Below are 72,089 nucleotides of genomic sequence, written 5' to 3' on the forward strand. Positions count from 1 at the left end.
GGACCTGGAGATTGAAGCAGAATTGTAGCTTTCACTTATGGACAAAGTTTCTTTCTAGCCCTTTTCCTTGGAAATGCCACTTTGGTTTGCGTAGGTTCAAGTTTTCAATCACTAGGACTGAAAACTCATCACTGCCTTTTCCTAAAGATCTCAGGTTATGCACAGTCCCCAAACAGCCACCTAGTGCAGGGCTTTGAGGTGCCCATCACTTTGGCCATGGGGCCTGGTTTTGGAGGAAGTCCCTGGGCCAGTTCACAGCTGTTCGGTGGTGCCGCTCAGGCTACCACTGATGACATGAGGGCTCAGCCCAAGATCCCAGCCCCTCGATGAAGCAGACAGCAGGGCCTCTGGCCACAAATGCCGCAGGACAACAGCATGAGACACTCTGCGGTCCAGTAGGCTGAGGAAGGGACGAGGTTCTGACACTAATGTCTTCTGGGGCCTTGGTCAAGTCACAAACCTACAGTCTGTAAGTTTAGTGATGAAATCAGGCACCCATTGAGTTAGAGCGGTGGGACTTGTGAGGGGCAATGAAGTTAACCTGGGCCTTGTACAGGGGACGGCAGTTTCTAAACAGACACAGGCTCCTCTCTGCACCCTGGTTCACATTCAGTCAATCACCTCATCCAACACTGTTTTAGACAGAACAGACAACGTGGAAACGCAGGGCCCTGGGCTTGGTGTCAGTCACAGACTGGGATTTGCTGATTTGCCTGATTCTCTTGCCATGCCGGAAAATATGAAATCATGAACCCTGGTTTCCAGCTGCAAGGCTGATGTTTGTGCAGCACGCAGCACTGAACCGAAGGCCTGTGGTGTTCCTGTTAGTGCACACGAGAAGCAGGCTTTTCCAAGGTAGGCTTCTGGAGCCTAATGCACCCCCCACCGCAGCTCCCCAGCTCAGCTTGAGTCGCTCTGTTTTGCAGGAGCTCTGAGGGGATGGCACTCCTTGGAGGAGAGCATTTGGCCCTTGTCTCACTGAGGGTCCAGTTCAGCAGCAGAAAAAGATCCCTGGCTCCAGCAAGCGTGCTGCCGACTCTGGCTAAGCCATTCAGCTCAGGCTCTCTGGCCTTGCAGATTTATTTCCTGGCTTTAAGCCGGGTTGGGAATGAAAATACTCTGGAGGGTGAAAAGCTCATTGTCAAGAGCTCTTCATCCCTTTCCTGAAGGACCCCTCTAGTCCTGATTCATTCAGGGTTTTATTGGCACTCCTCTGTCGGAAAATAACTGCTTCTAAAGATGGAACTTGGGAAAATAAAAGGCCCAGGTGCCAAATTGCTCAAGCCGTTAGCTTTGGGGCTTAATGTTTATATATTAGCTAGTACTGGCTTCTTCCCTTTGTGTCCTTGCCTTGGGTTTTTGCACTGATTTATGGCCATTTTGATCCTGAGGGCCAGGCGGAGCCCAAGACCTAGGTGCCAGGTAGTAACAGAAGACATCCTAGTTTAGTGACATCCCCTGAAGTCCCTGGTCAAGTGACAGGAGGTCTGACATGCCACTCAGTGGCATTTCTTTGTCTGCCTGTCTGTCTGTAAGGCAATAACTTTTGAAGAATGTAGCTGATCAATTCTAAAACTTCCAGGAATGTTCTAGGCACCAGTGGGCAGAACCTTGTTCATTTTGATGAAAATCAGAAGAGGGAAATGCGGATCACAGAATTCCATCATCTGAGCCACTGCAGCCACCTCAGTAAGTGCTCGTGGCTCAAAAAACCAGCTGATGGCAGCCACCAACTGACCCCCTCCAGCTCAGCTCTGCCCACTGTTCCAGTGGGGATAAAAAATGTGGACACTTTGACTGACTTCTTTCCAAGAAAGACAGACAGACAATTAATAATGGTGGGGCACACAGAGCCCCTGGCATGAGGGAGTGGGGTGAGGTTGCAGAGTCTCTGAGATAGAGGGAGATGGGAAGGTGGTACAGGGGGAGCTCATGGGAGTGGAGAACTACAAGAAGCCCCTGCCTGTGAATGCCCTCAGGCCTGCAAACCTCTAGGTTCCTGGTGCCTTCAGGTTTGGTTGTTTCAGGAAATGATTTGGTTTTCCAAGCTAGTATTCTCTGATACTCTCCGTTTGTTATAATGATTCTCAGCCGCTCCCATGGTCCGATCTGTCCCGGGTACCCCGGCACACATACTGAGAGCAGACGCAATACAGTATCCAGCAGCCTGCTGGACTACCGGGCTGGAGATGGATTTGGAAGCAGGGGCAGCTCCAGACCCCAGCACGCCAAGCGAGTGCTTGGGGTGGCAAGCCGTGGGGGGGTGCTTTGCCGGCGCCACGAGGGTGGCAGGCAGGTTGCCTTTGGCAGCTTGCCTGCGGAGGGTCAGCTGGTCCCGTGGCTTCAGAGGACCTTCCACAGGCAAGCTGCCGAGGGCAGCCTGCCTGCCGCCTTCGCGGCTCTGGCAGAGCGCTCCCACGGCTTGCCGCCCCAAGGGACCAGTGGACCCTCCGCAGGCAAGCCGCTGAGGGCAGTCTGCCTGCTGTGCTTCGGGCGGCAAAATGCCTAGAGCTGCCCCTGTTTGGAAGGGCCCTCGTGTGAGGGATTAATGCTGAATGAAACCTCCGTGGGCATGGAGTCAGATCTGCCCGGGACTTAGCGAGCTGGTCGCATGGGAGGGCTTCTCTCCTTTCAGACACAGTCAGAGAGGCTTTCAGTGAGACTGGGCCTGACAATGCCCCAGCCTCTTGTTAAAGGAGATGCAAAAGTCTCCCCTTGAGAACACTTGGGTCACTAACGATGACTGAGGTCCCCCGTCACTAATAAAGGAAGGAGAACTGCAATGGAGACAGGAGGAGTGGGGGCACAGCCGTCTCTTCTCCCCTGTTCCTAGCACAAGAAGCAGCCATCTCACAGCTGCAAGCATCCTGGAGCACATGGTGGGGAGGAGTGCGTGGATCTGCGTGCATAGCCAGAGAGGGACAGCGGAAGGCATAGTTTAGCTTTCAAACACGTGTCATTTTTTAACATCACTGACTGAGTTTCTCTTGGCTTGTGCTCCTCCCTTTTAGGCAAAGCTGCTAGTCTGGCCCTACTGCTGCAGCCCTATTCTCGGTGCGCCCGGTCTCCTCCACCACAGCTGGCTCCAAAGCTTTACATCAGCACCACTGGTTTGAAAACCCTGCCTGTTGCTGGCTGTAACTGCTCTTGAAAGGCTCATGAGTTGCTGGCAGTCAGCTGGGGATTAGGTGAGGCTGGGTCTTAGAGGCTCATTTCATCCCTCCCCACTTTTTACAAAGCACCTTAAAGATTCCCTTCCCCAAAGCTGTCTCTGCAATGATCACTGCTGGCCCTACATTTACTCCCCTTCCAAAGCCCCACCTCTCTGTGTTTAAATTGGACCCTAACATGGGTTCTACCGGGCTGCATTAAGAGTACTGTGAGTCAGTATTGTTCTGTATTTGATTGTTCTCTGCTCTGCTGTGTCTGAGGACCCTAGAGGAGGCAGAAGCGTAGTATAAAAAATGGGCTCTGTCGTTAACAGGAGGGAATATTTGTCTGCTGTTCTGAGATGGGGCTTGATTTTCAGGTAGGATTATTTTTAAAACCCCCACAAATGAAGAGGCTGGTGTGGAGGCGAGAGAGAAACGGCAGCAGATCATTGCAGGCAACTCGGGCAATTCTCTCGTGGTGTGGAGAGGAGACAATCTGGTGTTCCATCAGGGCACAAGTCCTCCAGCCCTACCTCGGCAGTGTTTTGTGGGGAAAGAAGCAGAGAGGAATTTTCAACACGAGCAGGATTTCTGTCTGGAGAGGAGTCTGAAGGTTCAGTCACCAGGACATCCCAGCAGCTGTTTGATTTTAAACTTTGAAATACTGAATTCGGAAGAGATGGGGAGTGGGTGGGGGGGTCACATCAAAATTAGAAATGGAAAAGTGGCAGATAAACACCACCACCAGCAGCAGCCTGGTGCAGAAAGCCCAGTGTAGCAGAAAATGTAGAATTATGTATTAATTTAACAAATCTCCCCCATTAACGCTGTAAGCTGTGTCTGCCACCCAGGAAGAGCTCCCATACTGACAAACAGCTTTGCCATCCCGGTGCAGCCAGCCTGCACTGCACTGAAACAGGCAGCCAGAAAGTAAACAGTGTCTGAAACCTATTCTCATTAGGCTAATTTACGAATAAATTACCATATTCAATGGCCTTATTTTTACTGCTCGTTAACAGGCCCATGATAGGATGATAATTATGGGATTTTAAGTGGCTAATGGCAGCTGGGGCGTCAAAAGCAGTTTTTACGAATCTGTTTATGGCAGTGAAGGTGACAGGAGGGTGGGCCATTGAGATGTTGGAATCGCATGTCGGGGGAAAAATAGCTTTAATTGTTGAGTATTTATTAGAGAGGAGGGAAGACTGTAATTTAAAAATGAAACTCTGAAAAACAAAGGAAATTAATTAGTCTGCTGGTGTTCGGGTGGCGAGCATTTAAGGGGGACCTGGCCTATTTATGCGCCGCCTGGAAAACATCATCAGGGTGCTTCTCACCCTGCCACTCCTGCTGTTTGACTTCCTCTTTCCAGCCGCTGCCTCTGCGGTTGTAATAACTCACCAGGATAGTTACGAGAGGCATTAGCCCAAAGTCAGCCAGTCTCTGGAAGGCCAGCACCTCACGGCACAAACATGCCTGGCAACTAGGGGTAAACTGATTTGAGGGCAAAGCTTTCATTGCGAAACGGGTTTCCCATTTCACCACAGTGACACTGACAGGGTCAGCAGTGGCCAGCGAGGCTCAACAAGCCAGACATATGAGTAACTAAACCTCCCCCCATCTCCAGCATGCCTCAGCAGCAGGTCACTCCCCGGTCTGCTGCTGGCTGCATTGTGCAGAGCTCTGTGCAGGGGAAGACCAATGCAGTACCAATTCTGTGCCCCGTCTGTGGTGAATATTGTGGTTGGAGCCCTTGCACCCCTCTGCCTGTCAGAAGCTCTGGCACATCTCTCTCCTCCTCCCTGCTCTCCCCTTTCCTGAATAGTCCATTTTTTCCTATATATTTAGCCCGGCTGCTCATCATCTCCCATCTCCACCGATTCATCGTGATCTTTCAGTTTAGTATGCAGTGCTCGGAAAACAAACACGTACCAGACTGACAGTGGGAATAAATATCGTGGAGATGTTGATTAGCATTTGATCCCAGCTGGGCCTCTGGAAGCTGCAGCACTGGAATGCCTCGGCAGTTTTTTAATGCTGAATAATTTGATTAGATCAGTGGCTGAGACTGCTGCTCATGGTGAGATAAACCTTCCCAACATTACTGAGAGAGAGGAGGGTGCCCCCCCAACCCCCACCCTGGCTTGCTTGCTTTCTTTTATGGGACCTTAAATACATCATTTAATCAACTTCACAATTTCAGTTTAGCACAGTTGTTGACTTGCATGGACGATAAGATTCTGAAGACCCCACAGATTGCTGGCTGGTTTAACAGTGCCATTTTCCACGGCCTTCTGGCTTTCTCTGCCAGTCCGCAGCCAAGCCCGTCCTTATCCCAGACTAAGTGATTTCAGCAGGATTCTGTTTACTTAGTTAAAACTGTCAGTCACGTAGATAGTTCCAGTCTCACCAGTGTGAAATTACCAAAGGGGGCACATCACCCACCCACAGCCATGTGTGAGGAACCAATCTTTTGTTTTCAGGCACGGGAATAAAAAAATGGCCTCTCTCCGGTATCTTCAAAACATACACTGGACACAGGGATCTAGCAAACACTCAAACACTCCCCCACAAACAAACAAACAGACAAACAAACAAAATCACCTTCAAATATCTAGGACTTACAGAGTTTTGATTAAAATGTTGTGTTTAAATGCTCTTCTCCTCCCTCAATATAAAATATAGGAAGTGTCTCTGCAGAGCTGTACAGCCCACAGTATCTGGTGCATTTTATCGTCAATCCAATTGAACTAATACTGGAGGCGTTACTTTTCTAAACACAGAAATAATCACATCAGCAAATGGCCAGGAAGATAAAGCAGCAGATGGGACAGATCTAGCTACATTACTTAAGGTTTGCAGAAAGATTAGTCTGAGGGCTATTTTCAGACCCAAATTTTAAATACTTTCTTACCCTCGTCAAATATCATTTTAAAACCAGCCGAGCTTTACCTGCCTCATCATGATGCAACAGTTATTTTTTTTCTTCTTAAAAAAAATGAAAGAAAGAAAAGGGGAGGGGAGAGAGTGACAAACAACAAGAAAAGCATTTTCCAACTGGAAAGAATTATTTTCCCCAAAAGCAGGGAGCTGTATATTTTCAGCCTATGACCTAATCTGAGATAAACAAAGGGACTGAGTCTTTGCATGTTTCATTACACTTATTAACACTGAGCAGAGTGTGCGGGGGTGTCACTATCTGACAACGACAATTCCAACTCTCGTTCTTTACTTCAGTTGCTTACAGTTTTAACAAACAGTAAATGAAAATAGTTTCCATTGGTTTTGCTAACCTGCCTCCCTCACAAACATACATGTGGCATTGCGATGCACATCTGCAAGATAGCTCCATCCAGTAACAGGAGGAGATATTCTGGGGATTTTTTTCATAAGCTGAAAAGAAAGATACAAAGTACAAGTGTGTAGACACCTTTGCAAAACTAAGTAGTTTTCCTCAGCATCCGAGAACATCAAATGATTGGAACACGATTTTTAGTACTGAAGGAAAGTCAGCAGGGGAAATGCAAAATAAAAAGCAAACCTCCTGTACAGCAGCTTTGAAAATAAATAAAATGCTCAAAGGCAGAAGGAGAGTTGATTCAATTTAAAAAGGACAAAATTCCACACCTTTTACATCCATATATTTTTATTCAGATCTATTTTTCCTCTGAGCATATAGCTACAACAGGGTTGTGCCGATGAACCTATCTATTATATTTATGCTCTTGGTACCTACTGTTCATAAAGTAGCCAGAATATATGAACAACTATACGTACTGCCTAATGGCTGCCAGCACTAGGTTTCTTGAAATACTGCAGTAGCAGACAAACAACATTCACCCAGTTTGAACACTGCAAACATCTGTACCATCAGACTGTTTCTCTAAAATGACTAAAATAGCAAAATAGGTCCTACTACCTGATGGTCCTGATCCTGGAAATGGATCTGCTGCACCCAAGCAGACCCCAATGAGATGGGTCCCAGGCGATCAATGTAAGTTACTTTAACTTAAAACACAGAGACATACGGTTTGCATGTGACACAGTCTGTAATTCTGAGCTGGGTCAAATCTTATGATCAAAGGATCAGAAGTTAGTAAAACCTCATCTTGAAATTATTTTTTTATCTCTTCATCAACATCCATTGAATCGATGTGAGACTTCTGAATGCACTACCTCTCCATTTTAGCAACTCATCATAGCAGAGAAATTCTATGGCATGGCAGATGTGTGACACTTACAGACAGGAGTGTTATCCAATCAGGAATGTTTTAGTAGCACATCTGTACAATCAGAGAAGACAGCTCTCTGTGCAAATGCTACATCAATCTCAATATAGCAGCATAACTATTGTACAATTAAATTCAACAATTTTCAGGTACTTGATCTACGAACATAAAATGCTACCAACCTTTGATTCCAACCAAAATACAATTCTTGACATTGCTTCAGTGCACTGACTGCCTTCCAGAGCACTAACCTTCAGTCAGAATGTTATCTTTCAGTGCAACCAAGTGTTCTCCTTTGTACCAGCTAGTTACTGGGACTGAAATAAACCAACTTTTTCAGAGTCAGCGCTTAAGATTATTACTCGTGAAGTTGACATTTAAACTCCTTACAAACCATCATCACAATGGCACCATCACTGCACCCGGCACTGACACTGCCTGGAATAGTCTCAGATTTAAAGAACCTGGGTAGAAATATGGAGCTCAGGCCTTTCACCCAGCTTTTTGTAGAACATCTTTTTTAAAGGCTACAATTATATAAGAATGGTCATATTAGGTCAGACCATAGTCCATCCTGTCTTCTGACTGTGGCCAATGCCTGAGGCTTCAGAGGAAATGAACAGAACAGGCAATCATCAAATGATCATCCCCTGTTGCCCATTCTCAGCTTCTGGCAAACAGAAGCTAGAAACACTTCAGAGCATGGTTTTGTGTCCCTTCCATCCTGGCTAATAGCTATTGATGGACCTATCCTCCATGAACTTATCTAGTTCTTTTTTGAATCCTGTTATAGTCTTGGCCTTCACAACATCCTCTGGCACAGTGTTCTACAGGTTGACTGTGCATTGTGTGAAGACGACTGTACACAATATCACTTAGGTGTGCTGCAGATGAAGATTTTCAAAGTTGCAGAGAATCCTGTGGCACCTTATAGAATAACAGACGTTTTGGATCATGAGCTTTCGTGGGTGAATACCCACTTCGTCAGACGAAGTATTCATCTGACGAAGTGGGTATTCACCCACGAAAGCTCATGATCCAAAACGTCTGTTAGTCTATAAGGTGCCACAGGATTCTCTGCTGCTTTTACAGATTGAGACTAACATGGCTACCCCTCTGATACTTGATTTTCAAAGTTGTTACCTGATCATCATGATGATACTAACACATGTACTTACAAGTTAGACAGAGATCACTAAAAATTAATGGACATAGAAATGCACAGTCTCCTGTATAAAATGACACCAGAAGCTTGTAATTCTCTTTAGTGGTGACTACATATAAGGGGTACAATTCAGCCCCATTGAGGTCAGTGGGAGTTTTGCCAATCTCATCCAATTTAAAACTTTGATTTGTGTTTAAATTAGATATTTATCCAGCCAAGTGAAAATCATTTGATTGTTCTGTTTGTCTGACTCAGAGATACTGAAACTGGTAACGTGCGGCAGAACGGTTCTTGGATGCCTTGTGCATTGTGTGTGCCATTGCTACAAGTTCCAAATTGTATCATATTTTCAACACATTTGGAAGATCTCTGTCAGTCATTTTTTTATTGCTAGCCCCATCCATTTACAGATTTTGGTTCTAGTTCTTACGGCACAGGAGCATAATACTGGCTTGTAAGGGAAAGACCACCAAATGGGAATTGACTGATCAAGTGTGCTCGCTTGTTATTTTCATTGCTGGGGGGTACATACAACACAGACAAAAAGGATGATGATACAGGAGTCAAAATCGGAATGTCCCAAAGGAGTTAACATCCAAGAAGGAAATCAACAGTGAGACAATCATGTGGTCCTGGCTAGGGACTTCAGAGTCACGACCTTTTGCATTGCAAGTGGAGGGGCTGATAAAAAGTTTCAATGGGTCAGGGATTGGGCCCGAAATGCATTCCCGCATGACTGTCACGCTAATGCAAAGAGAATCAGATTCTTTTTGTGTTCGCCACTCTGATTATCATGCACTTTTTGTAAAGGTGCTTTATGTAAAATTAAGAAACGACTGGTTTTTTCATAAACTTTTGCAATTTCAATATCTGCTTGTTTGGTAAATTTAACAGGGACATTCTTGTCTCTTTTTTATTTTATTTTTTATTTTTTTTACAGAAATTCCATGAAAAGTGTTTCAAAAGTGCGAACTGACAAGCCTACACATGCTGCCTCTACTGAGGAGCACTATGCACAGTTGTTAACTTGTTAGACAGGAGCTAGATTACAATCATAAATAAATGATTTGCTGTCTCCTTACATTCAGACATGTAGCTTTTAAAGTGTAGCTGTCATCCCTGAATCAGATTTAGTCAAATGCTGTGTAACTGCAAAATTATTCTATCCTTACCTTCTTTTATTCTCCATATAATGGACAGTTAAATTGGATTTTCAAATTTGAAGTGCATATGTTTTTCAAATCCCTAGAGGGTTGCCATTTTTTCATTTCTAAAGCAACTCACTAATGTTTATCACTACCACACAGAAATATTACAATTCTTAAGGGGCACCTTAGAAAATCAGTACAGGAGAAATATGCTTTATCGTCTCAAAATGAAACCAATTTCTCAGCTGATTTGCAATTTATTTACAAGTTAGCGTTTGATTTTCTGCTGATTTATAACCCACACATTCCTGTGTCTTAGCTGCTTTCTAAATAAACACAATCAGTTTGGGGAAGCCAATACTAAATTACAGAGCTTTGTTCCAGATTTACTCCATTAATAAGTTAAATCTTTTACCAATAGATTGTAGTCTCCCGTAGCACTGAATGCTAGCAGAAGTCATGCACAGTGTTTTATGAGGGTGCAGTTCTGGTGTGTAATAAATAATCGGAAGATGTGGAGATTCTGGGAAAAATTAGATTTCAGAAAAGGCACACACAAAAAAGCTGTATTGCAGATTTTTTAAGGCTATAAACTTTGTCTGAGATTTGCCAACATCTGGTGAAAACGTCAGTGTGCTGGAAAATTTGATTATTGAACTCTTAACACGTTCTTATTTTTCTCTGTGTATTTACACTGTGCAATTGACATACCACTGTACATACATTGCATTATTAGCACCTGCTGGATCCATGTAAGCAGCTGTAAATTAAAAATATTTGGACATTCGGTACTTAGTCTTTTCATAATGTTTGTTTTAATAGCAGATAAATTATTCATTATCATGTAATATAATATACCCAACCTTAACTAACACGGCAATAAAACTAACCTCTGGCATAGCTTTCATGCTTTTAAAGGTTCAATTCATTATTATATAATATGCAGGCAGCTCTGCATAACACACTCTGGAAGTCCAAGATGCTTCTTGATGCCTGATTGAGAAAGGAGTGAGGCTGAGGATTCAAATATACATTAGTCTTGGGGACACGCACCTATTTCACTATGTAAGGTGTATGTGCAAATTCTATGGATAATTAATGCATTACTTAATTCAGCAACATCAAAAGACCTACTGTTTAATTCAACATCCTAGAGGTGTGCAGCATGACAGGAGAGAGGAGCATTATTCCTGGTGCTGAATGACAGAGGGCATCAAGCATTCTTCTGAAATGATCTAGCATCTCCCTCGCCTGGCACATCAGCTATGTTTGAACTGCATTAATTAGAGCAGGTATTGCCAATCTACGACACACACATTCACATCAAGTCTCAGCCATTTGGCGTCAGCTGCTTGGGATGCTGGCCCACATTGGCCCTGCAGCTAGAATTATAGGTAGAAAGCTGCTGCATCACCTCTGAAGGCAAAGGGGACAGTAAATGGGGGGCTGTAGGGAAGGATCAGAAGCACACAATGGTGAGAGCAGCTGTGAAATGTTTCATAGGAGAGCAGGCAGAACCCAGACCCCTGCAGACACGTGTAGGGATAAAATAGAGGAGTACCAGGAAGCCATAGAAGCCAAAGCAGCGTTCCCTCTTTATTTCCTTCCACTGGGACCTGACCCTCGAGGATATTCTCATCGTATTGGCCAACAGGCCTGTGGATGAGCTGCATGCATCGCTTGTCTTCCCAAGGGCGTGTTAGCCTCCCCTGGAGGAGATGCCCTAGGTTGCTGTGGCAGTTACTATACTTAGGCAAAGCCTGGGCTAGTTTCTCTGCAGTAAAGCTGGGGAAGCCCTGAGTGCATTTGTGCAGCAATCCCTCGCTCCTTACAGACTTCTCCAGCCAGGACTCACACGCCAGCATGCTCTGGAACAGTTTTGTTCCAAACACAAACACATATACTTTGCCTAGTCAGAGTTTGATAGTGAATTCAAAATGGACTTTGAATCCCGAACTGTGTGTCTCGGCAATTAAGCCCAGACAGGGTGATAACTGACTGAGTCAAGGGTATGCTGGGGAGAGAAAGTTGCTTTCATATTTTTGGCCCCCCTCCCCAAGTTTAAATGAACTCCATGCTCTTCCCAGAAAGTTCTCCCAGTGGTGAGTGCAGCAGCAGTGCCATTTCAAGCCTGTATGCATTACTGACTGACTAATGGTGGGGTTTTGTTTTTCCTGTTGACATTGATCATAATGGTTAGCCGATTGATTGACACACAACCCCATTGACAGAACAACAAGGAATACCCTGTGTCAAATTATTCACTGTCTGCCAGCTGAAATGCACATCCTTCTGCAATCCAACTGCAGCTGCAGCCAGTGGATGGAAAACAGAGGTCCTGTAATTCACCCTCAGAATGTCAAGTGCAGAGCAGAAGTGGCAGAACATAAGGTTCCAAGTACTTACCGAGGCCTGTCAATAACATGTGTATGTGACAGCAAGAACGATACTGGCGGCAGAGTTGGCCCTGCTGTCTGTGCAGTTCCTGTAGCACTGAAATATGGGAGAAAAGCTGAGCTATGCTGACTGGAAAGGCTTAATAGTCAGTGCTAACTTAAAGGAGGACATCAGAGAGAGACACGATGGGGACGGGGATTTCTTTTATTGGACCATTTTTGCTGGTGAGAGAGACAAGCTTCCGAACCACACAAGAGCTCTTCTATAGGTCACCCAAACTTGACTCTCTCACCAACAGAAGTTGGTCCAATGCTAGATGTCACCTCCCCCCGCTTGTCTCTCTAATATCCTGGGATCGACACAGCTGTGACAACACTGCCTATGCCATTAACAGGGGGGAGACACGGGACTGGATTTTAGAGCCTCTTCCGCAACCGTGATAAGTTCAATGGGCCTGATTCTGAGCCATTGTAAATCAGCATAGTTCCACTGAAATCTGTAGGACAGATCCTTATCTGGTGTAAGTGGAGTTACACCAATTTACAGCCGCTTAAGGCCTGGGCCACTGACCCCTACCTGAGTGGGGAGGGAGCCGAGAGCCATGCTCCTCACCTGGCTTTAGGGGTTTGTGATACATACACTAGAGCTGAGCGAATGCCACAGCAAAACATTTGTCAATGTCCATGCCAACAAAAGAGAAGTTTGCTGTGCTGGTTCTTCCTGCTCCTCCTATTCAAGTTCCATGAACATCCCTGTGTCTCTGGGATCGCTGCTTTACAAGAATGTTCACAGAGTCTTGTGAGGGTGTCATAAACAGATGGCTAAGGGTTGATGTCTTTTATACCTGTAAAGGGTTAAGAAGCTCAGTAAACCTGGCTCACACCTGCCCAGAGGACCAATGGGCGGACAAGATACTTTCAAATCTTGGTGGAGGGAAGTCTTTGTGCTGTTTGTTTTCTTTATTGTTCGCTTTCAGGACTGAGAGGGACGGGACATCAATCCAGGCTCTCCAAATCTTTCTGAGTCAGTCTCTCATGTTTCAAACTTGTAAGTAATCAGTCAGGCAAGGCGTGTTAGTCTTATGTTTGTTTTCTCAACTTGTAAATGTTTCTTTTTGCTGGAAGGATTTTCCCTCTGTTTGCTGTAACTTTGAATCTAAGGCTGGCGGGTGGGCCCTCTAGTCTATAGGAATGTGATTACCCTGTAAAGCATTTTCCATCCTGATTTTACAGAGATACTTTTTACCTTTTCTTTCTTTAATTAAAAGCTTTCTTTTTAAGAATCTGATTGTTTCCTTGTTTTAAGAATCCAAGGGGGATTGGGTCGCGACGCACCAGGATGGTGGGGGAAAGGCAGGGGGGATGGTTAATTCTCCTGTTTTTAAATCCAAGGGGTTTGGATCTGTGCTCCCAGGGATTGGTGAAGCGCTCTCAAGGCAACCCAGGGAGGGGAAGTTGCGGTGGACGGGAGTGCGCCAGACACTGAATTTCTGGCTGGTGGCAGTGTTACCAGATCTAAGCTAGTAATTAAGCTTAGAAGTGTTCATGCAGGTCCCCACATTTGTACTCTAAAGTTCAAAGTGGGGGGAAAAACCTTGACAGAGGGCTTATACAAATGTGCATTCACCTGGCTCCAAAAACGCTTCTTCAACCAATATGAAATCAGATAGATCATAAAGTCAGAAGGGAGCACTGTGATCATCTGGTCTGACATCCTGTATAACACAGGCCATGGGAGTTCCCTGCATTCAGTCCTGCTTGAATGGAGCAGATCTTTTAGAAAACATTCAATCTTAATTTAAAAATGTGCAGTGATGGAGAATCCATCCCCACCCATTGTAGGCTGTTCCAATAGTTCATCACCCACACTGCTAAGCATTTGCACCTAATGTCCACCCTGAATTTGTCTATCTTCTCATCCCTTTGCCTGCTAGATGAAGAGCACTTTATTATCAGTTTTTGTTCCCAAAGTAGACTGATCATTATCCTTCTTTTTGTTAAGCTAAATAGATCGATTTCCTTGTGTATCTCACTATAAAGCAGATTTTCTAATCCTTTATTACTGTTGTGGCTCTTCTTGAAATCCTCTCCAACTTATCAACATCCTCCTTGAACTGCAGACACCAGAACTGGATGCAGCATTCCAGCAGCAGTCACACCAGTTCCGGATGCAGAGGTAAAATAACCTCTCTGCTCCGACTCAAGAGGTCACATTAGCCCTTTTGGACACAGTGTCACACTGGGAGCTCATGCGCAGCTGATTATTCACCACAAGCTCTGGGTCCTTTTCAGAGTCTCTGCTACCCAGGACAATGCCCCACCCTGTAAGCATGGCTGACTTTCTTTGTTCCTGAATGTCTGCTTTCCATTTTGCCATATTAAAATACATATTTTTTGCTTGCACTCAACTTACCAAATGGTCCAGATGGCTTTGTATCAGTGATCTGTCCTCTTCTGTATTTACCACTCCTCCAACCTTTATGCCCTTGGCAAACTTTCAGGGATATTTTATGTTTTCTTCCAGGTCATTGATAAAATAGTTAAATAGCCTAAGGCCACGAATGAATCCCTATGGGACCCTACTGAAAATACCCTCTCAAATATGATTCCACATTTACAATTACATTTTGAGATGTGTCAGTCAGCCAATTTTTAATTATTGAATGTGTGCTGTGTTTATTTCATATTGTTCTAGTTTCTTAATCAAATGCCTTACAGAAATCTAAGTATATTACATCAATAGTATTACCTATCAACACATTTATAATCTCATCCAAAAAAAGATATCAAGTTAGTTTGACAAGACCATAAACCCAGAGTGACTAGCAATTATATCACCCTCCTTGAATTCTTTATTGAGTCCCATATCAGCTATTTCATTATTTCCCCCAGAACTGATATCACATTGTCAGGCTATAATTACCCTGGTCATCCTGTTACCCTTTTAAATACTGACAGAACATTAGCTTTCTTCCATTCCTCTGGAACTTCCCCAGTGTTCCAAGATTTATTGAAAATCAACATTAATGGTCCAGAAAGCCCCTCAGCTGGCTCCTTTTAAATGCTTGGATGAAAGTTATCAAGACCAGCTTATTTTAAAACATCTAACTTTAGTAGATGCTGCTTAACAGCCTTATGAGTTGCTACTGGAAAGTGTTTCATCATCCTCATCCTCATGTGTTATGTGTTTTCTAAATACAAAACTGTTCTGGCTTTTTCTGCATTATTATTGACAATTCTACCATCCATCAAGTAATAGACCTATACCATTGTTACCATTTGTTTGTAATATACTCAAAAAAGTCCTTATTGTCCTTAACTCTGATGGCCATGTGTGTCGTGTCCTTTTGCTTCCCTTTTCAATTTTCTACAATTCCTAGCTTCTGATTAATATTCATTACAATCAACTTCTCCTTTCTTCCAGATTATAAAAACTTCAGACATCCTATCAGAGAGAAGCAATAACATTGGCCAATCACACACCAGGAATACAGAATGCTAAGAAATGGAACAGGTTATAGTGGAAGTGAATGCTGGCCAGCAGTTGATAGGATGAATTCTGTCCATTTAAAATATTTGATGAACAATTCAGAATGCCACTCAGCACTGAAAAAAATCACTCTGTTCTGGGGTGATGCTGGCTGTTAGGGGATAGCCTGTTCTCATTATTTTCACATACCAGATACACTGATCATGTCACTGAATACTCCCTACACTCTAGTATGGTCCACTGGGCATCAGTTGCACCAGGAGAACTCATGGTGAAAGCCCAAAGAATGGGAAGGCATCTCATAGGAAGGGCTTTTAAAATATAAAAACATTTAACATCCTTTTTAGATCTTTTGGAAAGACTGGGTTGCTTTTTGAATCATTCTTTCATTAGAAGCAGCAGAGAATCCTGTGGCACCTTATAGACTAACAGACGTTTTGGAGCGTGAGCTTTCGTGGGTGAATACCTGCGTCGTGACCTGCGTCTGACGAAGTGGGTATTCACCCACGAAAGCTCATGCTCCAAAACGTCTGTTAGTCTATAAGGTGCCACAGGATTCTCTGCTGCTTTTACAGATCCAGACTAACACGGCTACCCCTCTTTCATTAGAAAGAGCTGGAGACCTTCCTGTCTGCAGAGCTCCTGCTCCCGCATCCTAAAGTCTATAAAATGTTCTTTGTACAGCATGCCGCAGTTCAGGCAACTGCACCTCTATTCCCCCTCTGTGGTGCACCAGGACACCCACTCTAGGCTCCCGGCTCCTCAGCCATCAACTCCTCTTAGGTAGAGACTCGTGTCTCTCTCCCTCCTGACTGGGGTTTTCCCAGGCTATGTGGTTCCCAGCCTATACTGAGTTCCCCAGCAAATCCGACTGCCTAAACAAGCCAATATCTGTGCTTTGCTTTCTCTCTGGAGGCTATAACAGTGGAACAGCCACAGTCATAAGGTACCACACAGATTTTCCTAAACACACACTTTTGTTTTTAAAGTAAAAGCACTACAAAAAAACATATTAAAACAACTACTCCATGTTAATAAGCTTACCGGAGATGACCCCAACACCAACAAGGGCTCAGGTAGGAGTCCGTCATTCAGACTCACCAATGGGCTTCTCTGTGGTTACAAGTTCATAACTACCTTGGGACAAGCACACCCATGTATTAGCATCATCCTTTATACAGTTTCAGCCTCTGACCTTGTCCTCATGTGACAGGTGATGAACAGACAAAGGTCCTCTCTTCAGGGCAAAGCTTCAAAAGGCTGAGTTCTTGCAAACCAGAGGAGGTACATTTACACACAACTCTCTCTTCAGATTTCCTTGGAAATCCACTTAAATTACACATTCATTCTTATCTGGCCTGTTGTTTCAAACAGTCCTTTGTAGCTCAGAATGCTTCTCAGGGTTTATGTTAGTTAGGTCTCTCTGCTAGACATTTTACCTACAAATCCCACAGTAACACAAACATTTGCCTTGTTAACAGAATAAACTCCTAACATACTTAAACTTAATTCAGTAAGATTTGTCCGGGATATCACAGGAACTTGAGAACATAAGAACAACCATAATGAGTCAGACCAATTGTCCACCTAGCCCCATGTCCTGTCTTCTCTCCGTGGCTGATGTCAGATGCTTCAGAGGGAATGAACAGAACAAGGCAATTATCAGGTGATCTATCCCATTGTCCAGTCCTAGCTTCTGCCAGTCAAAGGTTTACAGACACCCAGAGCATAGGCTTCTATCTCTGACAATTTTGGCTAATAGACATTGATGGACCTGTCCTCACAATATGGGTTTACCATGGATTTATACAGAGGCATTATGATATTTTCTGTTTTATGATTTATCCCTTTCCTAATGGTTCCTCACTTTGTTGGCTGTTTTGACTGCTGCTGCACATTGAGCAGACGTTTTCAGAGAACTATCCAGGATAATTCCAAGATCTTTTTCTTGAGTGGTAACAGCTAATTTAGACCTCATCATTTTATATGTATAGTTGGGATTATGTTTTCCAATGTGCATTACTTTGCATTTATTAACATTGAATTTCAACTGCTGTTTTGTTGCCCAGTCACCCAGTTTAGTGACGTCCCTCTGTAACTCTTCACAGTCAGTTTTGGACTTAACTATCTTGATTTTGTATTTTTGTATTTCTTCATATTTTGCCACCTCACTGTTTACCCCCTTTTCCAGATCATTTATGAATGTATTGAACAGCCCTGGTCCCAGTACAGATCCTCGGGGGACACCACTATTTACTCTCTCCAGTCTGAAAACTGACCATTTATTCCTACCCTTTGTTTTCTATCTTTTAACCCATTACTGACCCCTGAGAGGACCATCCCTTTTATTCCATCACTGTTTATTTTGCTTAAGGGCCTTTGGTGAGGGACCTTGGCAAAGATTTTCTGAAAGTCCAAGTCCACTATATCAGCTGGATCACCCTTGTCCACATGCTTATTGACACCTTCTAGTTGCCACATCTGTCAAACAGTTCATCCGGTATCTTCTTGCAGCTCAATAGTATTTAAAACTACTGATGCCCTGAGTAGCTGGTTTACTTTGGTTTCTGAGTAGCAGCAGTGTTAGTCTGTATCCGCAAAAAAAAACAGGACTACTTGTGGCACCTTAAAGACTAACACATTTATAAGATTTTGTGGGCTAGTTTGCAGATTGGCCTGGTGGCTGTATTCACCACAGTAAGTGGAGTTCTCTCTCAGGTCCACAGAGAGGGCTCACTCTTACTTCTCTAAGCAGCCTGTGACACCATCTTGGTACCGAGGATTTGGTTACTGGCTGGCCACTTGACTTAACAGCTGCCAGCTCTCCCTTTCCAGTCTATCTGGCTGTTGTCCTCCCTCTCAGCTGATCTGGATGTGTCTAATTTTGACCATCCGCTGGCTCTTTGGCAGCCCTTGATATAGAATCATAGAATTGTAGGACCGTAAGGGACCTCAAGAGATCATCCAGTCCAGTCCCCTGAACTCATGGCAGGACTAAATATTATCTAGACCATCCCAGACAGGTGTTTGTCTAACCTGCTCTTAAAAATCTCCAGTGACAGAGATTCCACCATGTCCCTAGGCAATTTATTCCAGTGCTTAACCACCCTGACAGTTAGGAAGTTTTTAATAATGTCCAACCTAAACTTCCCTTGCTGCAATTTAAGCCCATTGGTTCTTGTCCTAGCCTCAGAGATTAAGGACAACAATTTATCATCCTCTTCCCTATAGTAATTTTTTATGCACTTGAAGACTGTTATGTCCCCTCTCGATCTTCTCTTCTCCAGACTAAAGAAACCCATTTTTTCAATCTTCCCTCATAGGTCATGTTTTCTAGACCTCTAATCATTTTTGTTGCTCTTCTCTGAACACAGCTGAAGCCTAATCAGGGTGAAGTAGAGTGGAAGAATGACTTCTTGTGTCTTGATAACATCTATAATAATGATGATCTCAGCTGGACCCTGCTAACACTCATTCTCGCTTTCCAGACAGGGTAGGGCAGAGAGAGGGGATGGGGAGAGAAGATGTCGTCTGGCTAACCTCGGGGAAAGCTGTGATCACCATTACTGAGCAGCTAAGAACCGTGCACATCCCTCTGTCTGTATGTGGTAGCCCACATCTCCCCATTTGTCTCCCCATGTCTTGTCTCTTTGAATGTAGCACTGAGGGGCAGGCACTGACATTTAATATGCTTGTTAGTACCTAGCACACTGAGGTCCTATTGTGGCTTATAGGAACTACCTCAATATAAGTGATATAATTATAATGGTGTGTTTGGACAATAATTTTATACAGTCCAGATACTTTTCTGAAGAGAATGTAATTGACCTGCTTCAGTCCTTAATCCTAAGTGGGAAACATCCTGCATCAAATACCGGTAAGTAAATTTGTACATGCAAATTCACAGAAAGAAGATATAGGCAGCAACAGAGATGCTATCATGTGACATGTGGAAGGTTGGTTGGCCAAGATTCATCAATAACTAAACGGTGCTTAAATAAAACTGCCAAGTACTAACGCTACCCTTTTCATGCAGTTAAAATCTTACAAGAGTGTAGTTCTACCATTGGCTAAGAATCAATGGGGAAAGGGAATAACGTATTTGGGGGGCCGGGCAGGGGAGGGGGTGAGAGAGGAAAACTGTAATTTGAGGAGCACAAGAGAGAAATGTCTATGGGGGACATTCCATTTCCATCGTCTAGGAAGGGTTGTTGTCTCATTGGAAACTGGGGAAATGCAATCTAGAGATGTTTCAGAGTTACAGCTGTGTTAGCCTGTGTCTGCAAAAAGAACAGGAGCACTTGTGGCACCTTAGAGACTAACACATTTATTTGAGCATAAGCTTTTGTGGGCTACAGCCCACTTCTTCGGCTGTAGCCCACGAAAGCTCATGCTCAAATAAATGTGTTAGTCTCTAAGGTGCCACAAATGCTCCTGTTCTTTTTGCAATCTAGAGAGAATTCTGCAGAATTATCTAGAGAGAGTTTTCTGCCTCTCTCCTTCTTTGATCTGTTTATTACCAAACCTTCAAAGCAGACTCAGCTGCCCCCTTTCACCAGCCTCTCTTGTGCTGTTTATCACTTGCAGGTGAAGGTTATGTAGTACACATCCTGACAAGCATCTTACATGGCAAAATGGTTCTGTGGCTTTCACTGTCAGTCTTTACATATATAAGGAGCAGGGAAAAGAATAAGGGATGTGGTCTTGAAAGATGGTTCAGCAAATATTATGGATTCCTAGAACAAACCATTAGCAAAGCCAAATCATTAACAGCCTTTTCCAAATACTGTGTTGGGAGTGCATGAGTCCCCATGGTAGCGCATGAGTCCCCATGGTAGCGCTACGTGAGGATACCTGAACTTATTGGAGACACTTGTCATTTTCAGACAGATGTTTTCTGGACTGTGCATTCCAGGGACATGCTTGCTGTTCATGCTAGTACACCTTCTCCAGCCCTATCATGCTTTGATTGATTCCTCCTTTACTTTAAGGATCCATACTAATATACAACTATACATAAAATACTATATATGGCTTCTTTCTTTGCACTGCACAAAACTCAGTCTTACTGAATGTCACGGACTCACAGATCGTGCCCACTCTTGGCCCTGTGCGGTCCGTTGGGGGTGCCCCTTTTAGTGAGACAGCCCTTCTCGGGGGTCCACTCTCTCTCGGGGTCAGGCCCCTCCACCTCCTGGAGCCGCACCTCTCTGAGTCTTAGCACGTCTGTCTCTGCCGTGGGCCCCCTCCAGGAGTTCATGCACTCTGGACCCCCTGGGCCTCTTCACTCCTGAAGGGGCTGATGCAACCCTGTTCTCTAGACTGGAGTGACTCTCAGCCAGCATAAAACAGGAGGGTTTATTGAGAGTTGAACACAGCACAGGAAACTCTCAGGGCCTCAGTCCTGGCCTCTCACAGTAACAGCACATCCCAGTCTCCCTGCATCCAGGTGGGCTCTGCCTGCTTCCCCTCGCCAGCCCGAGCCCCCCTGCTTCCCAGCTGAGTCTCTGATATCCCCGGCCTCAAGCCCCGCCTCAGTCCATTGTCTTCTTTCCAGGTAAACAGGAAGGCCTGAGTCCCCTCTCCTCACAGCTCTCCTCTGGCTGGAACTGGCTGGTCAGGTCACCGGGGTCCTCTCTCTGCAGCCCATTGTCCTCCCACTGGCCAGAACCGGTTGTGTCTCCTGGGCTGGGGTCCCGAGTCCCTCTCCGGTCCTCTGTAACAACAAACTCCCTCTCCTCTCACCTCGTTAAACCAGTAACACCCAGGGACATTGAGTCCTACCCTCTGTGCATGCGAACCCTGGAAAAGACAGAAAACCCCCACTTCGTCACACTGAAATAGAAGCATGGAGTGTCATATGGTGTGTTGGGAAGTTTCCTGCAATCAAAGAGATTCTACAATATCTGTAAGGTGACACCTTGCAAAGTTCCTGGTCCCATAAGAGCATAGCCCTGAGAGCTGAATCTTGTATCTTAGGGCTGGTCTACACGACACTTACCGCAGTGTCTACACCGTGCTGTGTGGACGGAGATGCATTCCTACCGACTTCCTTTACCCTTCTCTGGGAGGTGGAGTACAAACATCAACGGGAGAGCACCCTGCCATCGACTTAACACGTCTTCATCAGACCCCACTAAATCAACACCTCTGCCGATCTAGCCGTAAGTATAGACGAGCTCTAAAGGCGTGTCTTCACCATGGAGCTAAATTGGTGCTGCTGCAATCAATGCAGCAGCATCAATTTAGTGGGTCTGGTGAAGACATGCTAAATTGAAGGCAGGGCACTCTCCTGTACTCACCCTCCCTGGGAAGAATAAGGGAAGTCGGTGGGAGAGGGTCTCCGTCGACGCAGCACAGTGCAGACACCGTTTTAAGTGGATCTAGCTATGTCGACTTCAGTTACTGAAATAGCGTGGCTTAGATCGATTTCCCACGGTAGCGTAGACATGGCTTAAGAGTGTGAAGGGGGTCAGAAATAGAATGTAAACCAGGAAGCTCCCTGCAGATTTAACCAAACAGTTATTCCCACAACTACATAGCTCTCAGTGCTGATAAAGTTTCCATTGCTGTAATTATTAAACCTTTATAAGATCCTGGTGAGCACAGTGATATACAAGACTTGTAGTGCAAAACACACATAGTGCACGTAGCTCCAGTCTAAGAAGGCAGGCAACATACAGAGGGCAGCAGTAACTGACATTTTGTAATAGACATTTTGCAAAGGGATGACCTCGAGGATGGGCAAAATTCAGTGCTGTGGCGAGTGGCTACAGGTCCTTGAATGCAGCACAGTGTCTCATCCATCAGGGCTGAACGTGGCCTATTGTGCACTCTGTGTCTCCCCACACCACTGTGGCTCTGGTCTCAAGCCTGACATCTCCTGACCAGCACTGCAACAACGTGTTTGATAGCTTGTCTACTCTGGTGGACTTTCATGAGAAGCTTTTGGAGCGATTTAATAGATGATGGCAGAACAGCTCTATTCTCATCAGTCCACAAGCTGGTTAGTTGGTTAGTATATTACTCCAGATAAACTTGATTTAACAGCTATAGTTTGTAGTTTCCTCTGTCTCTCAGATCACTCAAAATTCTCAGGAGAATCCAAGAAGAGGATCAAGGTAAGCCATGGCATGCGCACGCCCAGCCCCCATCAGCTGTTAGAATTCTGCATTGATCCCCACTCTGTAATGGTTACCATTGTGTTAGGGAGCTGCTTGCTTGCTGTTTTTCCTTGAGCGAAGAGATGATTTCAATTAACCTGGTTTCACTATAAGCATTAATTTTATTTGTGTTTTCGAGGAAGGAAAAAACAATCAAAAATGTTTACACTCAGCAAGTTAAGCACCACTCTCTCTGGAAAAGGTCACCTCAAATAAACCCCATATTCTACAGCTTGCTTTCTTTCACAATCTAGCATATGGGCTGGTATTTAAGGCAGGGATTTAGTGTATAACGCAAAGCCTCTGGGATAAAAAAAAACATGTATGGTCTCTATGGAAATGGAGGCCATATCTTTTGAAAACTGTATCAGAGCTCTCCATCCTCTCCCCTTTATCATTGTATTTTAACCTACCAGCTGCATATTGAAGAGCAGTGCTTGCAAGATGATCTTACCCTTTTTTATTATTTCCCCTCATGTGTTAAGGGAGGGAATACTGACAGGGACAAGTGACAGCTCGCTAATTATTCCCTTACTGCCACTGCTGTTCTTGTTTTGGACGTGTTGCTCATTTTCCTCTGCTCTTCGCACTGAATAATGCATGGGTCCCTATCAGTATTCATGCAGTACCTTCGGGAACTGCCAGCCTAACTAGCTGATAACTGATTCAGTTTGTAACCAGAGCCTTTGGGAGTCGCAAGGAAAAGTAGCCAAGAACAAATTTAACACTTCTTTCTCATTGCTTTAGAACATGAAGGAGAGGTACAGGATGACTGCGTACCAAATACATTGGTTGCCTGTAGCTGTTGGAAGTACACAACTAAAGTAAGTGCATTTAACTCAGAGTGCAGTATGGGAGGTTATAGTCTAACCAGGTAGTAGCACCAGGGGAGTGAAAGGAGCTTATGAATCAATCATTTAGAAGCACATATTTTTAGCAAGTACCCTCACCAGGATGGCAGAGAGGGGCAGGTGAAAAGCTACCTGGGAACAATCTGTACTTTGGAGTCAAAAATAGTTCAGTCTTGTGCACTTGGTGGTGTATCCTCGGAGACAGAGAGAGTGCACATATATACATGTATATTAGCTACCATTATCATGGTATCAGGTGTCAAGTATCAGAGGGGTAGCCGTGTTAGTCTGGATCTATAAAAGCAGCAAAGAGTCCTGTGGCACCTTATAGACTAACAGACGTTTTGGAGCATGAGCTTTTGTGGGTGAATACACACTTCATCAGATGCATGTAGTGGAAATTTCCAGGGGCAGGTATATATATGCAAGCAGGCTAGAGATAATGAGGTTAGTTCAATCAGGGAGGATGAGGCCCTGTTCTAGCAGTTGAGGTGTGAAAACCAAGGGAGGAGAAACTGGTTTTGTAGTTGGCAAGCCATTCACAGTCTTTGTTTAATCCTGAGCTGATGGTGTCAAATTTGCAGATGAACTGAAGCTCAGCAGTTTCTCTTTGAAGTCTGGTCCTGAAGTTTTTTTGCTGCAGGATGGCCACCTTAAGGTCTGCTATAGTGTGGCCAGGGAGGTTGAAGTGTTCTCCTACAGGTTTTTGTATATTGCCATTCCTAATATCTGATTTGTGTCCATTTATCCTTTTCCGTAGAGACTGTCCAGTTTGGCCGATGTACATAGCAGAGGGGCATTGCTGGCATATGATGGCGTATATTACATTGGTGGACGTGCAGGTGAATGAACCGGTGATGGTGTGGCTGATCTGGTTAGGTCCTGTGATGGTGTCGCTGGTGTAGATATGTGGGCAGAGTTGGCATCGAGGTTTGTTGCATGGATTGGTTCCTGAGCTAGAGTTACTATGGTACGGTGTGCAGTTGCTGGTGAGAATACGTTTCAGGTTGGCAGGTTGTCTGTGGGCAAGGATTGGCCTGCCACCCAAGACCCGTGAAAGTGTGGGATCATTGTCCAGGATGGGTTGTAGATCCCTGATGATGCGTTGGAGGGGTTTTAGCTGGGGGCTGTATGTGATGGCCAGTGGAGTCCTGTTGGTTTCTTTCTTGGGTTTGTCTTGCAGTAGGAGGCTTCTGGGTACACGTCTGGCTCTGTTGATCTGTTTCCTTATTTCCTCGTGCGGGTATTGTAGTTTTGAGAATGCTTGGTGGAGATTTTGTAGGTGTTGGTCTCTATCTGAGGGATTCTCCTTCCCAAATGTGTGGGAGACATCTCAGTTGCAAATGGATTGAGGAATAACCTTAAGATCCACAACATTCACATCAGTTCATTGAGCTGAGTGCATTTCTCCTTGCACTATTACCATGAGGACAGGGGCTTGGAAATATATCTTGGGTTGTGTTAAAAAGTTACAAAGGTGGATCTTCAAGAAGGGACCTGAGGCTGCAGAGGACAATCCTGAATTAGAAAGGAGACAGAATGGGGGACCTCATGTGTATCCATAATAAATAGTTCTATGAACATGGGCCCAAGCATGCCAATTGCAATGTCTTCCTCCACGATCTAAACTAGAAAACATTTCACTAACTTGATCAAAGTGAACTCTGCCGATGCTGAGAAAGTTCGAAGTTCCTCTCTCAGGTAAAGAGGGCCCAGCTGAATGTACAACAGGTGGAAAAGGTTTTTGATTGAGCTTGCTTTGCAAGGGGCTGTAATCAACAACTAGATTATTCTGCTGGCAACATCAAGTTACAGCAGAAGGGAATCACCACTAGGGCTGTAGGAATCCTTCCAAGTTCAATTGGAAGGAGCTTTGTAAATTGTATGTATCAGAACCAGTCTGAATACATGCCTGGGACCACAAGAGACACATCTGATTTGAGGCATGTAATGCACCTCTGAGAGGGTTCAGGTACGACAGCGCTGAGGGTGGTACAAGAACCTTGATGGAGCAGAATGGAGTAGAATAGAACATGGGTCCTAAAGCTAAGAAAACCCTGGGTTCCAACAAACTTACCTCCCACCCCCAATATGGTTGATTCTTATTGCAACGTTCAGATCTGATCGTTTAGACGATTCTTCCATAGCTTCTCATGAAGGTCTTGCTTTGCTAGTACCAGGAGTGAGATTAGTTGCCATATTGGACAAAGTGACCCACTCCATCTGACTTTCCAGAACACTGTTTGAACCAGGAATTCACCCATGACCAACAGCCTCAAGAAACATAGTCGTTGTCTGAACAGAATATACAAGTTTGCATACAGAATTTTGAAAAGGAGATCATTGACTTTATTAAAAACTGAAAAACTGAGTTCAGACTCCAATCAAAGCTGACTTGCAGCCCCTTGTGTGAAATGTTTGACTGGAGTTACACATTTCTAGTCCTCACCTCCTAGATTAGCCGGAGGACATGCCAGAAGTCTGTGTGCAGCAAAGCTGTTAAAGCACGCAGCTGCATGGCCACAATTGGCGATATTTCAGGGAGCGAGGGAGACATGAACAATTCTAATCTTTATCACGGAACCAACAATTACTATAGAACTAGTATTTCTGAGAAATGTGCCCTATTCACCAGCCAGGGCTTTACATTTTGTCCTATTATTCTTTGCCTGTGTTCCTAGCATAGCTTGTCTTCAGCTGAAATATACATTTTGCTAACTTGGCACAATATCATTTGTGTTCCTGTATTGGAGACTATTTTTCCCAGCCATCCTGGGCCTCTGAAAGACATTCACCAATATCTATAGTGTCCCTAGGGAGTCCCTGGTAAGACAAGAAGAAAAGCCTCAAGACACTATGTCAGTCTATCTTTCACTGTAATTATCTTTATTGATTGGAAAAACATTTGCATTTCCATATCTCTGAGTTTCCTGTAAGCGCTGCTGATTAAAGGGGTTCACAGATCAAATTTCAAGATAACTGGTCCCTGGGAAAAAAAAAAAGTCCTGTTCTACAGAAAGTATATGCAATCTCATGGAAAAGCTGATGGGATTTTCTGGGAAGATATATTATCAGGGAGGATGTTATCAATACAAGCAAAAAAGCCAACGCAATGTCAGAAAACCCATTTTTCACAGCCTGCCCCATGTCTTTTGATAACATGTGCAATTTTTTTATCTAGGACAGTCCAATAGTTGCTAAAAAACAAACCACCCCAGAAATTAGTAAAACAGGAAGAGGCCAGTATTCCAGTTAGTATTTTCCTTTCCTTTAGGTTCGCAACATATCCCTCTAAGATATGTTCCTCTGTAGACAGATACACAGGGATATTTGTCTAACTCCTCTTTAAAAATACCAATTTAGAGTAGTTTCTCTGAATGCTCCTCCCCCCGCCCTGTACATTAACTGCCTTACACATAAAGAAATTCTGTCTAATTTCCTTTTAGTTCCCATCCATTCCTCAGCTTAATGCTATGCTCCTTTGTTCTGCTATTTGTTCTTGTTCTCTGAGGTCTAAACTAGCACTGATGCTCACTCACCCCAGCATCTCTGTTGCAGAAAGAATGTCTTGCTTGCTCCTGGCATCTTCCCAAATGCGAATGAGATCTCCATTGGGTCAGGTAGCACCGAATGTGGCTGAGAGCAAAAGGCAGCTAAGCGGAAGAGATTTTGTGCGAGAGAAGGGAGGAAGGGAGCAAGGGGCCGCTCATCAAGTTGTATGACTGGCAATCTTCATTGTTGATATGTGTCACTGATTAAATTTAGGAGTTGCCATGGAGCATTTAAATGAATGTTTAACGATATTAATACCGATGATGTCTGTGTGCACACAATCTCGTGAACACATGGCAGGCTTGAAGGCAAGTTATGAAGGCAGTAAGATGGTATTTCCTCAGTCCCTTTGTAGTGTATGTATTGCTATAAAATTTGCACAATGTTTGGCTTCCAAAATGAGCAGAGGGGGCATGAGCAGATTTCAGGGGGTCCGCCAAGCAGGGCCTGCATTAGACTCACTGCGGCCCAGGGCAGAAAGCCAAAGCTGGAGACCTGCTGCTGTGGGGCTGAAGCCCAAGACAAAGCAACTTAGCTTTGCAGGGCTCCCCTGTGGTGTAGGGTCCAAGGGCAATTGCCCCGTTTGCTACCCGCTACTGCTGGCCCTGGCTTTTACATACAGAAAACAGTTGTGGTGGCACAGGTGGGCCATGGAGTTTCTATAGCATGGGGGGGATGGGGGGGGGATTAAAGAAAAAGGTTGAGAACCCCTGAGCTAGAAAGCAAATACATGATAATTGTCATCATTGCTTAAAATTGTCCCAGAGCCCTGGCCTTCCGGTTCCAGTAATGGCAAACTCTCTGGAACCTCTCAGCATTGGAGGAAACACACATTCATAGGGACCTACCCCACTCTAACACTGCCCTTGAATGCACAGCTGCTGCCAGCATCCATCCATCTAAGAGTTATATACAGCCACCATCACCATAGTATCTGAGTGTATAAAATCAATAACAGTCAACTCTCTAGTGGACTTCATGGCACCTCTGGTACTTTTCCTTTTTCAGGGGAGAAGCTCTGCTTGGGGTAAGGTTTGGGGGTTGGTTTGGGGGGCAGGCAGAAGGAGGTTTCAATATTATGAGCATCATTCTTATGGTGGAAAGGCCTTTTAGAAGAGGAGAAAAAACGTGTTTTCTGGGAAGCAGTAACATAAGAGCAGCCAGACTGGGTCAGACCAAAGGTCCATCTAGCCCAATATACTGTCTATTGACAGTGGCCAATGCCAGGTGCCCAAAAGGGAGTGAACCTAACAAGTAATGATCAAGTGATCTCTCTCCTGCCATCCATCCCCACCCTCTGACAAACAGAGGCTAGGGACACCATTCCTTACCCGTCCTGGCTAATAGCCATTCATGGACTTAACCTCCATGAATTTATCCAGTTGTCTTTTAAACACTGTTAGTTATAGTCAAAGATCTCTTTCTTGAGTGGTAACAGCTAATTTAGATCCCATCATTTTATATGTATAATTGGGGTTATGTTTTCTTATGTGCATAGCTTTGCATTTATCAACACTGAATTTCATCTGCCATTTTATTGCCCCCTCACCCAGTTTTGTGAGAGCCTTTTGTAGCTCCTTGCAGTCTGCCTGGGACTTAACTAGCTTGAGTAGTTTTGTATCATCTGCAAATTTTGCCACCTCACTGTTTACCCCTTTTTCCAGATCATTTATGAATACGTTGATTCTATGTTGAATAGAATTGGTCCCAGTACAAACCCCTGGGGGTCACCACTATTTACCTCTCTCCATTCTGAGAACTGACCATTTATTCCTACCCTTTGTTTCCTATCTTTTAACCAGTTACCAATCTATGAGGACCTTCCCTCTTATCCTGTGGCAGCTTACTTTGCTTAAGAGTCTTTGGTGAGGGACCTTGTCAAAGGCTTTCTGGAAATCTAAGTACACTATATGCACTGGGTCCCTCTTGTATACATGCTTGTTGGCCCCGTCAAAGAATTCTAGTAGATTGGTGAGGCATGATTTCCCTTTACAAAAACCATGTTGACTTTTCCCCAACAAATTATGTTCATCTATGTGTCTGAAAATGTTGTTCTTTACTATAATTTCAACCAGTTTGCCTAGTACTGAAGTCAGACTTACTGGCCTGTAATTGCCAGGGTCACCTCTGGAGCCCTTTTTGAAAATTGGCATCACATTAGCTATCTTCCAGTCCTTTGGTACAGAAGCTGATTTACAGAGTTAGTAGTCCTACAATTTCACATTTGAGTTCCTTCAGAACTCTTGGATAAATCCCATCTTGTTCTGGTGATTTATTGTTTAGTTTATCAATTTGTTCCAAAACCTCCTCTAATTACTTGTCAGTCTGGGAGAGTTCCTCAGATTCATCATCTAAAAAGAATGGCTCAAGTTTGGGAATCTCCCTAACATCCTCAGCCGTGAAGACTTATGCAAAGAATTCATTTAGTTTCTCCAAATGGCCTTATTGTCCTTGAGTGGTCCATAACATCTTGATTGTCCAGTAGCCCCACTGGTTGTTTAACAGGCATCCTCCTTCTGATGTACTTTTTTTTTTTTTGTTCCTATTACTAAACCCATCCTCCCTACACCCAATCCACGCATTGAGACCCTGCAGTTCTGCCTGTCTAATTGGCCCTGCATGTGGAACTGGAAGCATTTCAGAGAATGCTACCATGGTGGTCCTGAACTTCAATCTCTTACCTAGGAGACTAAATTTGGCCTCCAGAACCTCTCTCCTATCCTTCCCTATGTCATTGGTACTTACGTGTACCATGACCACCGGATCCTCCCCAGCACTACACATAAGTCTATCTAGATGTCTTGAGAGATCCTCAACCTTTGCACTAGGCAGACAAGTCACCATGTGGTTCTCCCAGTTGTTGCAACCCAGCTATGTTTCTAATGATTGAATTGCCCATTACTAATACCTGTCTCTTTCTGATAACTGGAGTCCCCTCCCCCAGAGAAAGTATTCTCAGTGTGAGAGGATACTGCAACTTCACGTGGAATGAGGGTCCCAACTATGGGATTGTTTCCCTCAGTTGTTCTCCTTCCCTGAGGCTTTCATCCTCCTCAATAGCACAGAGGCTGTCAGACTGGGAGTGGGACTGTTCTACTGTGTCCCTGAAAGTCTCATGTATGTACCTCTGTTTCCCTCAGCTCAGCCACTCTGGTCTCAGAACCTGTACACTGTCTCTGAGGGCTAAGAGCACCTTGCACAAAATGCACACCTATACCACCTGCTCATAGGGCAGGTAATCATAGAATATCAGGGTTGGAGGGAACCTCAGGAAGTTTATCTAATCCAACCCCCTGCTCAAAGCAGGACCAGTCCCCAGACAGATTTTTACCCTAGATCCCTAAGTGGCCCCCTCAAGGATTGAGTTCACGATGCTGGGTTTAGCAGGCCAATGGTCAGACTACTGAGCTATCCTCCTCCCTGCATAAATGCTACATTGGGTGCAATATACTGGACAGCTCCTACTTTAGTACAGCTCTTCCACAGGTGTTTCTTTAGTCCCTGCCCCTTTTCCTTCCCTGCAATGATTTCTACCCTGTAGTGGTCCTGTAAGCAAACAATCCCCAAGATACAGGGAATAATTAGCAAACACTCCACCTACTAGGAAAATCTGCAAACCACATTGCATGCTAGCACACTGCAAAGCAATACCAATTTTCAGAGAGAAGTTTGGCTAGACTTCATCAATCACCCTGCTGCTAACACACCTGGAGGAAAAACACAGCCTTCCTATTCACCTACTAGGAACTTTGTTCCAGCTGCAAAGGGAACCTTCTTATCCTTACACCTGGGTCACCTGATCTAGTGTGAGACCAGGGATTCAGCCTATCAGGAGCCAAAGAAAAGGGTGAGTCCCACCCCAGACCCCCAGTAAGTATAAAAGAGCAGCCAGGCTCTCTCAGTTCCTGTGGGGGGTGTTTTGTGTTCTGGCTAGTAGGGAATTGCTTTCAGAAAGGGACGGTGCAGTCTAGCCACTCAGCAGTAGCCAGCCTTGTCTCACCAGCCTGCAGGTCCTAAGGGCTGTGCAATAGTAAGGAGCACCAATACCCCTGGGGGCTGCATGTTAAGGCCTAGTCCTGTCAGCTGCTTTGAGCAACGGAAACCTGATCATGGTGCTCCCCTTCCTGCCCTCTTCACCATCACTGAGGGGCTGTGTCTGTAGAGTCCGTGGGATTGGAGATGAAGTGGTACCTAAGCAAAAGTGAAGTAGAGACAAGAAGAGAGAGGCCTCAACAGCTCATTCCTGCTGCACCAGTAACTATTGTGTGACATGTAATAGAAACTGAGCAGGGGCACAGCTGAACCTCTGGGGCCCTTTATCTCTGTTGAAAGGGAAAGGTCACACCCTTCCTTTCTGTTTCTGGAAGGGGTCTACCCCCACTGTTGCCCTCTGTAGTGTGGCTGGGAGAATGTTACAGGAACAGCTCCCCTTTTGTGCCTACCCCTAGACCACAGTGCTCGCTCTGTGGGGAAGCTCATGGAAATGTGACTGGCAGCACAGGAATAAATGGGGCAGAGAGGAGAGCTGCACAGTAGTGAGAGCAGGTCTAGTGTTAAGTGAGTCATTCACACAAGGCATTAAACAAACACCTAGACAGCCAAAAAACTACCCTCCAGACCAAGCTGTTTAGGCTTCAGAAGGACCTTCACAGAAAGAACTGCAGCAAGGAGCCTGCTTTTCATCACTTTAATTTGTTGGCATGTTGAAATACTATGGGTCTGGGTGAAGGTGGGGACAAAGGAAAGCAAAAGGAAGGAGTATGTCAGGTTAATTAGCAACGTAAATCTTAGAGCCTCTTCTGCAAGTTCCCCATGGATGGAACAGTGTTTGTAACACAAGTGCCAGAGACCTTGGCAGCCCTGTAGTGGCAAATTTCACAAGAGTGAATTGTTCTTCATCCCTGTTGTGTAGGAAGTATAAGATTGCTTAACAGGTCAGCTAATCCATCCTCTGTCCTCATGTGCTTTCCCTACACCCCCTAGAAAGGTAGTCTAGTCCAGGATGACTCCATCAGTGGTGATTATTCCTAAAGCATCCCTGCCTACCCTGGCCTAGAATTCTTCCAGTGATTACTATTTCATAACCTTCCTTGGCAGCTTCCTCTATGGTCTTAACTGGTCTTAGCTGTACAGTTTTTCCTAATACATAGCTTGCACTTTCCCAGTTGCAGCTGGAGACCCTTACTGCTGCTTCTCTCCTTGGTGACTAATGACAGCAATTGATCCTTGCCTACTTCATCAAATCCTTTCTCCTATTTCCAACTCACCATAGCTTCCCCACTCACTTGTCTTTTTCCAGTCATCACCTGCCTAGTGGTAAGTCATTCCTTTTAGGTTTTATTTTCATGTAGAGCTCCTTTTCTGTCCCTGCCTTCCCTTGAACAAATCTATTTATTGGGGCACATGCCTGGGAAAACCCCAGCTGCATTTCAGAGCATGTGTGGGCTCTGGCAGGTACTTATTTCATGGTACAGAAAGTTTTGCAAGACAAATGGTGTCCCACAAACACTGATTGTGCCAGTGCCCTGGCAGTAGGAGCCAGCGGAGAGCTGCTGTTCTCTCACCAGGGAACAGAAAGTGGATACATATTAATATTTTATTTGTTTTGAGAAATTTACAATTCAGCCAAATCCAAGAGACAGGCAGGCAACTAAATATACAGCAAGCCTCTTGCCAGATATTAGGCAAGAAAGAAACACACACACATCGAATTCTTTTAAGTTACGATTGCACTTAATTACTGCTTTGTCCTCCACTCATAAACCTCATATGGGATTCATAATAACACTGAATCGGAGATGGCCTGCCTTATGCACCAGAAAGAACAAAACAGTAAAAGTGAGTAAAGGAACTTATTACATTGTTCTAGGCAAGATATACGCTTTGTCTTGAATCCCCTTCCTTACCAATACAGCTACATTGTGATTTGGAAACTTATAAATAAAAAGGTATGAAGACTCATGTTCCTTTGTGCCCCTGCCCCTCTTCTCAATGAAACACAGTTTATATGAGCCACCTTGGAGATGCAATTTAATCTGATTCCTGGGTGCCACTCTAACCAATACAGTGTAGCAGCAGCTGTGTGCTTGGACCAGACAGAAGTGCAGTCTCCATTCTGAAGGCCAAACCTGAAGCCACTGAATGGCCAGACAGGTGGTAAAATATCCAGGGGCACTAAGAGGAAATTTCTGAGCACCTCTGGTTCAGAAAAATAAGTATAAATTACAATTGTATGAAATTGCCCTGAAACTGAAAGGTTTTAAACAGAATTATAATATTTTCTACTTTATCACCAAATGCTTTGCTATTTATTATTTTTTAATACAAACATAAGCATAGGAGGGGGTTGGTTATTGTTAGAGCTGTGTAAAGGTAATTTTCACTGTTGGCTGCCGGAGATGTGGTGTACAAAATCTCTGCTCTAGGAGCACTCCACAAGAGTGGAGCTCTGGTGTCTCCTCATTGCATGTGGGGACACACTGACTGTCTGATACTTTGGTTTGAAGTGTTACTCTGGTGAGGTAGATGCTTTTGGGATAGAATTAGCCTTAAATTCATCTCCCTCTTCCCCCCACCCCCCCAGTGTTCTTGTAAATTGGTCCCCTGGAGCCTGTCTGCAGGTGTCATGTACAAGCTCACTGGCTTTTCCTCCTCCCTCCTGTTCCACTTCATGAAGACTCCTCTGGGCAGCCCCAGTTGTGGTGGGATGGCAGGTCCTCTCTTTGGGATGGTGGCATCTGCTTTCACTCTTGTTTTAACTGCTAGGGGGGTAGAATAGCACTGTGCTAATCATGGCTCTTAATTGGTCGCATGGCACCTCCTGATCCTTTCTCCTGCCCCCGTCCTTCTCCAGTCACCTCTGCCTGTTGGCCTAAAGCAGCAGTTCCCCGGCCTTTCAACCCTCACATCAGGACATGGTAAAGACCTTTTTTTTTTAATGTACCATAATCTGGGCAGAGGGGCATGGAAATCTGAGCATGATTCTGAAAATGGGGCTGAGGCCTTCCATTGTAGCTGTTCAGTCCCATTGCAGCCTAAATTACATGAATACATAGGACTGGGAAGGGGATGTGTAGCCTTTCACCTGTTGCTGACCAGTCATCTCCTGTAGGTCACTGGTTCTGTTTCCCCAGGTGATGGTCTGGAATAGCCTTTGGGGTCTTTCATCTCTAGAGCGCTGGTTTGAGTCTGGCCCCAGGACACCGGCATTTCTGGCTGCTAGGAATGAGATCAGGGTTCTGAAGCTAGGAATCTTATTTACAAGGCCTCAAATAAGATCTCTGCTGAGAGTGAGTGAGCGCTTACAGAATCCCAGATAATACTCTGCCCTCGCCAGGCCAAACTCCAACCCAGTTGAAAAGGTTCTCGAGTCACTGATTGGAATGGTAGGATGGATCTTCTGCAGTGAGACACGGGGAACATGTGGATCTGGTACTTCTCCTGTGTGCGCTTTCCTACTCAGATCTGCATGAACGTGTTTCAGCTGTGCTCAGCTTCTGCACAACTATTGCCCTTTGTGCCATGGCCTCCGAAGTCCTTCCTGTGCAGCCAGCTGCAATCCTGCATGTGGAGAGAGGGGTTGTTTGCTTGTGGTGATGGGAAGCAGTTGTCTGGGGACGTGACGCAGACTCCTCATTTCCTCTTTTTACCTCACCATTGCACTTTTCATATCTCTTGTCCCACAGGGAAGGCAGTTGTGTTCACTGTAACTGGCCTGGACAGTCTCCAACTTGAGCTAGAAAAGCAGCCAGTGCAAAGCTAGCCCTGCCACTATGTGGTAACCAGCCTGCCCAGGCCTCGTGCTCAAATCTGAAATCTTGGGTGAAGTAAATGGAGTAATACCATCTAACTAGAGCCAAAGAATTAAATCACAGTTAAAAGGGCTCTGGATAATGAAGGCTGAAATGAAAACAGCCCATCAGAAATCAATGTTTATATTCCACCTCAGGATGGTTGAATTCCTAAGACACCCTATTGACAATATTGTTATTTAGCCAGGAAGCTGTGAAGGGAGGAATCCATGATGCATTTCATTCCACTCCATTGATTATTATGGGCTTTTATCTGGGCACGCCAGAGGGTGCAGCTCTCAAGGGCACTTGAATAGAGAGAGAATTTAATTTAAAACCCCCCAGACTATGCAGTATGTTATGTTTGACTAGCTACCTGCTAATGTTTGCCAAACATTATCTCATTAGGAGTTGTAAAGGAAATATAATTAATATTTTTATAGCAAGAAGGTGGCACTTGTTTCAATAGAGATACTGGAGGCTTTTCAGAGAGGTCTCACAGTATTTCTGTTCTCATCTCCCGATAAATGATGCTGCTCGTTTTAGGAAAGAATCCAAGAACTACAGGGCCTTACAGAGGAGGTGTCTTGCGAGCACAATGTCCAGTTTTATGTTGGCCAGGATGGTCCCCGGAACACAAATCTTCAGAAGGTAAAAGTGGATTTTCTGTTTTTTGAAGGTACAGCTCTTCTGTGGGAAAAACACCTGTTGCATGGAGTGGGTTCTGTGACTATCCCACAGCCAGGTCACAACAAGAGTGGGTGATATAAGAGAAAATAAGAATGACGATTTACAGGACGGCCGAGTGAAACCCTTTTGAAAAGCTTTGGGACTGGGACATAGAACAGTCCCAGCCCTGGTAAAGTTCATTATTCCGCACAAGACTGTCTGTATTTGGAACCGTACGTCTGCACCCTACAGCTGGCACCTGGGTGTCTCAGACCAGGGGGAGCTGCCCCCTCGGGAGAATGGCAGGAGTTACAAGAACTGGGTTCTCTTCTATCTCCTCAGCTCCCCCAAGACTCCCCCTAGACCAGTGTAGCCCATAATAAAAGCAGCATGAGCCCTTTAAATCCTGCTTGTTAACAAGTGTGAGCTAACGAGGGCTTGCCTCACCACTTAATCCTATTCGAGACAAGGCCTGTTTATGCCAAAGCTTCCCCACCTGGGAAATGGGGAAAGTCGTATGGACACCAAAGCAGTGGGGTTGTGAGGAGTCGGTTATTAAACAGGCCAGGAAAGGAGTCCCCAGTCCATTTAAACATCAGAGAGCTGCTGAACTGGGAATAGCTGCGGTGTGCAAGCTTCCTCTCTTCCCTACCCCACACCTCACACATTATGTGGTGCTGGCTGACCTCTTACCTGGCCGAATAGTGGGCTCACTCAGACCCATTGTCCACCTGACCTTGGCTCTCGGTCTCTGGGCTCTCCCAGGTGCTTTCAGGCTCTGACTGCTCTTTCTTTGTCTGGGGAAGTTGATTGTGTGTGGAGAACTCAGCTTTCCCAGGGTTTGACCATTGCCTGCTGCATTTTGAAGTCAGATCTCACCTTACTTCCTGTCAGGGCATGGACCTATCCTGCTTGTCCAACCCAGAGACTGCTGACGGAAAGGAACCTGTTTCAGATGCCTCCGAGGATTTCCACTGTCTGTTGCCTATGACAATTAATAAAACATCTACAAGGTCTTTCTCCAGGTGTGCCCCTCACTGAAAGAAGTGAATGCTGCCTCCTCAATTCTCCATTGTTGTCCTTGTTGCCCTGAAATGTTAAACCTAAAGCAGTATACAACTCTCTCTGTGTGATGTACAAAACTACTCAAGATAGTTAAGTCCCAGGCAGACTGCAAAGAGCTACAAAAGGGTCTCTCAAAACTGGGCAACAAAATGGCAGATGAAATTCAATGTTGATAAATGCAAACTATGCACATTTGAAAACTTAATCCAAACTAAAAGCAGCAAAGAATCCTATGGCACCTTATAGACTAACAGACGTTTTGGAGCATGAGCTTTTGTGGGTGAATATCCACTTGGTCGGATGCAGGTCTGTTAGTCTTTAAGGTGCCACAGGATTCTTTGCTGCTTTTACAGATCCAGACTAACACGGCTACCCCTCTGATACTTAATCCCAACTATACATATAAAATGATGGGGTTTAAATTGGCTGTGACCACTCAAGAAAGAGATCTTGGAGTCATTGTGATAGTTCTCTGCAATCATCCACTCAGTGTGCAGTAGAGTCAAAAAAGTGAACAGAATGTTGGGAATCATTAAAAAAGGGATAGATAATAGGACAGAAAATATCATCTTGCCTCTCTATAAATCCATGGTACACCCACATCTTGAATCCTGTGTGCAGATGTGGTTTCCCAATCTCAAAAAAGATATATTGGAATTGGAAAAGGTTTAGAAAAGGGCAACAAAAATTACTAGGGATATGGAACAGCAGCTGTATGAGGAGAGATTAATAAGAGTGGGACTTTTCAGCTTGGAAAAGAAACTAAGGGGGGATGTGATAGAGGTCTTTAAAAACATGACAAAGTGTGGAGAAAGTAAATAAGGAAGTGTTATTTTCTCCTCATAACACAAGAACTAGGGGTCACCAAATGAAATTAATAGGCAGAAGGTTTAAAACAAACAAAAGGAAGTATTTCTTCACACAACACACAGTCAACCTGTGGAATTCCTTGCCAGAGGATGTTGTGAAGGCCAAGACTATAACAGGGTTCAAAAGAGAACTCAGTATGTTAATGGAGGATAGGTCCATCAATGGCTATTAGCCAGGATGGGCAGGGATGGTGTCCCTAGTCTGTTTGCTGGAAGCTGAGAATGGGCGACAGGGTTGATAATCACTTGATGATTTCCTGTTCTGTTCATTTCCCTCTGGGGCACCTGGCATTGGCCATTGTCAGAAGACAGGGTACTGGGCTAGATGGACCTTTTGGTCTGACCCAGTATGGCCGTTCTTATGTTCTTATATAGTTTGGAGAGTAAGTGCTTATTCTATCTTGCATGTTTGTTCTCAGCCTGCTAAATTGTTTGAACAGTGGCATGTGAATGTGGCAATTTGATGTTCCTTAGTAAAAGCATCATCTCCAGATACCTCCCTTATCAAAGACTGGGAAATGCCTGATCCTAGGCCCATGTGCTAAACGTACCTTGGGGAATCTTCTGCTTCAAAAGGTTGAGGCCCATATTTATGAGGTCTCTCCACTGGGTCAGCAGGCAGGCAGACCCACCTTGAGGTCTTGCCAACTATTTCAGTATCACTTCAGTGAGGAAAATAATGACACCTGAAAACAAGTTATTGATTAGACATTCAGGCATTATATTCCACAGCACCTGCTGCCTGTAAGGATCCTTCTGTGTCGAGACTAGGCGCAGGTGTTTGACTCTCCCATGGGTCACGGCCCACAGGTGCTAATTATGAAAAGCGGACAATGTACTTGGAGTTAAGCAAGCTGCATCATAAAGATGCTGCAGTCTCCCAGGAACTTGTATCCTAGCAGTAGGATGCTGTGGTGAGCCTGAGTAGACCCTGTTCTGTAAGAGCCTACAGTGACCTCAGGTTCATCTCCATCAACTGGGAACCAGCCTGCCTGTCTACCTGCACACCCCCACAAGGTCCTAGGAAGGTATTACAGTAAAAACAGCTAGCAAAGTTGGGAATCAGTAGGAAAGGGGTAGATAAGACACAAAATATCGTATTGCTTCTCTATAAATCCATGATATGCTGAAATCTTTAATACTGTGAGCCGATCTGGTTGCCCCGTCTCAAAAAAAGACATATTGGAATTGGAAAAGGTAAAAAAAAGGGCAACAAAAATGACTAGGGGTAAGGAACAGCTTCTGTATGAGGAGAGATTAATAAGACTGGGACTGTTCAGCTTGGAAAAGAGACGACTAACGGGGGATATGGTCGAGGTCTATAAAATCATGACTGGTGTGGAGAAAGTAAATAAGGAAGTGCCAAGGGATGTTGTGAAGGCCAAGAGTTATTACAGGGTTCAAAAACGAACTACAGAAGTTCATGGAGGATAGGTCCATCAATGGCTTTTAGCCAGGATGGGCAGGGATGGTGTCCTGATCCTCTGTTTGCCAGAAGTTGGGAATGGGTGACAGGGAATGGATCACTTGAGGATTCCCTGTTCTATTCATTCCCTCTGAGGCACCTGGCACTGGCCACTGTCGGCAGACAGGACACTGGCCTGGATGGACCTTTGATCTGACTCAGCCTGGCCGATCTTATGTTAAATAACCATTGTCACGAAGTGTGGAGGAGTCTGGCCCTGCACCCCTCTTCCTGGACCCCGCAGTGACTTTTAGCCAGCCAGTAAAACAGAAGGTTTCTTGGACAACAGGAACGCAGGTTAAAGCAGAGCTTGCAGGCACAGTCAGGACCCCTCCATCGAGTCCTTCTGGGCTTTCAGGGTGCTTGGATCCTAGCTAGGATACCCTGAATTCCGCCCACACAGCCCCAAACCCAAACTGAAAACTACTTCCTTCCTGCCAGCCCCTTCCTTTGTCTACCTTCCCAGGCCCAGGTGTTGACCTTACCCCCCCCCCCTTACCTAGCTCAGGTTACAGGCTCCGGTATCGTCCATCCTCTAAAGTCCTCCCCTGCTGTCCCATTCCCCACACAGACAGCCCCTACTCCATCACAACCATATAATGAGGGGGAAGTGTAGGGACAAACCAGTAGCAAGCAAAGGCCTGGTGTCACCTCCCAACCAAGCTTCTCTCATTCTGAGCCGTGGGAGATAGTTACACAGGCCTGGTTCTTAGTCTGTGTAAGATCCACGCAAAAGCTTGGGGCCATTCAAACGGATACTATAACCTTCTGTGTGCCTACACAGACTGCTGTGTGGGTATGTTGTGTGTACACCGTATCAGCTGATGAACTATGGCCAGGGCCAGCTCCAGGCACCAGCTTAGCAAACAGGTGCTTGGGGTGGCCACTCCAGAGCGGGGCAGCACTTTCAGGAATTCGGCAGAGGGTCCCTCACTTCCCCTCGGAGCAAAGGATCTCCCACTGAATTGCTGCAGATCGTGATTGCGGCTTTTGTTATTTTTTGAGGCTGCTTGAGCTGGCAAAACCCCTGGAGCTGGCCCTCACTATGGCTGATGGTGCTAGAGTCTCTCTGCGTGTGTGGTGCAGGCAATATGAGGTGGACACCCACTTTTACCTTCCACTGCTAACAAAATCTCTCTATTTTAAAAAAAATGCTGAAATGCAAAGCTCTCTATTTGATGTTCCCTTCTGCCTCCTGGAACAGTCCTCCCCCAGAGAGACACTGAGCGGCTGCAGACTGAATCCTGTGTATGATAACCTCTGATCCTGCTATTTTGACTGTCTCTGGTAGCTTTTTTTCCCCACCCATTCCTCCTTCCCTGTTTTTCCTTGTTATTCTCTCCATCCAGAGGATCATTTTTCAGACAGCCCCAGTGCTTTGCCCTGCAGTCAGACTATTTAGTCTGGTTTTAGTGACCCTGTCTGACTGTTCAAGAATAAGCTCTCAGATTTCTCTTTTCTCTGCAATCACCACATTTTTAAAACAAATACATACCTTCAAATCCTAGCCTTTCAAGTGGACTTAAGGTGGTCCCATTCTCCCTACTCTGCATTTAGAGGAAAGCTCAGATTAGAACTGTGATTTGCATTCCATCACAACTGTGCATGGTTGCCTTCCTTATTAGTCATTTTCGGATGGTCATTCAGAGCAAATGTTGAAAAAAAAACAACCCATAAAATCTAGGGTATGAGCAGCATTTACCTCTGGACATAGAAGCCAAGAGATCGTTCAAGAGTCTTCATTGCAGAAGAGGTGATGATTTTTGGTTTTGATTAGTTTGCTCTGAAAAAATACATTTTGCATGAAAGGTTAATGCCAAACTTTTTTTAATTCCCATAAGCCCCTCTTCTTTTTGTGCGGTTCAACCATTGTCCTTAGCCCCTAGCCAGAGTTCACTTTGTGTGTGTGTATTGTACATTCTGTGCAGAGTCAGCAGAAAGGAGTGTTTCCCACTCAGAATAGATGCCAGTGCCTATTCACTACTTGATTTTGTTGTAATTACTACACACAAGTCAGAGTAGCTAATCACGCCTCATGGATTTAACATAGTGGCCACTATTGAGCTAGCTCCTTTAAGAAACCCAGACCAATAAACCCCAAACCCAAGGGTTTCAATGTATTCTTAAAGAATCAGGTTTCATAAAGGATTAAAATCACAGGATGTTATTTTCTCCATAAATAATAAGCAGAGAATATTTTTTTAAGAAAGTAAAATGCAGAGGTGTGATGCTATATCCTGTAAAATCTCTGGAGTCTCACACTCCAAAGAGCTGACAATGACACGCTGATGGGAACCTTCATATTGATCAGGAAATAAAAGTTAAACAGTGGCTACTGTTTTGCACTAGAATTTTCGAATTCATTCCAGTGCCACACTGGTGCTGAATTTATTCAGCCTACCACAAAGTATGATAATTGGGGAACAAGGATAATTAGCCTTTCTGAGTGGATTTTATTGGTGGGTTTGGGTTGGGGCTCTAAAGAGGTTAGGTGACCACCCTTGCCTACAAGGATCTGTAAGCCAAAATCCCAGACAAGCACTTCCGCAAATCCTAGTCTTGATATTTAGAAAGAGACTTCTGTGCACCTTCTGAGCACACTTTCTGTGACATCACTCTTAGTGGTGGCTGGTATGTCAAATGTTCCATTTCTCTTTGCTGGCATTCAGGTGTTTAGCTATAGGCTTAACACACACGTTACGTATGGGGAGCTGAGCGAGCTCCTAGCTTTCCTATCTAGATGTTCCTAAATACTCGAGGAGATGAAAGACACAAAATGTGCACTCCAAACATGCTGGTTTTGCCGAGAATATTAGTGGGGAAAGTAGCAACAAATGGATGTTTTTACATATTTAACTATTTCTGCAAAACCCAGTCTCCTCCCACATCCCCTTCTTTCCTGCCACCTAGAAAGCTTTCATGTGGAACAGCCTAAAGCTATTACAATAAACACCTCAGCCACAACCTGTCTCTCATTTGCATATTAGCAGCCTTAATTCTGACAAAATATGCAAATGTATGCAAAATGAAATTCATCTCATAATGACACAAGGCGATTAAACAATTTTTATGCTTAAATATTCTGTTTAATGAAATCAAACAGACCCGAGTGTGTGACAAATTTGCCTCAGCATGGAGAAATTAGTGGATATCAAAAAACTAACACAGAATCCCAAGCAGAGAGTGTACTGTGCTGGGCATTGAAATCGCCTCTTCAGTGTGAAAATGAGCAGTGTTTCCGATAACCCAATGAACTGGAAATCATATTACTGAGAACTGCTAAAATAAGTTAGAGGAAAAGCACTTTGTTCCCTGATCTCCAAAGGAATTGCAAGCTCCATTTTGCGCCGACCATCTTTTATTTATATTCCAGATGTAAAATCAAGTGAACACTCCTGCAGATCCTATTTAGCTATTTCTCTTAAATGAGGAGACGATAATGAATTCAATGGAAAACAATGTGTTCTTCTGAGAACTGGCCTGGGTGACTAGAGGTTACTTGTCTATCATACCAGTCTGTGCGGCACCCACTTCTTCGTAGCCTGTGGCACATCACTTGCAGCACTTCTCTCCTCCACAAGCCTGTTCCTAGCATCCGCCACTCTGAGGTACAATTGGCTTTAATTAGGCTCCTTCTTGCTAGTGCTGCCCAGGCTTGTTTTATTAGCCACAGGACGATAAGGCAGTGAGCTTGGCCATGTAGCTCTCTGCACTTCAGCACTCTAGTTAAAGCTTATAACAGATTCATTCCACATTTCCTTTGCATTTTTCTGCAACCTGATGATATTGTCCAGTCTATAGCATCCAGCTCTGACCATAGCAATGAGAAAACCCTTCCTCTTGAGACAGGGCTACACGCCTCTGCAGGGGAGTAAGAACATCCCTGATCCCTTATGCCCCTGCATGGCTATGCAGACTTTGGGCTGGATACATAAGCATAAACTCAGCTGATGCAGGGTGCATTGTAATTTGCTTCTGGTACAGGGCCAGCAGCATTACAACTTCCCACCCCCTTGGGTAAGAGAGAAACAGAGGGGAGATCAGGCTCAAAGGGGTGTCTCTGAGGTAGAGTGCCTCCAGGGGCTCCCCCTATCTAGGCACTAGCACTTGCCCAAGAAGGTTCAGTCATTTGGTTCTCTTGATAAAACCTACCTCAAGTCCCCTCCCCCTTCTTGCAGTAAAGGTTGTGGCTGAATAGTGCCCAGTTGGGGTAAGTGGCCATGTCCCATCTGTGATTTGTCTTTTCCGCAGGAGGCACTGGCTTTGAATGAACCTTGGTCCCTTTGGATCCTCCGTTCCATAAAAGAACACGTGCCAGTGGCTTTCCTCCTTGCATGTCTAACCTCTCTGACAACAAGGCCCTTATGTCTGAGCAATACAGGTTTTACCGGCAGTCCTTCCCTCTTCAGCACCCCGAGTGCTGAGAAAGCAACCCTCCCCAACCTGCAGTCTTTCTGGCCCCACAATTTGCCTTTCTGCCTGTTCAGCAGAGAAGCCTGGAAACTGGAGATATTTCCTGCCACTGTGGTAGCTGAATGCTGGCACCAGGACAGACAATGATCATCAAAGGAGTCCAGTTTGGTTTTCCTTCTGTCCCTCTTCGGCATGTTGACATGGCATGGCCCAGAGCAGGGTAAATATTAGAGAACATCTAAGGGGCCTGTTCCAGCTCTCGCTTATGCTGGTGCCAGCTAGGAGTGACCCCCTGGAAATAGTGACATCACAGTGACCCAAGTTAGAGAAGATCAGGCCTTATAACACTAGTGACAGTGGTTCCAGGAGTGGGGAACTGCTACCATGGAAAGCGAGGGAATCCCCGTCGCTGGAAACATCGCGACATTTGGAGCTGGCTTAGGATGAACCCAGCCACTATGCAGGGGTATGGACCAGATAACCAGCAGAAAGCCCCTCCAAGGCCTCTCCAGTCTGTGTGTTGGGGGCTCGGTACAGTGTGCACCATGGTGCTGGAATGGAAGGTGTCACTTCCTTCCATGCAGCTGCATAAGAAATGCTGAAAAGGGGGGTTCTGTGTTGCCATATGTTATTTAAAGCTACACTCTCTGATTTGTTTTTGTCAACATGAATTACATTGGAATTTCCATTCCGCCTTCTAAAATAAGAACTTTTTTATAGCGTCAAGATGCCAACTCTGTCCACATATCTACACCAGCGACACCATCACAGGACCTAACCAGATCAGCCACACCATCACTGGTTCATTCACCTGCACATCCACCATGTTAATATATTTGCATTCATATGCCAGCAATGCCCCTCTGCTATGTACATCGCCAACTGGACAGTCTCTACGGAAAGCGATAAATGGATACTCGAGTAAATCAATTAGGAATGGCAATATACAAAACCTGTAGAGAGAAACTTCAACCTCCTGGCCACACTATTAGCAGAACCTTAAGGTGGCATTCCTGCACGCAAAAAAACTTCAAGACCAGACTTTCAAAGAAGAAACTGCTGAGCTTTCAGTTCATCTGGCAATTTTGACAACCATCAGCTCAGGATATGAACAAGACTGGACTGGCTTCACAACTACAGAACCAGTTTCTCCTTCTCTTTTGGTTTTTCACCTCGCTGCCCAGAACAGGGGGGGCCTCTTCACTCCCTGATGAACATACCTCGTTATCTCTAGCCTGCTTGCTAGCATATATATACCTGCCCCTGGAAATTTCCACTACATGCATCTGACGAAGTGGGTATTCACCCACGAAAGCTCATTCTCCAAAACGTCTGTTAGTCTATAAGGTGCCACAGGATCCTCTGCTGCTTTTAACTTTTTTATAATAGTTCCAGTGAATCACCACTGGGCTGATTCCACCGAAGGCTGTACGGAGCGGGAGCACTGTGGGTCATCCAAGCACTGCTTTGCAGTGTCCTTTTGCCAAGTGAGCAGTCAAGTTTCTGCTTTGCTTTCCTACTCTCTTGCATTTGCAACTTTAATCCTGGGGTGGGAGTCTGGGTGCATTTCCTGTGGTGGCCAGGTGAGAAAGCACACTGTCTCCAGCTGTGTGAAATGGGACAAACACAGAAATGGATCTCTGCTTGGGCTGGTTGAAAAATATTCTCTAAGCTGGTTTTCAGAGCAAAATGGAATTTTCAACTAAACATTTTTTTATTTACAGAACATTTGTATTTTGCTGAAAATTTTGACTTTCCATTAAAAAACTAAACACGCATCACCTGTAAAATTCTGATGCAGAAATGCTGCTGCATCGGAGTTTCCCCTCAGACACTTCATGTCTCCATTCTCCTCTATGGACCAGCTCCCTTGAAGGACTACACCTCCCATGATGCACCGTGGCAGCTCAGCAAGAGTGGAGACTGTGATGCATTATGAGTGATATAGCCTGGAGAAATGATCACAGGCTGGACAATGGACAGCAAAGATGCACTGGAGAGAAAGCCAGAAGGCTTTAGTGAGAACATACTCCAGCCCCAGACTCTGATTTCTCTCACAAGCGAGCGCTCTTCTCGTCACTGTCTGCACAATACTCCAATGGCTGCCACAGACAGAGAAAGAGGCTTCTGCTCTCAGGATGAAGTGCACTCCTGTGCAGAGAGCTGGCACGCTCACAGGTCCACTGCAGTTCCAACTGCATTTGAGGCCTTGCTTGGGGCATAGGCGTTTTGTGTTAGTGCTCTGCCCTGGGGTGGATTTTACTCTCTGTCAGTAGCATCTGTTTAGATCCACAGATTATTGAGGCACATAAAATGCACGGTGATGGTGGTCTGGGGGAAGGAACTTGTTTTCCTAAAGGGAAGAAAGGCTTTAGGAATTATTTCCAGTTTGACTTCATGTTCTTCTTTCTTTTTCATCTGTGGTATTCTCATAGTTTCAGATGGAATTCAACGTTTCCTCCCCTAGAGCTCAGAACGCGTCTTTTTTCCAAGACTCAAACTTTGTAGGAAATATAATCTACTTGTTTAAATGGGAAAAATGTGGCTCAACAAAGTTCAATCTTATCATGCTGGAAGGAGTAAAATGTTCTAAAGTTACAATGCCAAACTTGTTAGCAATAATGGCTTGTCCAGATTTCATTACGTTCCATTTCCAGCTCAGATATGGTAGAATCAGGGTAATTTAATATTCGTCCCATGTATTTTTTTTCTGTTTTATTTTCATGGACTATTTTTATTACAAATAAGTGTGGAGAGGAAATTGCTGCTGATGATTTTCCCATATTCCAATTAACTTTGTTTTGTTTAAGAAATATGTAAACTCGCAACTGGTTTCATCGAGCTGGAGAAGATGTACTAGGTCATCTAGCAATGCAGCCTTGGATGGGATTGTTCTTTGAGCATACATTCTCAGCTGGTTAGTCCAGGTTTTTGTTGTTGTTTCACTAAACAGTGGAGATGCTACTGCTTCACCTGGGAGATCACTACACAACCTGCTATATCACAGTGTCAGGAAAACTCATCCTGGTAGAGTTGGCTTCAATTTTTAAATGCTTCATTTATTCCTCGATACATCCCTCTGTACCTCCTTAAGCAATTTCTCTCCATCCCAGCAACCTACACCTTCCAAATGTTTGTGCACTAAATGGTTATCAAGCCACCCTCCCTGCCCCTCCAGTTACAACTCAGATAAACTGTACATGCTCACTAAGCTTCTTCATCAATCCAGTGCTTCCAGGAGCCTAATAAGTGTTACTGCTCTTCTCCAAGCTTTCTCCTCCTAATATTAGAAGCCCAGAATGGAATACAGCCCCCTAGCCTTAGACAGACCAGACCTGCACAGAGAGGGACTAGTGTGGGCCTGTTCTGTGATGCGATATCCCATTGGAGACAGGAACTATTGGAGACATGAGGCTACAGTGAACTATGGAAGTAAGCAGGACAGTGCAGTCCAAAACTGCATTGTCTTGCTTACTTCCATAGTTCACTATAGCCTCATGTCAACACTCTGGGCTCTGTGGCTATGCAGATACAACACTGCCGCTGTAGTGCCGTAATCTACACGCTTCCTGTAGCAGAAGAAAGGGGTTTTCCATTGATAGACTCATAGCCTTTAAGGCCAGAAGAGACTGTCATGATCATTTAGTCTGACCTCCTGCACATCACAGACCACAGCACCTCACCCACCCACTCCTGAAATAGACCCCAACCTCCAGCTGAATTACTGACGTCCTCAAATCATTATGCAAAGACTTCCAGTTACAGAGAATTCGCTATGTGCACTAGTTTAAACCTGCAAGTGATCCCAGTCCCATGCTGCAAAGGAAGGCAACCCCCCCAGGGTCTCTGCCAATCTGACCTGAGGGAAAATTCCTGACCCCAAATACAGTGATCAGTTGTATCCTGAGCATGTGGGCAAGACCGACCAGCCAGACACCTGGGAAAGAATTCTCTGTAGTAACTCAGAGCCCTCCCCATCTAGTGTCCTGTCTCCAGCCGTTGGGGATATTTACTGCTAGAGGTCACAGATGGGCTACGCCCCACCATAGGCAGTCCCGGAATCATCCTATCCCCTCCCTAAACTCGTCAAGATCAGTCTTGAAGCCAGTTCAGGTTTTTGCTTCCTTTGGGAGGCTGTTCTAGAGCTTCACTCCTTCACTCCTCATTTCAACCCTAAACTTGATGGCCAGTTTATTTATTTATTCTTTATTCTTGTGTCCACATTGGTGATTAACTGAATAACTCCTCTCCCTCCCTGGTATTTATCCCTCTCGTGTATTTATGGAGAACAATCATATTGCCCTTCAGCCTTTGTTTGGTTAGGCTAAACAAGCAAAGCTCTTTGAGTCTTCTCTCGTAAAGTAGGTTTTCCATTCCTCAGATTATTTTAGTAGCCCTTCTCTGCAGGTAGGTAATCCAGCTGCCCAGGCTGATGGTAGCTAGGTTGACAGAAGAATCCTTCTGTCCACTTAGCTGTATCTACACCAGGGATTCGGTTGTATCAGTACAGTGCCATAGCTATGGCAACCTGATTATTAAGTGTAAGACAGGTCCTAGTTGCTGTCCCCACTACACCTCTTCCATCATGACAGCTTCCCATGTTTCTCCCTCCCAGTCAGTATCATTTTGGAATACAGTACTAGATGCATTGTTTCCAAGATGAATCTCTGGTTATTTGCTGCCATCTTCCTAATCTTTCCAGGTCCTGTTAGATTATTTCTTTGTCCTCATTGGTATTTGAAACTCTTCCCAGTTGAGTATCATCTGTGAATTTCATTGAAGAGCTGTTTGTTCTCTCTTTCAGAGGATTAACTGAGATTACATATAATACCAGGCCTAATGCCAGTTTTTGATAGTTCTTGTATAATATGTGCCAGCTAAGGGGAGAGAGCAAGAAGATCCAGTCATGGAGGATTCCCCCGGACACTGCAGTGTTTGGAACCCCACAGGCGCTGGTATTTCATCCAGCCCATCTTCCTCTGACCCACTCAGTGTCCCAACTTGCACAGTCCCATCCCCTGTTGGGAGCACTTCCATCCAGGCATCCACCCTATTCAGTCCTTGAGCTGTAAGAGCCATATGGACGCCACCCATCTGGAATCTCTGAATAGGTCTAATGGAGTGTCTAGCAGGCAGACAAGCCCCATTCAGCCCGAGCTGTTGTTTCAGGAGCACTACAAGCCCTTCTTGCGGTAACTGTGCTAAAGCTGTAACAATATTAAAACTCGAGCCCCTTTTTATTTCCATGACATCTTTCAGCTGAGGCTTTCAGAGTACTTTGCACATCTTCATTGCTCCTATCTGCAAGGGAAGTCCGTGACTGAGCCTCTCTGAGTGCTGCAGGGCAGTACAGAGTGATTTACCCAGGATCACTCATTAGCAGAGCTGGACACTGAATCCTGATTCCCAGCTTTGAATCTGTACGATTTGTCCTTGTCTTCCTCCCCAGGAGTGCGTCCTCTGGGCCTCCTCCGGCCAGTCCGTTCTCCCATTTGGGGAACAGCAGGCATAGCGTCTTGCTTTCGCGCCCTCTGGTGAGTTCACTGCAAAGGCCAGGTCCTGGTAGTCCATGCCTCCTGAAGTAGGATACATCCAGTTCCCCAGTCGTGCTCCGCTGCAGTTTCCTATGGCCTCAGCTGGTAATCTCATGCTGACACGACCCAGACAGCTCCTGAGTTTGCTTCCCTGCTCCTTGTCCCAGTTGTAATGCTCCAGCCTCGCTCGAAGCCCTGGTAATGTAGTGGCTGGAGTGCGGGGAGTGGAAGTGGTGGCCAGAGAGCCACCCTCCTGGGTAGCCTGAAGCCTTTGTCTGTTTTAATGACATCACGGGGAAGACATGGCCTGGCAGCCCAGCCCAGAGCACCGTGCGCTCAAACACTAGCTCTGGGCTGATGCTGAGCAGCACGTTGTTATATATCCCGATGCATGATGGGATCCCAGCTCCACCATGTCTTGGCGGAGCTCCCAGCGAGTGTCCTGGAACAGTGTCACGAGGGCGGCAGGGAAAGCCTGGGGGATTGGGCTGATCTTCCCCTGGAGTTTGAGCGCTGTGTCCAAGCCAGCTTCCAGAGGCTGTGAGGGTGTGATTCTGTTCCACGCAGCTCAGCTCAGGTGTTCCCAGCATGACAGAGCCCAGGTGCCAGGTGAAGCAAACCCCAGAGGTAGGCCCCATTCCCATTTCACAGAACTCGCTTTCCATTGGCCCTTCCCTGACTGGCCTGCAAGCTCCAGCTCCCAATGCCATGTTCAGGGGTCCTCCCTGGGCATTATCCTCCTTCCTATTGGCCCTGGAGCAGCTCCCGATGGCCCATTCAGCACCGGGACCCCTTTGTGTTAGGTGCGGCACACCTACACCCGCAGATTCACAGTCTCTGCCCCTCCAGCTAGGTTAAGAGCTAAGTCCATTGCAAGCCAGAGACTCACCCAAGGTGACAAACCTGCAGTCCCCACGGCAGCACCTTGGTTCCCGACAGCGCTGTGCTGGCTTTGGGAAAGGTTACATTCGATTCTGCTCTGATCCCCCAGTTCCCATGGATGGGGCTAAGAGCTCAGCTCCAGCGCTTGCTCCTGCTGGGCCTGCAGCTGGAGGGAGGGAGGTTTTGTGTTTTTACTGCATTGATCGGCCTGAAATTCCTTGAATGAGGTTCTCTTCCCCTGCTGCCAAAAATTACACAGTGCTTGAAGCAATGAGCTTTGGTGCTGAAACACGGACCCCTGCCAGGCCTCATAACACAGCCATGATGTAAAGGCAAAAAACTCAACAGAAAGAGAAAAAGATTCCCTCCACAACAGAACATTAACCCTTGAGGAGGGAGACCAAGAAATGGCTCCAAATAGATGTTATGAAGGACCAGACACGAATGTAACAGTCTTAGGGTGAAATCCACCCCTGGGCCAAAGGGCTGTGCCTGGCCTGTGTGACACTTCAGTGCAACAAGTCCTTTCTGCACAGAGGTGAATGTCACACCTTTGTGATTCGGGAGCTAGTCCTTATTCTTTTACAGGATCAATCAGTTGGGTTGCACTAAATCTGAACACAAGTGCTGAGGGTTTGCGGTTTCCTATGGTTTCTCCCACAATTCTGAGTTGCTACATGTTCTCTCCCTTATGAAGCCTACCTACTAATGAATTTGCAAAGAAAACCTTGTCAAACGTAGCTGGTCTCTGCACCATAGATGCAGGAACTAGGAGTGTTGGGGGTGTGGCTGCACCCCTGGCTTGAAGAGGTTTACAGTTTGGTCCAATGGCTCTCAGTACCCCCACTACACAAACTGTTCCAGTAGCCCAGCTCTGCACTGTAGTGGTATGCGCAGAGGAACAAAAAATTCCCAGGTCTTGGCAGTGGCAGACATTTCCTCCCTCAGAGCCTCCTGGTTCGCGAACCACAAGGTTAACATTGATTGTAACCTACCCCCCAAGTGCCGACCACTCTGGAAAAGTCATCTGTGCATCTCATATGGCCACATGCAGTTTTGCAACCGTATTCCTCATGCAGCAAGGCCCTGCTGCTTTTTATTGTAATTTTGTTAACATAGAACTTTGCTCTATGCTGCACTCTGTGTGTGTGTGCGCGTGTGGGGTCTCTCCCCCCGAAAGCCCATCTAGTATGCATTATTGTCCATGCTTGTCAAATGAGAGCCGAGAGAGGGAGAGATACCCAGCAGCACTGAAACGACTTGTTGTCAAACAATAAAAACGGAGGTTGCAACTCAGCACAGTTCTAGATTGTTTGTGTTACTCTGGCTGCTCTTCTTTCTACCCCTCCTCCTTCTCTGAGAGGTGAATTTAGTCTGAACAGTCAGTTCTTGTGGTGCTCCTTCCCACCTGCCCTGAAGGCTGAGAGGTGAAGCAGCCAGGGTATAGAAGGGAGGGCAGGAAAGTTTCTGGGGGGTTTTGTGGGCACTGAATGGTGAAGAATCATTTGAAGTTCCAGCTGGGAGTGGGAGTTACAGAGGACTGAGGCTCTAGCCAACATGCTGGGGCATATTTGTACTCTGGGCAGCTGCTTGGCGAAAGGGATGATTTGACTGAAATTTGCCTGTGGGCCTATAATGTGAATGTGGTGGCAGGGTGCTCTGAGCATGCGTGAGTGATGCTCTGTGTACGTAGAAATCAAAGGCAAATGTAAACTCTCATTCTTGTGTACTTTTCACCTCCGAAATGGAGAATCTGGAACACCAGAATACCTGGCTGGGCTGTAACAACCAGCGTTCAATCCCTTCTCACAATTCTTTCCCGCAGACACGCAGCCCTGCCCTAATCTACTGACGTGTTGGTTGGCCTCCATGCAGCAAGTCTCTCATGGTGGACTCTCATGATCCTCTTAGTGAATGTGACATCTCAAGAGAGCACAGTCCCGGACATCCCTGCTCCTCGGCCCTTGGAACAACCCGTAATGAGGTGTTGGGGCTCTGCCCCTGCTTGACATTTAAATAATTTCTCAGACAAGTTACAGGATGAAAAGTCTTTAAATTATTGGTGAAAGTTTATGAAGTTTCCTGGCATAAAATGAATGTGACATTTCTTCTGTGTAATAAATGTTCATCAGAAAGGAGTTGATCTAAGCATCCTTGTGCTACAAAACTGCTGGGCCATGAAAAGCCTTTGACAAAACAATCTCCTTTCCAAGAGGCTTTGCTGGATTAAGGTTGATTATGATCTTATGGGCTAATATTTTGACCTTGTTATATTCCTATTATTCTGACAATTCATAGTATATTCGCAGTGTTTCACTCTGAAAGCATATTCTCACAAAGTGCTGTACATCCTCCAGCTGCTCTATTCATTTCACCCTATAGATTTAGTTTGATAACGGACAGTTGATATTTGATGCCCATTAGCTAAAAAGTGTATACGTGGTAGAAGCCCCATACATCCCAGCTTCCTCCATTGACGTCTCAGCTGCATTCACCCACTTTTCATCACAGAGACATGGCCCAACCATTTAGGAGCTGGATTGCAGAGGTGCTGTGCACTATTCCTGGATTTTGGCTGGGCTGGTGTGTTCTCAGCATTGCTGCAGAGTGGGTCCTTTAATTGGAACACAAACACAGCTAAAGTTAGCAAGTGCCATGAGGGTCTGGTTGGAGCAGCAGGAGGCTCACTTTGCATTTGAGAGATTTTCTTATGGGAGGAAACATGGAACGCTTGAGCACATAGACAAAGTGGATGTAATTCTAAGCTTGTAGCGTGTTACTGTAAGCTGAGGGGGAAACTCTTTTTCTCTGTGACCTTGTTACAGTCACTTGTGAAGTCTGTGGCGAAAACTGCATGTCTAAATCAATCCTCTGCTAAGATGGAATCACGGTTTCTCCCTCAGAAGTAAATAATAAAGGAAGATAGAGGGGGAAGGTCTATGAGGGCTGGAGTGCTTCTGCAAGGACTTTCTCTAAAGCTTTGTCTGGGCTTTGGAGTGCACGTTATGCCATTTGGACACAATGCATGGGAGTCACCAGTGTAAAGACCATCACACAGCAATAGGAATGGACTGCCATGTTTGTCACTGTGCAGGAGCTGTTAACAAGTGTGCCATATGATAGTGCATGCTAATTGATTTACATTTGATACAGTGAGGTTTCAATTGCTTGTAAAAGCTCCCAGAGCAATTGAACTCATGGTTTATTATCAATCAGAATAAATATGGTTTAGCAACAAATTTGAAATATCTTCTTGGGGTGAAACTATTTTTCTGTTAAGATTTTCCCAGCAAAGTGCTCTAGACAAGTGAGAGGACATGCACAGCCTGATAAGTTCAGGAATGAATTCACTTGGGAGATGGAGTGTTCAGAAGCTTGTGTGAGTTTGTCTGACTTATTTTGACCTGGAATTCCCACGTGGTCAGATTTCCAATCTCTCCTGTTTCCAATCCTGCGACTGAGCACCTATCAGCGCCCAGGCCAAACACTGACCTTGAACACAACGGTCAGTGCATAGCTGAGATCTGTGGCATGCCAAAAAAATAAATAAAAAAATACATCACTCCCATCTCTATAGAAAATGGCATGAGAATGGTGTGACACTGGGACGTTTGTACTGAATTCAGCTGTCACCCGTCTACAGAGGGAGCCTTCCAACAGCATGATGCTACAAATCCCCTGGTTCACAAGGCTGTAATAAAAGAATTGATATTTGGAGTGGCACAGCCTTAAAATCACACCCAGCTCCTTACTCAGTGAGACTGCTGTTACCAGTGAAGAGAAACTAGAGCAGGTACGAAAAGTCAGGCAAGAAGACACAAGATCCGACTGCTCAATGGCAAGGCAGAAAGACAGCACCAAGGTAACCGTAGGAAGAGAAGCTTGCACCGAGGAACGAGAATCCATGCTTGGAACCAGCTGTATCAGGATCTGTCCCTGGTGACTCACCTGGAAGCACTATGTATGTTATCCTCAGACTCTGCGATACCAAGGGGTTAAGGGAAGGAAAGAAACAGCCTTGGGAGACAAGAGACATGCTGAGGGAGCACTTTCTCATGAGGATCTTGTGGGAAAAGCAAAACCTCACGTTGTGGTTCACTAACTGCCTGTCTAATGATATCCCCGAGGGAGCTGCTCAGGCATAATCAACTCAGGCAAATTCACCCTGGAAATAGATGAGGTAGATGCAAATGTCCCACTCCTGCAGGAGTTTGTCCGTCGGAGTAGCCTGGTGGCACCCTGCACATGGTACCTTTGTAACTTGAGCGTTCGCTTACATGGGGGAGAGGGTGGCAGAAGCTGTGTCGCAGGATCAGAGCTTTCTTGCCCCCTCCTGGCCACTGAAAGATCTGCAAGAGGATTTCATCCTGCAGGATTTACTCCTCCCCCTCCCTCCTTAGCAGGCTGCAGCTTCCTAGCTGCAGGGGATGGTTTCCTGCTCGGCACAACAGGTGTGATGTACTCAGACATCCTGGCACCTCAGCAGTGGTGACTCAGCTCTTCATCAGTCAGAGGTGGATAAACCATTGAGCAGAGCTGTGTGGGACTGAGCAGGTTTGGTCTGCATGAGCCAATGCACAGCTCTGCACGTACCTCCCTTGGCAACAGACCTCCAAACTCCCAGCTGTTGCTTTGTTTGCTGAACTCTATGCTGAGTTCTGCTTAGGAGACTTGTGGGACTGATCCTGGCTAGTCCTGCTTGGGTACAGGGGTGGGGAGAGAGCCTCCTGCACTGGGGTGCAGGCTCTCAATCCTTTTTGTTCCCCTGAGCTCCAGGATACTCAGGTCTAGCACCCACAGCAGCATGAGGCAACTGAAAGGCTGTGGGGAACAAGCAGGGCCACAGCCCCACCTTCCTTCACCCTGGCCAGTGAAGCCACACCCCATCAAGGTGCACCATGCACCAGCAGACGATGTGCAGGCGGGAGGCAGAGCAGCCTGTAGGGCAGTGTGCGGTGCACCACTCCTGTTGTGAGGCCTGTGCAAAGTGAACAGCCAGTGTATGCACACTTCGCCATCTAGTGGCAGGTAAGAACCATAGTCAGTTGCACTGTTCAGAAGTATGCAAGCTCAGTACAGTTGTTATCCTGCACTGCAAATGGCTGTCTGCATGCAGCTCTTGCAAGCTCCCTCTGCACCCTGGGGCTCAAAGGCATAAGCAGGTCCAATGCAGAACGACGTCTTCCCTGGCACTGGGGTGAGGGAGCTTCTCTCTGGAGTTTATAACTGCAGGGGGGTGTGCCATTCAGACAGAAGAGCTGGCCCAAGCCCCCATCTCTGCCATACTGGACTGGCTCAGTGAACACTGGCAACCTGGAGAACAAACGTGTCTGCTAAGCAAGCTCCAGACGACAGAGCTCGTTTGCTGTCTCCTGTCTGCCCAGCCACATGTGTGTTGTGTGTGGGGAAGTCCGGGGCTCTGGCGTGCTCAGCACTGATCAGTGCAGGGCCCAGCAGAGCTGGAAGTTCAGTTCAGAAGAGGTTCAGATGCTCGGTCGAGCCTCTTTGGCTTGAAAAGAGGCTGGACATTTTGCTCCAGACCACACGTTTTAGAATCACTCCAGCTCTGCGTGTGGCCTCAGGGCTGCCAGTGCAGATGGAACAAATGGTTTTATTTATTTTTGATGCCTTTGGTGCTTGATGTTGAATAAATAATTGTATCAGTAGGGACAGAGCGGCGAAGGTTTTCTGTGTGCACACCTTCCCAACACTCTGCACATTAAACGTCGAAGGAGATCGCAGAGGCAAGTTACACACACAGCCTGAAGCGCTAAGAATTGGCAAGTGCCACCTTGGTCACTCTTATCGCTCCTCTCTAAATGTTTGAAACAGCCCAGATACTGTCAGCTGGTCAGCTCGATGGATCCTCCTAAACCAGTGCTTTGCTTTTACTTCTCACTGAATACAATCCTATCTTCTTGGTATTGGACAGCAGCCAAATGCAATCAGCTCTCTGAAAGATTAACTAAGTATGTTCAGCAAAGGAATTTAATTAGCCGCTTTCTCTTCCACATCAAGCTTTAAAAAAAAAAAAAAATCCTGTGCTCCAAGCCTATCTCCTAGGCCATTGTTATGTTCTTGCTATTCTGTTTGAGTTTTTCATGTATCTCTGACTACCAAAGTAATGCCCTGATGAGACGAGCTTCTTTCTGTCTGTGTTAAGTGATCTTTGTAAATATTTCGGTGGGACAAGCCAGGAGTCCCACCTCTTCCTGGTGAAAAGGTGTCAAGTTGCTGGAGACTTTGAGCTTGAGTGATTGTTTGTTTGATTGGGATTTTTTGTTTTGAATCATAAGTCCTATGAGAGATGAATCACAGCTACAGAAGTTTGGCTGAGAGTTCATGGATTTTTCTGAAACATATTAACATGCATGAACATGTCGACTGGTGCATGTCCCTCACCAAAAGAGAGTGTATAACTGTGTTTAGAAGTTTCTTTTGATTAGCAGCCATAACTTTATCCCAGGCACCTTTACCATGCAGAGGAAAGTCATTACCTTTATAGTCTGAAGCTGCAGTTGGAACTGATTAAATGTAATGGAAGCTGCAGCTCCTAAGAAGGTTGCATTAGGTAGACGGTGCCGTATAGGAAATGAATGTCATCGCTAGGCTATCTTTGTGTTTCTGAGAAGTTGAGCATTACCCTGGCCCTATGGACACTGAGACACACTGAGAGCAATGGCAGGATTTTCTGTCGTCTAGAGACGATTGGGTCTGGGCTTTGCAGAGGCTGACCTACAGTTTGCATTTTACACTAGGCAGTGCGTAGAACTGAATAAACAGTGTCGGTTTTCACTTCTTTCTGAGGTACGTCATCATAGAATCATAGACTATCAGGGTTGGAAGGGACCTCAGGAGGTATCTAGTCCAACTCCCTGCTCAAAGCAGGACCAACCCCAACTAAATCATCCCAGCCAGGGCTTTGTCAAGCCAGGCCTTAAAAACCTCTAAGGAAGGAGATTCCACCACCTCCCTAGGGAACCCATTCCAGTGCTTCACCATCACCAAATCCCTCTCTTCTCTGTTATCAGCAAGTGCTGAGAAAATTATTTGTATTAATAATATTAATTGTTTGTATCACCCTATTGCCTAGAGCCCCAGTCTTGGACCAAAACCTCATTGTGTGAGGTGCCGTACAGACACTGACCGAAAAGACTGTGCCTGCCCACTTAGAGTCAAAGCATAAGGCAAGAGACAACAGATGGATCATGACAGACGGGGCATACAAGGAAACAATGAGACAATATTGGTCAACATGACTCAGGAGTTCCTGCCATGGGAGTTCTCCCACCATGAGTCCATATTGCGGAGCCCTGTATGCTGGCTTGTCCTTCATCACTGCCAACTGCAGCACAGCGCTTTCTTCTCCTGAGGCAACTGGCCTGATGAGGAATCTTGTAGCTTGTTTGCACACACAATGGTGCCTTCCTGGACAGAGATACTGGTTGAGTTTTGCTGTGCCTCAGGAGGAGCAGTTTCCCGTTCCCCAGGCTGTGGCTTGATAGCACACCAGGCTGGCTGCTGTCACACGCACGAGTCAGGAATCAGTTTGTTGTGAACTTTATTAAATGTTCCGTAACTGCGAAGAACCAAGAGACGGAACCTCTAAAAATGATTTCCTTTTTAATAATCTCCTAGATTGAAGGCCTGGAAGGGCCCTTGAGAGGTCATCAAATCCAGCCCCCTGTGCTGAGGAAGGGCCAAGAAAATCTAGACATTTTTTTCATCCATGACTGTTGCTCAAGGATCCCTTCACTCTTATTCAGAATATAAATTACAGGGAAGCGGGGGGAGGGGTTCTCTTAGAAATAGACATTATAAACTGCAGGTTGACTACCAATTACACCTCCTGCATCATCAACCAGAGCATGTCATAATGGTGAGGGTATTTCCTGGGTGTCCATTTCAGGGCTAGCAAGGAGTTTGTGTAGCTTTAATTTTGATCTCAACTTAATGATATGCCTAGGCAGGTTCCAGTACAGAAGGTCCAAACCCCCACGCTCAGACCAGGGCAAGGAGCGACCATCCACTCACACTAGAATTCATTTCAATGTGGGCAGAGGGAAGCCCCTTTTTCTCAACCACTTTTGTGAAAACATTGATCGAAAGCTGACGGGCTCTAGGAAAGTTTGCTTTTCATTCCTGCATATGTTGGACGCCCGCCAGGCCTGGGGAACTCTGCCCATGGCATTCCATCAATAACCACCTGTAAGTCTCTGTAAGTTCCAGTATTCTGGTTTGAAGCTTTTGTATTCATTTTAATTTTGAAGATTTAGAGTCCTAACCTGGCATTTACATTACGTGGTCCTGCCTTGAGTGCAGGGGACTGGACTAGATGACATCTCAAGGTCCCTTCCAGTCCTAAACATCTCTGAGTTCTATGTTTAGTTAGTTCATGACTGCAGCATCATTATTATCTATTATTTGTGTTGTGGTAGCCCCGAGAATCTCCATTCAGGAGCTGCAGATCTTACCATTTAAATAACTGTCTTAAAACAGCGTCTCAAGATCATCAACCCTGACTCGTGATTTTGGGTGCCTCAGTTTATCAGTGCCAAACCTGATGCCTTGAAAGAGAGCTAATTCTCAGAGGGCAGGAGCTCAGCACTTTCTAAAGTGTGCATCCCCCTTTAAAGTGTCTCAGGCTGGTCACCCCGAGTCACTCAGCATTTTTGAAAAGCTTGAGCATCACCCTGGCTTTATAGCCTCTGAATAATGCAGCCAAAGCTAATGGATGCAAAGGGTTAAGGACAAGGGATCATAGCACAGAAAATACAGTGGAAGCAGCTTTTCTCGTGCATGCCGCATTGTGATATATTTAAACCTCCATTTAGCATAAATAGTGTAGGTCAAACACCAGACAGATTCACCAATTATATTTTCCCCTATTAGATGAAATATGTTTCTAATTTGGCTATAGTTTTGTTTTATTAGACCTGTGGCAGCAAGTGTGACCCTGCTTCAAAATAACCTTTTCAGATCACTTAGCCTTAGTCTTTAGCAAACAGAGGTTGATAAAGCAAAAATGTGCTGGTCTATTTTTTAAGTGAGGGTTATGTGAACCCAATTCCTTCCGTGAGTCAAAAAGGGGCCTCACTGAAACTTCTGAGCCCTTAGAAAAGCATTGTGGTACTTTCATTGTGTCTGCGCAGCAGAGCGAATATTAAAGAGCCAACTTACATATTCCAGAACTAAAGCACTCCTTGGTTTTTCATAGCTGGAGGATTTGGGCTGAGGAATATTTGTCTCTTGAGGATTTAATATTATCATTTCCTGGGTTTAAATGACTTAGAAGGGTCCTGACAGCTTTTGGGGGTTGATTCAGTGGGTTGTGCGTGAGATGATTTCACCAACACCATTTACTACTCTTCCTATTTTCACTACAGTTAAAAGAAGTAAACCAACCGACAGCCAAGCACCCTGAAACCAATGGGGAAAGCATCCAACAGAGCCACAATTTCTTTTATTATCTGCTCTTGCTTTTCCTATGTGGTGACAACCAGATAGATTAGTTATTTTTACTTTGTGCAATTCCATTTTCCCTTGGCTTATCTGATCCGCTTATTTTACCAAGGGCTTTATTTTCTTTAGGATCTAAGGCTCTGAAGCTCAAAGTCCTTTTTTTCTAAGCTTCTAAGAGACTGAAGGCCCTATTCAGGCTCTGTGTCAGATCTACATCAGCTCTGATGGCTGCACATGATCACTGGCGTTATCAAACATGCTTACAAATCCATGGAGAAGTTGAACAACCGAGTCGCATCCCTCTACACAAGTTTTACACAGGACACCAGTGAGTCGGCTGCGTGTTCTTTAACTCCAGCTCATCACCACTGCGAGCTCTTCGCTTTCCTCAAGATTGTGAACATTATGGGGGAAAAACTGATAATATGTCCACTTAAATCCCTGTTCTAGTAGTGGTGGAAGGCTGAGAGTGGATTGGAAATGGGTTTCTACCTCTGGGATCATAATCAAACACAGAACGAATTCTCTCACTTTAGCGGCTTTCTCTTTAAGTGGCAATTTCTTCATTGTTCTTTTGGCTTAAAAAAAATGACACCCTATTTTCTGGTAAATTCTATCTTTCCCTTTGTAAATACCTGTAGTTTTTGCTTAATATGAAAGACAAAACAGCATTTTTAACAAATCCATGTTATGCATTACCAGAGGGGGCATTTGTCTTCTGCTAATGCATCAGTGTACGGCTAATTCACCGTAGGCTCAACCAACTGATAGCTACATGTCTTCGCTGATAATACCAGTTATATAAGTATTTGTGACTTTGATGCGGGGTGAGTCTCTGCAGAAACTTTAGTACCATTTGCAAGACTCTGGTGCATGGGGGAGAAGGTAGGGGTGGACATGATGGAAGCCTGCCTATGTAGGCTTATCCATCACCATGGTATCTTAGTCTCTGCTAAATTTGAGTTCCACCTCCTTCCTTGAGCATTCTTCAATGGATGCCATGGATAAAGTTCCCATTGCAATCAAGAAAGGGAAAGATCTTTTTCTGCTGGACCCATTCTCTTCTACTAACTGAATTTTCAGAATATTGTTCTCTGTCTGATCCTGCAAAGTGCTGAGAGCTCTGATCCTGATCCAGCAAACACTTACACGCATATTTGACTTTAAGCACATGACCAGTCCCATTTATTTCAGTAAACATATGATTAGGAGCTTTGCTGGGTCAGAGCCAGGGTGCTGACCACCTTTCTGGATTGAGCCCCTGATGCCCACTGCTGTGGTTAGCACCTGTTGTTAGCATCTGCAAGGGATGAGCTACAGAGTGTCAGGTAACAGAACATGACTATACCCTACTCAAAACTTAAACGAACTCCAGAGGCTGCTTTGGAGTAATGGACACTCTTTACAAGGGTCATCTTACACCCAGACCTCCATCAGCTTTTGCACTCCATTAAAAATTTTTCTTCGCTGCTTCTGCTTACATGACTTGAGGTTCACAATTAGCTATTTATCGTCTGAAAAATGAGAATGTTGAATCAGAACAACATGCAGTGCACATGCATTCTTCTAACTGATTCTACACTTGCACATCTTTGTTTAGATTGTCTCGGACTCGGTTTCTTTGTGGGCTAATATGTAACAATACTATATGCTGTGTCAGCTACTATGAAATAGCTGGGGCATTATTATAATTGTTTTTTCATTAGCTGTAAAACTGAAACAGAAATGACGTCACACTACTGCTAGTCAGAAATCAGAATGCCCGTTCTGTGGAAAATTGACATTTCAAAATTTGTTTTCATTCTAAATCAGAACCAAAAGTTGAAATTTTGAAATTTCCCAGGAAACGAAGATTCCAAAAGATTTCTCTTTGGAACCATCAAAGCATTTCATTTTGATAATGTCAAAATGTTTCATTACATTTGTTTGACTTTTTCCCCTTGAAAATTTTGTTGAATGCTGCATGTTTCTGCAAAATGTTTTGATGTTGATTAAATTGCATTTTCTGATGGGGAACGGTTTTGTTGAAAATGCTTTGAGCAGCTCTACATCAAATGTGAAACAACAGGTGTTTTTAAAAGGTGGAACAAATTCACCCCAGTGTAAATCCATAGGTTGTCTGCCACTTGTCACCTGCATTAAGCATAAACAATCCAGGTATCCACAGAGAAGTACAAACTTGACAGCCCATCACTGTGTACAGCAAAGAACTGCCAACAATTGTTGAAGTACCTATCCCACACCTGGTCCCCAAGACAAGCCAGCTGCACCCCAGTGCACTGCCAGTTCATCCAGAACATGAAGCTTTTTTTGTTAGAACAATCACATTTTTTAAGGCCTTGAGGGAAAAGCCCCTGTCCCTCTGTTCACACTCCCTTTGTGCTATCGCTGTGTTTTATGGGCCATATTGGTCCTGTGTGAGAAAGAGACGTGCCCCCAAAAGAGACATGAATCTCTGGAAGGTTCCCCATATGGCTCTTGAAACGTTTCACCAGGGATTGGCCTTTCACACCTTCCTCTGAAGAGCTAATCCACATGGGCTCTGAGGGAGAAGAACCCTTCTGTATGGCCACACCCTCCGTACACCCCAGCAACGCCGCTTTGCAGGAGCCGTGCGGCCAGTGGACCCCTACACTGGCCTTGGCGTCCCTTTCAGGATGGGGAAGCACTTAACTGAGCATTGAGATGGTCAGCTTTAAATGAGAGGAGAATGGAGCAGTGGAGAAGACTCCTCTCCACCCCCTGCACCTCTTGTGCCTGGAGTTCATTGGTGTCTATTGTACAGCTCAGGCATGGCTTTGTCACAAGCCCTGTGCAAAAGGCAGTGTGTTGCTGTGACTCAGTCCTAGTCCATCGCCCAGCTCCCTGAGAGGAAGGGAGGGGGAGACGTACTCTGTGCCAGCTTGTCGCCTGGTGCAGCTGTGCTGGTGACACATGGGAGGAGAGATGTGGGACCAAAGTCCCACTCGTTCTCCCTGACACACCCATCCATATACATTTGGGGACACATCTAGTGGCCTCATGACCTCTGCTTTCTGACCATGCATCTACATCCAAAGTGGATAGCCACACAGGAGAGTCCCATCATCCCTTGTGTGGTCATGCAGGACAGGACAGAATCTGTCCCTTAATATTTTATCTACAGTTCATTCTCACTCACTCTCTCTTTTCAAGGAATCTATGTCGACTTCCATGGGATGGCAATACAAAAAGCCTTTCTCCTACTCTCAGCTCTAAAAAGAGCCATTTACTTTATTAATTAAGCTAGAGAACTCTCCCGAGCAGAGTAAGAAGTTTATTCTGAACTTGTTTTCTGTTAACTGCTCGCCAACCCTCCCCGCAGAGCTGAGGGGATGACAGGGCCATATAGTTTTTCATGTAAGCCTTCGAGTTTCCATTCTCCCTGGAAGCTGCTGCCAATGCAGGAGACCTCCCAGTCCCTGTGCCAAGCTCCTGGCACCACAGGGAGAAGGAGGAACTTGATCTGAAGGCAAAACAAACACATAGCCAAGGAGCGAAATTTCCACCATCTCAGACGAGTGGAGCGGTCTGGGCTTGGACGAGCCCCAGTGAAGCTAGATTCCTTAGCATTGCTATGGATGCGTAAATCCTTCGCTCACCGTGTCATCTTCACCCAGTACCTGCAGTGCTGCTTGTTCCAGGATGAGCAGTTGGACATTTCTTGGGAAATTATCTTACTCAAACAGTGTGATCCATCGTTCTTTGTTGTTGGTCTTTTTCTTCATCTCTCTCTTTTTGGCTGTTTTCCTCCCAGCTTCTTTGATGAATTAGTAATGTTGTCAGTTGTGTTAAAGAAGGCCTCAGGGTCATGGATCTGTGACATAGGGACTGAAGTGGGTGAAGAGATGTATTTATTTTTATACAGAAACCTGTTTTTCACCTAACATAGGAAAATGTTTGCCTTTCTGAGAGGTTTAGACCCAGATACAGGACTGCACAGATGTGCTTAAAATTCAGGGTGTGCTTCAATTCGGTGCTGAACAGGGATGCTTCCCTGAATCAGGACATGTAGAACAATAGCATATGGCTGTGGGAAGAAAAATAGACACACACCACCACAATGCTTTAGAACTTTAATACCCTACAAATTCAAAGGAGGATTAGGTTCTTTCTACTGAGTCGCTCCCGAATGAGGAGACATTTTCTACTTTTAGACAAATAAAAGGCAAATGAAAAAACTGTCTGCACATCGAATGCTTAAGTTACAGTGGCCACAAGTTCTAAGAAGTGTGAAACCTATATTGTTCTTTTAATATCTACCAAATGCTCCTGGTTTGGCTGAAGCAGTAGGAGACCAAGAAAATGACGCTAAAATTAACCAAAATATAAATTAAAAGGGATGTTCTCACGAACCAGCTTACAAGAGGTTTGTGCCTGCTGGCTGCTTCTGTCACTTATTTCAGAGATTTATAAACTGAAAATGCACGTTCTCTAATTACCTGCCATAAGGAAAGTTTGCTCATGAAATAAATATTTCATGTATGTGTAGCATGTTTGCGTTTTTAGTACAGCGTCCCTAAACATGCCGGTGTATCTCGCCAGATGTGGCTGGAGTATATGAAAAGACCATCAGACTTCTTGTATTTATTTATTTATTTTGGATGCATGACAAAGTAAGGATTTGTACAGCTCAAGAATAAGCGATTTGTGTAATGCTTTATGTGCTTTTGTACTTTGCTGAAATGTTGTTGAAAAATCCCCTTAGCAATAGAGACAGAAATAGCCAGGCAGCAGCAAGATTCTGATGGGTAAATTGAAAGTCAGTAAGTAGATTTTCGAGAGGCAACCCAGCCAGCTGTGGACAAATGGCACTGAATGATTTTTTTGCTTTTGTATTTCAGATGGCCATTCTCCTAACCCAGCAGTACAGCCTCATGGATTGGTTTGTTAATATTATTAGGACAAATGAAATGCTGTTATATATAAATGTCAGAGTATATATAATCTTCCAGAAGTGATAAGATGGGGCTGATTCTTAATATTTCGAGTCCTCCAAATAATTTTCTAAATTAATAATCATGTTAGGTATAAGCAGCAAAGAGTCTTGTGGCACCTTATAGACTAACAGATGTATTGGAGCATGAGCTTTCGTGGGTGAACACCCACTGCGTCAGATGCAATGTCAGGTATATTGCATTTAAGTGTCAATGCCTTGTGAATCTTGGTATTTTACAAAATTTAGAAAAAATATGTTGAATTTTAGCAATTTTTGTAGTAAATATTTTGTGTAAAATTTGTCCTTTAAGAAATTTAAGTAAAATCATAATAAATAATGCTACTTGGCATTTAGCATTCACCCATAGATTTCAAAGTGTTTCAGAAAGGGTAGTATCATTACCATGTTTTATGTGAGGAAACTGAGGCAATGGGATTTGCCCAGCATCATGGAATGACTGAGAGACAGAGATGGAAACAGAACTCAAGTCTACTGATTCCCAGCCCAGCGCTTTAGTCACAGCACCAACCTGCCTCATAACTTAGTAAAGCTCCCCAGTTAAAAAGAATCAAAGAAGGGAAAAGAGAGGAACTCGCCCCCAACAGCAAAGGCCAAGAAAAACCTTGGAGGAATTTAAAAAAATTGAATTGCTAAGTAAAACAAAATGCTGCAGACTGTACCACATCCACAGAGAGGCTGAGATCTGGGACGGAATGACTCACCCTCCATCCCCAAAGATCTTTTTCCTATATTCAGGGTCACACAGATGTTCTGGGGGCCCTGGACAAAATTTGTAGCTACTGCCCCCTATGTTCCCCCCAAAAATTACCACTGAGGGGCGGCCTCCCAGTCGGGGTGATGGGTTGGCTCCTGTCGTGCAGGGCTGAGCCATGTCCCCTGCTGAGCTGTGCGGGGTTATAGTGTTGCTGAGATGGAGGGGCTGGTGGGCCAAACCTGAGTGGTGCTGTGACCCTGTGCACCAGGTGGCAACACCACTTGGTTTGGGGCCCTTTCAAATGGAGGGGCCAGCACGAACCACCCCTTTTGCCACTGCCCCCTCCCAGCTGGCCCAGCCTACATTAGACATTGGCAAACCCCAAAGTCCCGTGTTTAATGCATCTTCTGTGAAGGAAGGAGAAAAATGAGCTAACAGAAAGTTGGCTTTGAGCTGTGTGAGGCCTTATGGATCACAGGGGAGAGCTCTCAAAATGTGTGTGGGCAACTGGCAGTCAGTGTAATTGCAGCAGTGATAAACTCCAGGGTTTAGCAGCGGTGCAAGAAGATAACCCAGCTGCAATGTGCGGAATGTTCTGCAGATCTTGTTGGGTTTTAGCAATGAAACCAGAGCACAGAGGAAGGCAGCAATCTAATCTGTAGACTAGAGCAGGTCCATGTTTCCAGAGCTGAAGTAGTTAATGGGAAGATGAATCTAGCAATATTTCTTTAGCGATAAGAAGCATGCCGAACTGCAGACTTTATTATTCATATAGTATGTCTGAGACATTTATTGGCAGATTAACTAGTACATTTGCAAAGGGCAAGTCAGGTTTGTTTGAGGGAAATTAAAGTACAGTCTGTTGTTCTCCCAGTTCTCTGCATTTCCCTGAAGCTTCAGGTAACACTGGTAAAAGCTGACATGGGAATACACTTAAGCCTCTAGCTATGGCAAATATATCCCAAGTCACTCAGAAACATGGGCTGACCGTGTTCCGACTGCCACGTCCCAGGTGCTGCACAGAATTCCAAATGGCCCCGAAACCAAGATAACAGATTTGTGTGCTGGGGAAGCTCCCTCAGACATTCCCACCGGGGGTGATCATCAGTGCGCTTTATGCTAGTGCACGGCTGTAATCCGAGCCTAGTTCTTTCCATACACAGCTAAACCCAGCCAGACTGTGCTTTCTACAGAGGGCTGCTCTATAGCTGGACTGGGCCCAGAGTGTCCCAAATACCCCAGGTGCCAGTGGTGAAATCCTTACATCATTAATGAATTCAGCAGGTGAAGAGAAACCCCCTCTGATAATTCAACAGCTGTTCTCATTCAATAACTAAAACAGGTTTTTAACTGAACATTTTTAAAAAATGATTTAGTTGGGATTGGTCCTGCTTTGAGCAGGGGGTTGGACTAGATACCTCCTGAGGTCCCTTCCCACCCTAATATTCTAGGATTCTATGAGACAGCAGTGAGGCCAGTGATTCTTTTACCTCCGGGGCTGTGTGCTGTTAAAATCGATCCAAATCTCAAAGGGACTATAATTCTGTTAACCAAACAAGACCAGATTTCTCCTTTGCAGAGCTGGGTTGTAGCTTGAGAACGGAAAGGCAGCTCTGAAGCTTCCTTCCACTCAATTAGAATAGAAACTATCACTGCCTTTGTTTTGGTTTTATAGCTGGCTCTAGCTAACAATACATGCAATCATCTGCCTGTGGATGAACTGTGAATTGAGGGCTCTCTGGTGCGTGTGTCCAGCAGAGTACTGGGTATGGCAGGAGGAGCAATGCAGCTTGCCCAGCCATGCGCCCTCATGCAGGAGTTCTGAGTTAGCAGTTAGACCCTGGACATTCATACCCCGCTCTAGCTGGGACTGCGAGCACCATGTACACAGAGAGACCCTCTCACCGCCCTGCTGGCTTGAGCCCCAAAGCAACAGTGATGGGCTCATGGAGGAATCTATATCTTGCCCAGAAGGGTGTGTTGGTCCAATATGTGGCCTTGAAAGGGGTAGGAAAAAAGGGGAATGATGGTACAGAAAGTGGCTTTTCTGTATCAAACTTCTGTGGTTCTTGGAGAGAAAAAAGCACTTTGTTCTGAGACAAGTTCTTCTCTGAAAAGATTTCTGCATGAGGCATAACTGGACAAGTTTACCTTAAGGTGGAAAAGTTCTTTCACTGAGTATTATTTTGTTTCTCTCCCAGTAATTGGGAGACATTTATGATATTGAAAGCCTCCAAATGATGCAAAATTATGAAACTTCAGGAAAATTCACACTGAAAAAAGTTGACGAAATTGACACTTATTTTTCAGCGTACCTTAACTTCGAAGAGTCTGTCTACGCAGCAAGGACTAACCCGTGCCTGGTCCATGCCAGAAGCTCAAGCTTGTGGGGCTTGGGCTGCAGGGCTGATTCACTGTGGTGCAGACAGCTGAGTTCTGGCTGGAGCCTGGGTTCTAGGAACCTGCAAGTGGGAGGGCCCAGAGCTCAGGCTCCAGTCTGAGCCTGGAAGTCTACACAGAAATGAAACAGTCCCGCAGCCTGAGCCCCGTGAGCTCTCATCGCCTGGCATGGGCCAGCCATGGGTTTGTCTTTGCTGTGGGGACAGACCCACAGTGAAATCCTGACCTCTCCTGGGCAGAGTGCAGTGTAACCACTAGACCACAGTACACCAGGATCAGCAAGACCAGGTGAGTCCCCATTTTACCAGGAAAAGGCATACTTTGATTGTGTTCAGGCTCTGATCAGAGCGAAGAGATGCCCATAAACAAGATCCCCTCCACAGCTCAGCTGACTGCTTACAAAGGCTGTCCGGAACAAGAGGCCTCTCTCCAGATTTATCATCGTAGCAAGTTCCTTATAAAAACAACCAAGACCCTGCATCGGGCTTGGAAAAAACAGCTCATAAGCCACCAGACGCGACAATTTCAGTAGCAGCAGCAGGAACTTACATTCTTCTAAACAGCAAACAGCTAGGGACATGAGAAACTGAAACAGCAGCCTCCCTCTTCTCTCTTCTCCATGCAGCTCCCCAAGCAACAGAGTCTGGAATCAGAAGAGAGCGGGCGGCTTAGGAGACAATGTGCCAGGCGGGATCCAGTCCAGCTCTCTGTTCCACAAACCTTCCAGTGAGCCAAACAGCTTGGCCTTGGAAGGCTGCGAGTACACAGAGGCTTGGAGCAGGGACAGGAGGACATGCTGAGAGTCACCCTCCCCAACAGCCAACTCCAAGTTAAGCCCATTTTATTGTCTCTGAGGAAACCCGAAGAAGCTTTGGAATAAAATGGAGTTCTTCCTTACTCTGAATAGCCTAGCAAACGCTTGACAATCCTCAGATAAGTAGCCAGCTGGTGCTGATAGTGTGAAAAAAAGCAGTCCCTTGTCCTTGGTGTGGGGAGGGGAGTGGGCGTGTGAGTTTGTGTAGCTCCACCATGCCCCTTCTTCATCCCTGAGTGACCCAGTCTCCCCACCCCACCTCTGGAGAGGATGTTGGTCCTTCACTCCTGCAAGCAGCTCTCACTCCTGCTCTGGGAGCCAGCGGGAGGGTGCTTGCCCTTCAGCGGGAGGGCAATGGCACAGCTCCAGGCACTGATGTGGCTCCCCCAGGTCATCAGTTTTCTCGTGGCTCCTCCTCCTAATGCTGATGCCACAAGGGAAGTTCTGCCCCAGTGATGCTTGGCCAGCTCCTGTTGCTGTACTGACGTATGAGATGGCACTGACCAGGGCCAGGCCTAGCCTCAATTTTTTCCCAAGTACAGCTGGGCTTGCTTGGTTTCTAGGAGGCCTATCTTTGGTAACACAGCGTGAGCGTTCCTAGGGTCTGGAAGGGGTGATTTACGAGAGAAGGGCTGCTTGGACATTCCAGATCACAAGCACCACTGAGATTGTAGGGCCAGAGGGAGTTCTATCTTTGTATTATGGGCATTGCTAAATTGAATGGTGCGATTCTTCCAAAGCAAGACTTTCCTGTCCTCAGCCAGTGCTATTCTCTGATGTCTGCCCCAAAGGCATAGTTTTTCAGAAGGGGTCTGTTGAGAAGGGCAGACCCTGCTCATATTGCTGTGGTCTGGTTGCTTATTTGCAGAAAAGGCAATGCAGAACAACGCAGCATAGCGCGTGTGAATTCTCCTTGTCACAAGCTATGGGTAATTTTAAGGCTCTGGCTTATCCCGAGATTTGGGTGGGTGACTCCAGTTACCTGTGCCCTACACTGTAGTGCCATGATAAGCAATGCTGTTGACCTCAGCTGTCAAGCTGCTCATCTTTGTCCTGCTGCCAGCACTGCTTTGGGAGGAGGGTTGGGGGAGAACCACGATCATCTGGCTTGTGCAATTAAAACATTTAGCCCAGGACCCTGCAAACACTCCGTCTTGTGCTTAGCTTTAAATGTGTGCATGGTCCCACTAACGTCAATAGGCCTGCTCGCCTGAATAAACAAACCCCATACATAACTGTCTGAAGAACTGAGGCCTCCGTTTGTTTTTATTCTTCCCAACTCGCTTGTAAATCCTGCTTTGAGGGAACATGCCCCAGCCCGCAGAGTCTCCCTGCCCACAGCAGGCACTCTTCTCTCCAACGCAAATCGAGATTTTTCTGGAAATCCAATTGTTTTCCTTCATTTCAACCCCTTTTTGCTTCTGCAGTTTGAGGCAGATACCGTGAAAAGTTGGGCTGGCCTGAGTATTTGTGGAGAAGCTATTTTTCCCCCTCCCTATTTTCTCAAAAGCAGCTACCTAAATCCAAACTAAATGTAAAAAATATCACCCTGAAGAGGGTTACATTCATTGAGCAACAGGGGCAGGCGTAATGATGAAGGGAGCATAATATTCTTCAGTAATAAGCCTTGCTTTATAAAGGCTCAAATTCTGAAATGATATTGGTTTAACAAACAAGGCTCTAGACATGCCCAAGGGCAATGTTATTCTCAGAAGAGTTTTCCAAGAAGGCCTGTGTTGTTGGGTTATTATTTCATGTCTTCCAAGTTCAGTGAGTGGAGCTATTTTTTTATACTCGGATTGCAGTAAAAACAACAACGTTCAAATACTTTGTCAAGGAGATCAGGAGTCAAAATGGAAACTATTTTTGTAGGATGAGAAGTGTTGAAAACCTCTTGTTTCATGCAATTAGATTTGGAATCTGGCCCCAGATCACATTCTGGAGAAATGTTTTCAGAAGCCTGCATTAATAGGCAAGCTGAGGTGGAGGAAATTCAGTTTCTTGCAGCCTTTCATGGGCTGATCTGACTCCAGGGGAATATATCATGCAAACTCAGGTCAAATCTGGAAAGACCGGGGAAGGAAGACTTGCTCCAGGGCAAAGGCAAAAGGACCCTCATCCCCATTGGTCTCCAGAAATGACACCATGATAAAACCCCAGTCTACCCATCCTTGCTGCTTTCTGCCATCTTGTTGTGACACCTGTAAATTCCATTCCAGAGACTCACCCCTCCTAGGTGCTTTTCTGCATAAGGGGCTGTTGATCTCAGTCCCAGAGAGAGGGATAGAGACAGTTGTTTCACTTATGAGGTATCCTAGCAGTCCGAGACCTGCAAGTCCAGCTCATCCATCCCTACAGCAGCACCGCTTGCAACAGCCCAGCTCCTGCTGCTTTGTCCAAGGGGAGACTCAGTACCACTCGGCTGGCTGACTCTGTCCTCACAAGCAGCAACTGTTCACTAGTGCTGGCAACAGACGGCAACCTCGACAACACCTCCTTTTGCTAAGAGCTTGTCTGCACCAGGCTCTCAGGCAGCTTGCTGGGCCTCCGTCAGCTGCAACTGACTTTCTTTCTTGCTGTAAAGTAGCCTTGCAGCACGGGAGCAAAGAGGGGGTCGGAGGAGAGGTGTTCACAGAGCAGGAGCCGTGAAGGGAGGCAGCTTAGTGCAGTCTCCAGGACGTGGCCTGATGCTTTGGAACTGCCAGGTTGTTTGGAAGCTCCAAGGATGCCCAGGAACATACGCAGCCCATTATGCGTGTGTCAGTATTTGGTGTCCTGAGTATTCAATTACTTGGCTTGAAAAGTCCCCTCTGGGTGGAAGAGCTAATGACTGGCACCCTGTGCTCTGCCCATACCTGTTCCATGGGAGTCTGGACCTTGCAGGGCTTCTCTTGTTCACATTCGGGAAGCTGTGAATTAGCTGGATGAGTTCCATGGTGGGTGGCCTGCAAACAGAAACAATAAGACTTTGATAAATGACAAGATCTTAAAATATATTTTAAAGGTATTTGTAGTCTCTCCCCTATTTACTGACTGGATTGGAGAGTACAGATGTGCTGCCCAGTGCTGAATAATTTCAGTCATCCCAGAGTGAGAGTCCAGCTGCCTAAGGGATGGCAGTCGATGGCTACTTGGCCAAGTAGCCCTGGGTCACTTAGCTCAGTCAATCTCGCCGAATTTAGGCAGATTAAAGAGGCCAAAATAAAATAACAATAAGATAACTCAACTCAAACACAGCCTGTAAAGCTGGCTGGTTGGCTTGGCAGCTCCTCCCTTTGTGCTGCTGTGGAAAAAAAGGGTTGGCCCGAGGTTTGCCAGAGGCCAGGAGAGGCTGTAATGGGAGAAGGGGAGAGAAAAATCTCCCCTCCACCTCCAAAAAGGACAGAAAAGGTGCATTTGAGGCAGGCGTCATTAATATGTAATTACTTCTTTGTCAGAATGTTTCTTTCACTTGGGGGAGTGCTGGGCTCTCTGCACAGTGCGAGAAGCCAGAGCTTCTCTCTAGGCACCTCTTGGGCATTTGGAAGAAAAACAAACGTAATTGCAGCTTTAAAAAATACCATCTCCCCAAATCAGCATGTGTGAGGGCTAGGTAATTCTATCTGAGCAGGGCCAGCCTTGTGCAGGGCCTTAGCCAGAGCTGGGCTCCGGCAGCTCAGTGGATGGACAACAAGGATCAAGCCAGAAGAGAGAAAGAGATGATGGTAGGGCAGCCCTACTGAAGTGCCCCCTGTCCCTTCACCACTCCTGGGGGTAAAGGGATTAAAATGTATTAGTGCCATTTAATTATTATGTGCCAGTTTCTCTGCTAAGCACCCTGCCCACCATAGTGGGGAAGAGGAGCTCCCGTCAGGCAAGTCAATGGGGAATTGCTTTTTCTGTATCAATTCACTGATCACTCTGTCAAC

At 45.4% G+C, this 72,089-nt stretch overlaps 1 protein-coding gene across 1 annotated transcript; it reads right to left on the bottom strand.

Moving 5' to 3' along the window:
* Positions 1-23,915: 23,915 nt before the first annotated feature.
* On the bottom strand, positions 23,916-44,243 carry LOC142045833 (uncharacterized). The gene is made up of 2 exons (XM_075059953.1): positions 44,187-44,243; positions 23,916-24,900 (listed from the first exon to the last, which is right to left on the bottom strand). Exons 1-2 carry the CDS (start codon positions 44,241-44,243, stop codon positions 24,052-24,054), a joined length of 906 nt encoding a protein of 301 aa, XP_074916054.1. The 3' UTR covers positions 23,916-24,051.
* Positions 44,244-72,089: the final 27,846 nt, after the last annotated feature.

Source organism: Chelonoidis abingdonii, chromosome 22 (genome assembly GCF_003597395.2).
Source record: "Chelonoidis abingdonii isolate Lonesome George chromosome 22, CheloAbing_2.0, whole genome shotgun sequence".
NCBI classification, from domain to species: domain Eukaryota; kingdom Metazoa; phylum Chordata; order Testudines; family Testudinidae; genus Chelonoidis; species Chelonoidis abingdonii.

Coding starts and splice junctions, on each gene's coding strand:
- LOC142045833 (XM_075059953.1), bottom strand. CDS start 44,243: ATGGTGGATGTGCAGGTGAATGAACCAGTGATGGTGTGGCTGATCTGG. Junction 24,901..44,186: donor GGCTGATCTGGTTAGGTCCT/GTGATGGTGTCG, acceptor TTTGGGAAGGAG/AATCCCTCAGATAGAGACCA.